At 34.2% G+C, this 72,089-nt stretch overlaps 2 protein-coding genes across 4 annotated transcripts; both read right to left on the bottom strand.

Annotated features, from left to right (window-relative positions):
• Positions 1-46,363: 46,363 nt before the first annotated feature.
• Positions 46,364-47,392, bottom strand: LOC148546298 (uncharacterized). The gene has a single exon (XM_088499178.1). The coding sequence runs from the start codon at positions 47,390-47,392 to the stop codon at positions 46,364-46,366; it is 1,029 nt and encodes a 342-aa protein (XP_088355304.1).
• Positions 47,393-50,567: 3,175 nt separating this feature from the next.
• LOC107618380 (transcription termination factor MTEF18, mitochondrial) lies at positions 50,568-55,028 on the bottom strand. Of its 3 annotated transcripts, none has more exons than XM_088500212.1 (3): positions 54,440-55,028; positions 51,071-53,399; positions 50,568-50,975 (listed from the first exon to the last, which is right to left on the bottom strand). In XM_088500212.1, exon 2 carries the CDS (start codon positions 53,274-53,276, stop codon positions 51,561-51,563), a length of 1,716 nt encoding a protein of 571 aa, XP_088356338.1. In that variant the 5' UTR covers positions 53,277-53,399; positions 54,440-55,028; the 3' UTR covers positions 50,568-50,975; positions 51,071-51,560. The 3 variants fall into 3 exon arrangements, with proteins under 3 accessions (XP_088356338.1, XP_088356340.1, XP_088356339.1); XM_088500214.1 differs by having other exon boundaries at positions 51,071-53,417; positions 54,440-55,000; XM_088500213.1 differs by having other exon boundaries at positions 51,071-53,402; positions 54,440-54,974.
• Between the last annotated feature and the right edge of the window lie 17,061 nt (positions 55,029-72,089).

Genomic DNA, 72,089 nt, shown 5'->3' with positions numbered 1-72,089 from the left:
TATCACTTCGCAGTCTGAAAGAGAAGTTAAACAACAAACATCCTTCAAGGGAGTAACAAAAGCATAAACGTGGCTTTACTTCAATATAATTTCATGTTGAAGTAGATTTTTTTTTTTTTAGAGTTCCAAAAATAAATGCACACAACTTTGGCTAAGAGCTAAAATATTTCCTCAAATATTTTAGAAAAATAATTAGATGCACAACTTAACCAAAAGCAGTTCATAAAAACTCGAAAGTAATCAAATGCTTGTTCAAAATTCTCAAAATTTCATATTCAAACAAGCATGTATAATATTTATAGCAAGTACGAAAGAGGAAGTTAAACTCTTTTTAGAAAAGAAACTCCGAAGTAAAAATTTGCTTACAATTTGGTAAAGGAAATAAGTGGTGCGTTACAAACGAATCGGTTTCCACTAAACAAGGAAGTTCTCCAAAACCTCATTTAAAATAGCGCATGCCGATTTTTAAATTCACTTCATCAAAATTGAATAATGGTTTCGATCTCAATCAAGCAACAGAAGGTAAATTCCGTTTAATGTTTCTTCAAAGAGAATTCAAAACTTCTTTAAAAGTTCAAAACAAGACTCCAAAAGTGTTCTTGAAATCGCCATCTCAGAAGAACATTCAAGAAGTTTAAGACGTACTAAAAAGGAGTCAAGCCATGCAAGAAAGGATCTTAAATCAAAGTAGTTCAAACAAGAGCCACTAGACATAAAACATCAAACAAGTTTTAAATTGATCCAAAAGAATACAAATGTCATAGAAAAAGACAACTCAATCATTTGTAATTTCTCAATGATAAATTTTTGACTAAACTCTTGTAGAGATAATGAGGGAATAAACAATGCACAAATTTTTGAAACGAATCAAACTGACTCACATAAGGATGAGATTCACAAGAGAGGACGAACCAAGATCAGTGGTAATGTTCACAAGACGTAAAAGATTAGTTAATAATAGAATCACGTATGACATTCATAGAGGTGAAAAGCTTATGAAGGAAAGAGTCCGTTCATAAGAAGAAAGTTATGAGTCCAACATTTCCAAAAGAACCACAATGGCATAAACCATGTAGTATGCTAGATCAGGCTCAAATCAAAATAAATTAAGTAAAGTTTATCAAATGAAACTCAACCGAGACAAAAGTGATAAATCCTTTCTTTTCAAAATTTTGAAAAATATCCAAATACATAATCAAATAAAGATGTGCATTGGAACCGTAGTAAAATTACTAGAAAGTCAATTTATATTTAAAGTAAATGCCGTTCCGCAAACCAGTAAAAATACAGGCGAGATATTAAAAATAGATAGTTGCTAAGCGGTATGAGAAATCTTCAAAATTTCATGTATAGATAAGTATATATCTATTCAACAGCAATCTTCATAAAATCTCAAAATTAGCTATGCTCACTGTTAAATAAGAGAAAAACTGAATCAACAATTTCTCAAAGAATGGACTCAAAATCAGGAGATAAAATGCACAGTGCATTAGGACCAGTTCAAAGCCATATCAAAGAATACAGGAATCAGGAAGAACTCGAACAGAGGAAGATAGATGCAACAAGGATTTTCAAACAAGCATATGCACTTAATATCAATCAAGAAGGCATATGAATAGAGGAATACAGTTGAAAATATCAAACTAGTTTTCAAGAGGATTAGCAAACAAGAACTTCAAGTTAGGACATGAAAGAACAGGTCGACTCGAATAGAATTTCAAGACACACAACTGAATAGCCTCGAGAAATAGTTTTTAACGTCCCCCAAAACCCGCGATTCGCTTTACTCAAAACTCGCATATCATCTATGATAACCCATTAGTACTTTCATTTACATAATTCACTAGTATTAAGCCGGCCAAACTTAATATCAGGAATTATGCAACGCAAGACTAACAGCGTTAATCAATAGATCGTCATGTGCATAAAGCTCTAATTCTCATCATTCGACAAGACCTAATACATGACAAACACTCAGAGTATGCAACTGAAGCATAGTCAGTCCATTCCTCAGGCTCTACAGGAAGAACTGCTCTGATACCATAATGTAACACCCTAACTACCAAAGCTCACACTTCCGGCTGCGCGACTCTGATAGTTCGGACATTACGACGACTTTTATATTATTTAATACTAAAATATGAGCCTGTTTAAAACTTTAAGTCGCAATACCGATCCAAAAATACTTTCGTTCGATAACGTACATCCACAAATACCATACAACTTACAAAAGCTCATAAAGAGTACATCCATATATATATACATACATATATATAAATAATATTACAAGCATAATCCAATACAATTCCTATCCCTCTTACAGATTATATCAGGATAAAGGCGAGGGTACAATAAACCATAGCTAAAACAATACAGAGCATCACAACAACAATTAAATAAGCTCTTCGTAACTTCTGCGCCCATATCCTGAAAGGGGAAAAATGTAGGGGGGGTGAGAACATCATCCTCGAAAGGGTTCTCAGTAGAGGGTTTTTAGGAATTACTGTAATAGGATACGTGAGTATAAACCGTACCAGTGATTAATAACCGTCTTATGCCTCCTTTTCAAAAAAAAACGGTTTACAATAAAAGTAAAGTCGGAAATCTTTTCTGAAAGAGGAACCATTCAATTCTCAAAAACTCAAAAGCCTTTCAAAACGGTTTATCTATGCGGAACCAAAATAGCCTTTCATAATTTTATTCCAAACCAGAAACACAAAACCGAAATCAACCATCAGTTCATCTCTTTCCAACCACGGCCCTAGGCCCAAACAATCCAACCAACAACCAATCACCACCATCCAACAGAGTCCCAGATGCAAACACAGATAGGAAGTTCAAGCACAAACAAACAGTTATTACAAGTAGAACAGTTAGCAATTAATCACATAGGCAAACCAAGTATAATATGCACACCCAACCAATGTCACACAAATGCATATGATGCATGCCTGTCCCTAGTGGCTGATGATATCATCTGTCGTTATAGAGCCAAGCCGACAAGTCTTGGTAGCTAACCATTGGACTGTCCCTCTGTCGTGCATCCCCAACTTGAGTTATACTCATCATAAGCTTGATCATAATCATGATCCATATCCATCACCCTCACTGGTGAATATTTATCCATCACCATCACTGGTGAATATTTATGAGGGCGAGCTCATCCGGGCCTTTCACAGTGCCCGGCCACACTTACGACATTGGGTTAACAGAGCTTCGAGTCTCAACCTGGAGCACATGGTGGCTAGCCATTGCTACTACCCAGGGAAACCCTCATCTCCAATAGTAGAAGTGCAACATCACAACTTATCAATATCTCAGCATAAATGCTTTCATTCTCAATCATGGATCAACATCCATATCATCCATTCGGCTCACGGTTCAATCCAGAACCAGCCAATATTCATATCATTCAAGGCCATTCCGGCTCACGGTTCAATCCAGAACCAATCAATATGTATAATCATACACAGCCATTCCGGCTCACAACAAAACAACACTTCCACATTCAAAATCATCAAATTCATGAAACCGGCATTTAAGCCATAAATCATTTTCTCAATTCATTTCACTTCGAAATCAAGTTTCAACTCTTTTCAGCCTTTGCTTTAAAGATCTCATTTCTCAAATCATTTCGGCTCATAAGCCACTTTTTCTCAAGGTAAATTCCCCTTTTAAAAACAATGCCACTCTCGGCATCCTCTTTCCAAAACGTCCATAATCATGGCAAGTTAAATCCTCTTTGAGATATTCAAAATCACCCATCCAACAATGGGATTTTATAACAAAAGTTTCTCGACAGAGTCCAAAGTCTTTAGGGGAGAATAACATAACTCATTTCACCAAATTCATTTAAAATCATTAAAACATTGGCTTTCTGATTTGAGTAAGCAAATAGGATCTAAGCCAAACCGAGTCATGTAATCATTTACTTCTTTCAAAGCCGTTTCCTTTACTTAGGCAAAACCAACTTCAACCCCCATGATAATATTCTAGAGCGTTTCAACTGTTCAAAATTGTTTTAGTCTTGCAAGAATTCAGAATTCAAAGAGTACTTAAAACCTTTCTCAAAACATTTCAAAATGAAACTTGTCAATAGACCTTCAGGTTCTTTCAAAGTCATTGAAACTTCTTTAATTGAAACCCCCAAGTCAAATTCAAAGGCATAAACCCTTTTCACATCCAAACAGCTTTAAAGCACAAGTTTCATCTAAATAACCTTCTCCTGAAAGAGATACAATGCCTTTCTTAAGAAGCAAGACTAAATCACAATTTCCCCTTTATTAATTCATTTCGAAAGCATGAATCATCCTTTTCTCGATAATTCAAATAAAATAGTAGAAGTCCTTAACTCATCATTTTCCAGACAACATTTCAATAAAGACCCAGATTTTATAGAAATTTCGGCAGCACCTCCCCTAAAACTTGGACTTTTGCCACCCGGTTCGGGTCCCAACTAATCCGTTTCTCATTCCTTTTCAACAGTTCAAAACCATAAATCAATTCAAAAGCAAGCTAAATCCAACAGTCGCCTCAGTGGCATATCTCAAGGAAACCATTTCAGAAATCAACTCAATATCAACCGATTTAACTCATTTCTAAAGCTTTAAAGAATCGGTTCAGCAATAAATCATTCATCAAAACCAAATCAGTTAAAGCAACACAGGCTGAATCTCAAGAGTATTCTATTCTTTCACATCATCAAAATAATTGACTCAATTCAAACTAAACCTCGACGGATTAAACTCATTTCAAATCTTTAAAGAATCAACTTCAAACATTACATTTCATAAGCCACACAACAATTCAGCCAAACCAACATCCATAGTCATTCGAGTCAATCAAATAATACATAAGGCAGATACAATCACCAAATACACAATATCTCACATCAGTACCCATATGTAATAATTCCAATAATAAACTATAGTTTTCGGAAAGCGCCCCTACCTCAAAACGCAATTCCATAATCCAAACGCCTCATCAAGCCCATTTCTGCCTCAACTCGAAATCACCGGCAACCAAAACCTCGGCTCTACTTGTTACAAAATCAGAAACAGCTACAAGCGGCATAAGCAAACCGGATTCTAACTCCTAACACAATAATACCGCAAGACCTTAATATACATAACAAGACATTAACGCGGAGGTTTCGAAACGTAAAATACTCACTGAATTAACAAAACAGCCGCAGCTCCATATCAACCTGGTAGCGGCTGCGTCAGCCGCCTCAAGCGGCAGCGGCAATATAAGACTCCGACAACCGCGACTGCACAACAACGTCATGACGATAAAGACCCATGAATAGAAAGGAATGAAGACCAAATGCAAGGACCCTTACCGGCAGTGGTTTTCCGGTGGCTAAGCTGCATTCTCCGGCAGCAGAAATGGCAAAAGCCTCGGCGGTGGTTTTAGCAGCAGTGGTAAGAACAGCAACCCAGGGGTGACGGCGACGCGGCTCCACCACCAGTGACCGAGGAGCGTGACAGAGGCGTTTCCCCCACTCAATGGCGCTCTCTCCTTCGAACTGGATCGGAGCAGACCTCCAGCAGTGGCGAGGTGGCACCTTCGAACAGTAAGCCATGGCGGTGGGGGACTTCAGTGATGGTGGAAGGACAGCGGAGGACCCGCGACGGCGGAGGCACGGCCGCAGAACAGGGACCCCCTTTTCTGCCGTTCTCTCTCTCTCTTCTGCTCGGGCTTCTCTCTTCGGCCCTCCATGGATGGCGAGGACTCAGACTTCGCGGTGAGGAGGACGACGACCGAGCATCACGGTGGCGGCGGCGAGCTAGTCGGCGACGAGGAGAACAGCGAAAGCCCCCCACTTGGTCTCTCCCTCATTCCGGCGCTACTCGCTACGAACCTCCTCTCGTCGTGGAGTGGCGGCAGCGGCACGGATGACAACTCGCAGGCCTGGCGACGACAACGCGACGGCGGTGGTGAAGTCCGACGCACCGGCACAGCCTCCTCTCTCCTCTCCTCTTCTCCTCAGCCACAACCCAGCCTCTCACTCTCTGTTCAGTTTCCGATGAAAGGGTTTGAGTGTGTTTGCTGCTGCTTTGGGGGGAAAGAAAGGGATTTCGGCTGCAGCTGGGTGTAGGGGAAAAGAGAACCGGGTCAGGTAACGGGTCGCTGGGTTAGGGTTTCATTTTCAAAAATTAGGGTTAGGGACCTTATGGTAATTTCACATAATTTTGAGAATAATATAATAATTGAAACCCACATTAAATCCAATACTAATTGTATATAGAAAATACCATTTGCTCATCCATTTTACAAATTATTTTCAATAAAATGCCCAAATCTAAAAATTAGGAATAATATAATTAATTTCTTCATTTTCCAAAATAGCAGTGATAATATTTAAAATATTACTTATCTAATCTAAATCATGTAAAACCCCTCTTATTTCATAACTGCCAAATTCATAATCTGAATATAGAAAATAACCCAATAATTATAAAATTGGATAAAAATCATAACTCGTCTCAAATTCAATAAATCAAAACTTGCCTTAATTATCTTTAATAAAATAATCTCTGAAATTAAGGCTATAAATAACTATATGATTCGAGACTTGATCATAATAAGACTTTTCAAAAGTTCTGGGTCTTACATTGTTCTATGAGGTTTGGGCATTGAGATGTTGTGTATGGGTATGATGATTGTGGCTTAGGTTGTGTATATGTAAATATTGGAGCTTGATTGGTGATTTTGGAAAGCTTGGGAGAGGGTTTTGTGTGACAAAATCTGTTCTTGGAGGTGTTGAGACCTTGAGAGCTTGAGGACAAGTGGTTTGGAAGTGCTCCGGTTGAGCTTGGGAAATCGGCTAAAGTATGATTTCGATTTCCCGTATCTAATATGTAATGTAGTAGGAAATACTTAGGCTAGAGGCCCTAAGATAGGCATTGAATTGTTGACGTTGTTGAATGGTTGAGATATATGATGTGTTCATATATGTGATTATGAATATTGATGCCTTGATTGTGTGATATATGAGAAATGCATGTTGTGATATATGCTTGATGGATGATTGAGGTTGAATTGATGGGTGGTACCATGTTGATGGTGAGTATGATGTTGATCATGTATAATGATGGTTGATTTGGAAATTGATATTATTGGAAATTGGGATGAGAAGGATGTATGACATGAGATTGTGTTTGTCCTTTAGCCATTAATTGAGAAGTGTTAAAATGGTTGGAGGTAGTTTTGGGAATTTTGGTAAAATGTCAATGTGGGAGTTGAGGATGGCTTGGTATTAATTTTGGTACATTTTGTTTGATTTCAAAGAAAAGGGATGAAATTGGCATGTTTTGATTGATTTTTAAAAGAGTTGAAAGTGGCTTGTTTTGAAAATGGCACTTTGTGGTTTTGTATGAAAATATGGTTTTTGGGCTTACTTTGACGAGACATAACTTGGACTACGGATCTCTGATTTGTGCCAAATCTGTTTAGAAATGAAATTGGATTCGGGATGTCCATGCCGTTTGAAGAACGAGTGAAAAACGATTTAAAATGAGGAAGTTATGTCCGTCGGAAGATTGGGGGTTGAATTTGTGAATTCTGCAGCTTTTAACTTAGAAAAATTTTAGCAGAATCACCCCCCGCGCGTAGGCGCACTTGGCGCGTAAGCGCCGTTCTTCCAGGAAGCGCCATCCACGCGTGCGCGTGATGTGCCCGGGCGCGCCGAATGTGCTGCACCCAATGCCCAGCCATTTTCCCGAGAGTTGTGCCAAAGTTGTGCCAGTTTTGTGCCTGGGGCGCAAGAGTACCCACGCGTACGCGTGGCTGACACGTGCGCGCCGTTTGGCTAATTTTCAACCCACGCGTTCGCGCGTATGACACTTGCGCGTCGATGAGTTTTAAGGCCATCCACGCGAGCGCGTGGAGTGCACGTACGCGTGGCCCTGTTTTCATCCCAAAGTTGATTTTTGAGTTTTAAAAGCCAAATTTCATACTTCTAAGCCTTCGATCTCACCACTTATGTCTTAAATCATTATGATATGCCTAGCATGAGAAAAAGGGCTAGTGAATGTGGTAACTTGCGAGTGAAGCAAGGGAAAATGGATGATCATTGAGGATCAAAGATGATTATGTGAGATGCGGAGAATGGCGGCGGAAGTGCTTGTTGTGCCATGGGCCGAAGGGCCGTAAATGTTAATGAATTGGCTGGTTATGGATTTAACCGTGAGCCAGATGGCTAGATTATTGCCGTGTGACGGCGGAGCCATGTTTATGGCTAAGTATAAATGCATATATGCTGTTGAATGAATTGTGAATGTTTGCACTTCCACCATTGGAGATGAGGGTTTCCCTGGGTAGTAGCAATGGCTAGCCACCATGTGCTCCAGGTTGAGACTCGAAGCTCTGTTAACCCAATGTCGTAAGTGTGGCCGGGCACTGTGAAAGGCCCGGATGAGCTCGCCCCCGTAAATATTCACCAGTGATGGTGATGGATAAATATTCACCAGTGAGGGTGATGGATATGGATCATGATTATGATCAAGTTTATGATGAGTATAACTCGAGTTGGGGATGCACGACAGAGGGACAGTCCAATGGTTAGCTACCAGGACTTGTCGGGTTGGCTCTATAACCGACAGATGATATCATCAGCCACTAGGGACAGGCATGCATCATAAGCATACTACATGAATTGTTTGAGATTGCCTATTTGACTGCATATTACTTGCTAATTGCCTAAATGCCTTATCTGTTCCTATTTGTAAATCTCTTGTCTGATATAACTGTGTTTGTTATATTATACTCCTGCTGGTGGTTGGGAGGTCTGAAGGAATTGGAAAGGGAAGTATTAGTTAGACTGAAGGATCTTTAGTCAGTTGCCACTTACGGTTTAGCTTGTTTATAAGCTTTGATATTATCTGGAGGAAGTTATAGGATTGCCTTCGGCTTTCCTCTATTATTATGTATTATATATGTGGAAGCTGTTACCATGTTGGGGACCTCTGGTTCTCACCCATGCGGATTTTGTGGTTTTCAGATGCAGGACGCGAGGCTTCTCGTTGAGGCATGCTGGAGACTTCTGGATTTAGCGAAGATCCTTTGTTCTCGGGACTCTGTTTTTGGTTATATATCTTGTTTAGATACTTTTATCTCCATTAAATAATACAAACTGTGATGACTCCTCTTATAGGAGGTTTTGGAGAATAGGTTTCTGTATTTGTGTCCCTTTGGGTTTTCCTTGGGGTTTTTCTTATTTTATTATATGTATATATTGCTATGCTCAGACCGGTTATCTTCGCAGCCGGATTTTGAGTCTTGATATTCCTGTTTTTGACACTCTTTATATATATGATCTTGCGCTAGCTTATCCCTTGCTCATTACGTTATCGATCGGAGTGTTGCGCTTTCGAGTTACGATTTTTTTGTTTACCCCTTTTTCTTCAAAGGCTCCTAGTTATAATCAATCATTCATACTACTATATGTACTAAATTTTTGTTTTAGAGGTCGTAATACCTTGCCATCTCTGAATTATGACTTAAGCATAAGACTCTGTATGGTAGGGTGTTACATGTTACATAGAAATTTACAAATGATAGTTAATTTATTTCAGATTTTGGAAGATTTGAAGCATTTTGGTTATTGATATATTTCCTATGAAAAATGTGAATCAAATATGTGAATATCTTTTAGATATTTAGTTTGTTTTTGTCATTAATTTTTAAATATTGAATGGTATCTAAAAACTTGATGTCTGGCACCTATATTATTTTTGTCACCACCTTAACATTTAATATAATCAAAAAAATTGTGGGATGAAAATCGATCTTCTTGAATTATGTTTGTATCAATACATACATATATATATATATATATATATATATATATAATAATAATAATAATAATAATAAATTATATAAGGTATAAATGAATTTTATGATAGCCAAAAAGTTAGTTAACATTTTTTGCATTTTGCTTAACTTAAATAAGCATGTTAAACCATAGACTTTGAAACTTCTTGAGTTTGAAGTTTGATATTAGCAAGCTTAAACTCTAAAATATTATGACTGCAGTTGCTCTACTAGCACCAGAAATTTTTCATGCCTTCAAACAAAAGTTTTTCTGGTGGTGTTGTTGAATAGGTAAATACATTATCTTTTTCTACAATATTGCTATTTTATTATGGTGGTTATTATTTTGACAATCTAAAAGTTCTCCAATTTTTATTAGAACTAATAAAAGTATTTCTTTTAATATTCTTTCTTACAAGAAATCAGACTTCTTTTGTGCTCTCTTACTAATGTGAAAATTCTTATTATTTTACATGATGAATAGTTGTATTAAACAATATTTACACAATTAATTTCATTAGTAGGGTTTTGATTAAGAAGAAAATCTGCGAGCTATTTGTGGTGGTGACTATTATGATAATTTAATTTGTTCTCAACTTTTGGTGCTAATGACTAGCTTGTGGTTTTGGATTTTGTTATGCAATTGTAGGGGAAGTAAGTCTATCACTTTTAAGTAATAGGAGAAATGGAAAAATCATAATATTTTACTTTTTTGAATTACTTGCAGCTTCTGTAGTTGTCATTTTATTTTAAGTTCCGGACTAGGTGTATAAAACAAATCATGAGAAACTATGCAATTTATTATCTACGGTTCTTTAGAAAGCTATAGCATTTGACATCATGTAATAACTTTAAAAGCTTTGATTCCAATAATATTATGTTTCTGATTCCAAGTTGTTTAACTTGCAGTTAAGTTAGTTTGTAATGAAATTTTTTGACAATTTTAGAGCAAGGAGGATTACACAAAAAAAATAATAATAATAAAGCAAAGAGGATAATGTATTTAAGAAAGGTTACTCATGTATAATTTTATATCTAAATTTCATGTCAGATAAAATTTATCAGATTCTTACTTTTCTTCTTATTTTGACTAGAAATTATTTTCTTAAATTTTGAATGATTTGTTTTTTCATTACTAACTTAGGTGATTGAATATTTGCCTAATTTGCTTTTAATTAATCTATATTATGAATAAAGACTTTGTGCAAAGAGATCTAGATGCCTGAATTTAATTTCTATTCCTTTTAATAAGGTTCTTGCTAATGTCCAACTTTTGTTGTCTTTGTTTTTTTTTTTTTTTTCAGGATCCCTTATATACATAAAAGATATTTTTTAACTTTAAAATTAATATGTTATAACTTTGAGAATAAATATTATTTAACTTTGGTTGCTTTACGTTATAGAGAGTGAAGTTACCATGATCACATCTTATAAAATGACTTTAGAATGATCACAGTTAAAAAATAGGCGTGTATGAGATGATCATTTTTTTCTAAAATAAATTCTCTACTGTTAAAACATATTTTTTTAAATTGTAATAATAAAGATTACAGAATTCTTGTGGTTATTGAAATATCTAGGAAGTGAAGATTTCTGCAATGAAATATCTCCAAAGCATGTGGTTATTGGGAGCTCTACTACTTTTAAAAGCGAGAAATTTGAAAAAAGTATACCGTTTTTTATGTTCATATCTATGTTAGGTTGAAAAGAAAATTATCAATAAAAAAAAAGTGGTTAGTTGATTTTGAATTAGTGTGGGTAAGGAAATCCCTATCAATTTTTGTTTATTATTTGTTTCCTTTGTATGGTTGCCGAGTATTTGGACAATTAAGGGGTTTAGTTAATTGGTTCATGCTTTGGAGAAGAGCATAGTGTGTTAAATCTATGAATTATAAACTTTGTTATTTGAAAACTAAATGTTTAAAACTTTTTGTTCCTCTACCTAATGATTTGGTTATGTTTAAGGAAATAGTTAAGTAAAAAACTTAAGTGGCTTAATCAGGTTTTGTTTAAGTTCACCTTGAATCTCTTTTCTGTATCTCCTTTGGATTCAAAGGTGTGTTATGAATTCACTGTTTTGAAATGTAAGGTTTTTAGATATTACGTCGACCATTGGTAAGCACAATCATCGGGTACAGCAGGTTCACTCCATATCCTCTAATGACACCATATCTTTTCCTATTTCATACGTACGTTATTTAGACTTGTAGCTGCCTCTGAAAATCCTAATTTTAGCTACTTCTATACCATATCTTTATCTACTGATTGAGATTTCTTTTTTGATGTGGAGGCAAATAATTGTTTGAAGGCTATGGCTTTAGTGCTTGAGTCAGAGGCAAAGTGTCATTCTAGTGTTTCTAGGTGGTTTTCGACATCTCAGAATCATTCTGGTTGTTATCTGCTATTTTGTTTTGAATTTATTGTGTGAAAGTACACCGACCTGATTGTTGGACTAAATTTTTACTTTATTACTTTCACTTTATCTTCTTTTTCCAGACAAGTGAAGGAAAGTGAAATATTTTAATAATCCAATGTGACTAGGTATGTGATACATACACTTGCATGACTATGATGTTTGATCACGAAAATTACAAACTTTTGGATTTGTAATGGCAATAATAATTCTTCTTTTGATGCCGGTCATGGTCGAAAAGGGGTTTGAATTTTGGTTGCAATTAGGACTCATTTAGTGGAATATGGTTTAAGGAGTTTCAAGTAGTTGCATATTTAGAAAATAAATGGTTCTACCTCATTTTTCGACTTTCTCTTTAAAACCAGCTCAATTTCATAGACTTTTTGTATCTGACAATCTAACCCGAAGCTTTATTCAGTTTAATCTACTTCTATTTTGGTTGAAGATTAAGATTGGGCTGGATTGTTAACGGAGCAAACGGTGGTATGGCTGATTTGCCTTGATTATGACAGCACTCCTTCTGGCAGTTTCAAATCATCTTTAACTGGTGCATATAAGGTATCCTTTTTTTTATCTATTTGGATTTTACTGCTAGCTGTTTGTGTCATGCTTATTAGGCTATTTTTTCTTTTTGTTGATTTTATACTATTATGTTAAAATTTTATTTATGTAGTTAGTGCAATATTAATCACCTAGATGTTACTTATTACAAAACATATTCTTTTTGTGCATCTTGCAGATGAAATGTAGATAAACCTAATTACGTATCATAGTGATTTCATATTAATATATAATAACATTTTCTATTTTATTAAGATTTTTGTGTATTTGATAGTTGTTTATTTAGTCTTTTATCATGAAAGCTCAAAGATGAATTTTTTGAGGAATTTTTTTTCTTCTTCTTTAATATTCATTTTTTCTTTCTCCTCAAAAGATAGACTAGAGCAAGGGAAAAGTCTCAAGGCATTGAGCCAGTAAGACAGGGATATTTGCTGGTTGGAGCTGAATTTGAAAGGAAAAGGCTCTTATGCATATTTAGTAGATGTTCCATGTTATGATTTGGTTTAAGTGAATTTTCTACGGAAAAAATTCTGCTTCATTTGTAAATTGGCTTGAAATTTAGCTTATTACTATAAAAATTTTATGTCTACTACAGAATATTAATATTTGGTTTTTAGTATCTATTAATTGAAAAAAGGAGTTTATATTTCTATGAATTTTCTTAGACTTTATATTTGATGGGCTGGTGTAGTTTGAGTAAGATGTATGTAATTCACTTGAGTTTTGGTGGACTTTAACTCATTTCAAGTATTGATTTATAATATTGAATAAGATGTATAGCTTATAATCAATTTTATATTTTTTTGTTTAATAGATAGTCACATGGGCGGGTAACATGAGGGTGAACGCTACAAATTTGATCAAAGAAAGTATTCCGAGCTACCCTCAAAAGAGTACTAAGATTCGGAAGGCACAAAGCAGGCGGTCTTAAGAGCAATTGCTTAAGAACTATGTTCCACCAAACACCGAATCCAAGTATAGCACACAGGCGTATTATAAAACGTGAGTCCCTCAGGTATGAATACCTTATAGCTTCTCTCATTGTAAAGGATTTGATCCTCCCACCCTCTGAATCATTAATTATTTCTAACAATCCAGACTTTTTAACTAGGAATCGTATGAGTGGAGTGCAGTAATGGGTCACTTCAAAGGGGAGTGCCTCCCACGCGTTAATTAGAACCCAGTTAGCAAATGTATATATGAGCTAAAAATTTCTACTCTTCCATACTCTTAATTATTTCTTTAAACTGGCTAATTTTATTATCCATTTGTGTAGATTACTGATGAAACTGAGTTATTTTTATTTGGATCTAATGACCTTACCCAAATGACATTTGAGTATAGTAGAGATGATGTTGAAAAATTTCTTTTCATTTACTTATCAAGCGGCATTCTATAGAGTGATCCGTTTGAGGTTAGTTGTGTAACATTTATTTACTCATTGAGGATATGTGAAAGATGGTTCCTAAAATTTTTGAACTGTTTGACAATAATATTAAATATTCAACTATTAAACTGAATTTTGAAGACTCTTCCAGGGTTTTAATCGAAAGGCTCGCAACACCTCGAGTTGTAGTTTAAGAAATTTCTTAATCTAGTGTAAGAGGGTTGAATGACTAGCTTCCAGTTCTTTAGTTGTTCTGTTGTTAGGGCTCCTTTTAGTTCTTAACTACTTTGTTACATTTTAGCTTTCAGTCCTTTTTGTTTTATGTGAGCATTTATTGAAGAAAAGCTGAATACGTACATGTATCTGATGCATGACACTAGTAGTGTACGTGTTAATGTAGTCACATTTTTTAAGTTGTATATGAAATAGTTGTCATTTCATGTTCTTAATTTTGCTATTGTGATGCTAGCTTGGTGGAATCAATTTCTTTCTTTCAATGGAGTGTTCTCCTTTTATACTTTTATTTCATATTGAAGCTACCTTTGTTGTTATGAAAATGATCAATCCCTCTGAGTATAACAATTGATATATTTTAAGGTTTAATTACTCTATTGATCCTTATAGTTTCGTAAAATTTTTAATTAGGTCCCTATACTTTTTTTTCTTTTTAATTGAGTCCTTGCACAAAATTTTTTTTCAATTAAGTCCTTCTTAGTAGTAATTGGCTTAATTTTATAGGGACCCAACAAAAAAAAATTGGTATAGGGACCTAAATAAAAGGAAAAAAAAAGTGTAGGGACCCAATTAAAAAAAATTTTTGGTGCAAGGACTCAATTAAAAGGAAAAAAAAGTATAGGGACCTAATTAAAAATTTCGCGAAACTATAGGGACCAACAGAGTAATTAAACCATATTTTAATGCAACATCCAATATTTTTCAATGATTTCACTAATCAATCAATATATTTTGTTTATAGCTGTAGTCAATTATATCTAGCATATATTTTATTTAATGCAAATGTTCAAGAAGATGATGCTAAAGCTATAGATATTTGCTTTTTTAAACGGTCCATAACTATCCTAAGGTCAGTTGATGGGACAAGAGGTTACAACAACTAAAAGAGCGAAAGTTTAGTTCTTATGATTTCTTTGATAAAAGAAATTTGTATTTTCAAGTGAAAATAAAGTGAGAGTCCAAATATATTTTTTATTTGGAAAAAGAAATTTGGATTCTCAACTATAATGATTATTCTTATGAAAAAGTGTGTTAATTTAACTTATATTTTGCGTTTTGCAATTTTTTTTCTAAATGTATCAATTTGTAACAGATTCTTTTTCAAACTATATTTTTGGGCAGTTTAAAGAGTTGGTTCAAATATCAAAGGTCAAAATAGTAGTTTTTTTTAAATCCTTAAGTTCTTCATCTTTTTATGCATTCGGGCCTTTCTTTTTGATAAACCTCTATTGACATTGAAAAATAACAACTTACATTTTTGTTAAAGAAAAATTTTATCTGACAAATAAACTATTTTAACACAATAAATCAAGAAATTTTTTTTATATAGATAAATTATATTGGTTATGATTCTTATTCATGTTTATCTTTTGAACGGTGTTGTTATATTATATTTTTAAATTGTATTTGTTGTCGCATAATTTATGAAGTTGAACAAGATACAATATACTGTGAGGCAGGATCTCTATAGTCAATTTTAAGAAGTGATCATCAAGTTAAATGTTTCAAAAAGTAAGAATAGAAAGAATGAGTATAAACTTCGTCCTAATTGAAAAAGTTTCTGCAAATTATGAGAAGTTAAGAAATGATACTTATGTATTTTGAGTAGTGATAGAGTAAATAAATCTTTTACCTTTGATTAAAAATTGAACAAAAAAAATACTTTTACTATTGTAGATAGTGACAATCTAAGAGAATTGGAAAAAAAAAGTCGAAACAGAAAATAGAAATTAAGTATTAGCGGCTGATATTACTTACTCTCTAAAATATATGAATCTTCTATTATTATTGTTAGTTTCAATATTTTGTATGCATATATTATCAAAAAGAAATTTCCGATCATAGTTGAAATTGAAAATTTAAATACATGCAATCCTTAGAACTTGCAATCAGTAATGCCGATTTTATCTAATCCTTTTCAATATGTTTATCCTCCCCTCTCTCAATTATGAATGCTACATCTTTTCTACATGTATTTGTTAATTTTTAATTAATAACCTCTTACGTTGATCATTCATTGGCAACAATATTTCTTTTCCTAATTTTTTTTGTTCAATAGAAAATTTAGAATCAATTCAGATACACTCTATATGCTTATTATAAGAAGGCTATGATACGTTTGGACTTGAGTGCATCTAGATTGGCAAGTTGATTTTAAAAAAGTTTTTTTTTTTAACAAACTTGTGAAATATTGGTTGTGTATCTCTTATTTATTATATAGCAAAACTCTCTCTATAAATTAACTATGAATCATTTATTGCAATATCTATCCTATTATTTTGCTGCATATCTTAAACCGTTTGGACATGGTTTGGTTTGAAAAATCACTGGTCCACCTTTTAGCATAGACAAGAATATATTCTTTTTTCACCTACTAAAAACTGGAGGAAGAAATAGAGAATAGAAGTTCAAGGTTAAATGGAAAGAATGCTATAAACTTTACAAGTTAAATAGAAGGGATAACATTATCCTGAAGAGTTGGCCTTCCTACAGACTCAGCACATAGAGTTATTGATTGAAAGATATTAGACCCTATAAAAAAGGACTTCTTATCTATTACTCTATGTGAAAAGATTAATTGGAACCTTTTGTTTCGATTCTTTTTTGTGGTCTTTGGTTTCTGAAGAATGAACACTGTGTTATGAGAATCAAATCAAATACTACGATGATAAGTTAAATTTTTTCTGGTGAGATGATTGTTTTATATAAATTATGTTGAATTTGTTCTCTTTTATGTGGTTTATAATATTTATTTTTTTATGATAAGTGAAAGTACATGTTTACTTCTAATCCTCTCTTACATGCTGCTTAAAAAAGTTTGGTTTCATTGAGACATTTGTTTTGCTAGGTTTTTTTTTATTTAATGTTATTTTGTTTTATTTTTTGTCTTGGTTATTTCTTTATTTATTTTTTTCTTATTTTATGTGAATGATTTATTTTATCTAAAATGTTATCTATCGCAAGAGAGCTTTTCATTTCATTTTCTCCTTATACTACGCATTTTTACTATTATTTTTCATTGGTCTGCAGCTATTGTTTTATGGACTTGTGTTACTATTTCATCACTTGAAATTGTTTGATTATATTTTCGGGAGGCAGCCATAATTTGGTTAGACATGAGTGAATAAATGGAGCGGCATACAATGAGCAAGTTGATAGGATCGCTAGCTTACTGATTCTCAGGTTTATGAATGTTGCTATGAACCTTAATTTACTAAACATTTTTACATGAATCTCTCATTTCTTCGTTTCCTGCATCTTCTCCAAGTAAACAAGCTACTGGTGTCCTCATTTTTATATTTATTGTTTGTGAAATTGGATCCGACAGGATCGGCGAATTTCATTTAAAAATGCATTAGTGTTGATGACTTCAAATATAGGGTTTAGTGCCATTTCTAAGGGGTTTCATAGCTCCATACGTTTCTTGATTGAAGATGACAAGAAAGTATCATATACTGGCTTAAAATCGATGGTAATGGAAGAATTGAGAAATTATTTTTGTTTGGAATTGCTCAACATGATAGATGAAGTGGTTGTGTTTCAGCTCCTTGAAAAGTCACATGTTAGTTCAGTGTTGGTTGAGTCTAAGTCCATCAATTAGTCTTACTTCAAAGTCTAATTATGTAGGAAGGTGTTTCCCCTCTGTGATATTAAATATCACATGTCGATTGGTTTACTGATCCACCAAGAATCATGATTTTGAGCTGATTCTTTGATTAATGGGGTCTTCTCTTCTGATGGAGGCAGCAGTCTTGCTAGCAGCTCCCATGATAATAGTCTCTCTCTCTCTCTCTCTCTCTCTCTCTCTCTCTCTCTCTCTCTCTCTCTCTCTCTCTCATATTTTTATTAGAAGATACGTAAGTTAGATAGTTATGTTATCTTTGGTATGGTAGGATAAAAATTGAGTTATCTTCATATGTTTTTAGGAAGTTGATAAAGTGATAAAGTAAGACTTTAATCAACCTCCTTAATGATTTTCTAATCTAGGTTCAGGTTGAAAGAAAATTATCAATGAGAAAAAAAATGATTAGTTGATTTTGAATTGGTGTGGGTTCGTCTCAAATTTGTCCTTTTTTGGGTGTAGGTTTTATTTTGTTTTTCAAATCTCTTGAAGTTTTTTGCATGAGTGATAAAAGTTTGTATTTTTTATTTTATTTTCATTTGGGTCAATCTTCATAATTGATGTGTTGAAATGAATTTTCTAGAGAAAACATTCTTATTTATTTGCAAATTAGGTTCTCGAATATTATGCTCTTGCTGGATCCATTTCCTATTAGTGTGATTTTGCAATTTGTGAGGCTTCATTAGGTTTGCAGCACGATATATTTTGAAGTGTGGTCCTTATTGTTTTCATTTCCCATTATTTTGCACATTGCATTGTATAAAATTCACTTTTCATAGGTATTCAAGTTTCATTCTGGTTTTACTTATGTGGTGGAGAAAGATTCCTAGGATTTTACCTTTGTTTTGATACTCTGATTACAAGTTGATAACATCGTACTGACATAGACATCTCTCGAGAAAGATTCCTAGGATGTTACCTTTGCTTTGATAAGGTCTGTTCAAAAGTAAAGAAAGATCTGATTGTTGGTGATTTGGGTAATAATTTTTAACTAAAATACTTTTCATTATGGTCTATAGATTTCATTTGAATCATTAAGGAATAAGTATTAATTTTTTCAAACTATAATTATGGTGAATATTAGTTGGTTCTAATTATCTTTGAATTGATTAAAATTTTATAAAAATCTGTTAATATTATTCCACTCAAGATTATATCAAAACAATATCTAATTAAAAAGAGAGGAGAAGTTGAGAATAGAAAAGGTCAGTTTTTTATTACTTGAACTCAAAATTAGTAACAATAATCAATTTTTTTTCTAACATGTATCATAAATTCTTACAGAGCTATTTTGTATTGGTTCAAGGTTAAGGCACGTTTGACTTTTTTAGGAAAGTTTTACATGAACACAAGAATATCTATTCAAAAGTGAAAAAAGATCTTATTGTTGGTGATTTGAGTCATAATTTTTAAGTAAAATATTTTTCATTTTGGTCTATAAATTTCATTTGAATCATTAACAAGTAAATATTAATTTTTCAAATTATAATTATTGTGAATATTAGTTGGTTCTAATTTTCTTTGAGTTGATTAAAATTTTATAAAAATGTCTTATTGTTATTCTACTACAAGATTATATAAAAAAAAATATCTAATTAAAAAGAGAGTAGAAGTTGAGAATAGAAAATGTCAGTTTTTTATTACTTGAACTCAAGATCATTAATTAAGTCCTATTAAAAAGACTTTTAGTACCAAATTTGTTAAGAATAATCAACTTTTTGTTTTAACATGTATCATATTTAAGAAGGAGTAAATATTTTATAAAAAAAATAAATATATCCGTAATTATTTTTTTATGTAATTTTCATAATTTGTATCTTAATGATTTTTGTGTCACGTAAAATTTTTATCAATAATTTAGTTATTTTTTTTTTTTAGCTTTTTGTGATTTTTCGTCATTTTTATGTGCATTAACAATAGAAAAAACAATATAAAAAAATGTGAACATTACTTAAACTTTAGGATACATAAAATTTATTAATATAACAAACTCAAAAATAAATAAAGAGAATAATTCATGATATATTTTTTTCAACATTTAACCCTTCTTTTTAATTGTCATAAATACTAAAAAACATAAGTGCTTCTTAACAATTCGAATATTAAAAGTATTTATGATCATTAGTAATTAATTCTTCATAATGGTCCAGTATAATCTTTTTTTAAAAAAAAATTTAACTATCTTTTATTTTTGTGCTTCTTTAATTTTTCCCTAGGTTTAAGAAGATCAACAGTAATCACCAGCAAAGAGTAAAAACCCAAAGGTCACGACCCACTCTCTCCACCTTTCCCCCAGCAAAAAAAAAAAAAAGGAAAGAAACGCGACAACAACATACTTACTAAAGCTCCTTCGTCTTTCTCTGTATCGTGTCACCTCGCTCAACCCGCAAAGTCTACCACCGAACTTTTCCATATTCAAAACCCCATATCCTCCTACAGGATACCAAGCTGTCCTCATCTGCGGTGGCTCCAGTGCTTCGAATCCCTCCGACAGACCAGTCTACCTCAGTGACTCGGCGGATACTTCTTTATCTTCAGGTTTTGACAGATCGAGACACTAAACTTCAGCCAAGTAACAAGGGAGGTGCTGTTAAGGTAAATCCTTTAAAAACTAAAAATCAAGGATCAATTTCAGCTTTTGCCCTAATGGTTGCACTGGTAACTAAGTTTTCTGTTTTGTATTTTTTATTTCCGTTTTCTTTTTAGTTTTGCTAGCTTTCTTTGCCTTTAAACTTTTTTTTCTGGACATGCATGTATTATTCGGTGAAAGTTTAGCTGCAAATTTAAAGGGAAAGAAAGAAACAGTTGATTTTCAGCACATGACATATCTCATACTTCTTTGATCACAACATCTGATTCTTATCAAGTTATTTTTTCTTTATGCTTTCTGATAGCATGATTTTAATTTTACATTTAAATTTTTTTTTTTTGTTCTCTACAAGGATCAGTTATTTTGCAAAGTACTCCAACTATTAATCCCAATTTCATATTCTCAGGTATGGCTTTACTCTTTTAAGTTTTGTAAACTCTTCCTCAACTTAAAAGATATAATCATTGTTTACATTATTTTATCGATTATTTTAAAATATAAAAAAGATTTTCTTAAAATCAGTTTTATCATATTTATAATTTTTGAATATTTATTCTCGTCTTTTATATTTTAATATTGATATAATTTTTGAATATTTTCTTTTTTCCATATCGTTTGTAATGCGTATTGTAATTAACAAATTGATAATTCATGATTGTTTGTTTAAATTATTATTAGTAGTAGTGATTATCTTTCTGAAACTTCTCGGCTTTATAATTAGCATTAGCAGAAATTTAATTTACTAGAATAAATAACCATATTTTTGTTCATCTATTTCTTCTTTTGTTTATCAATGGTTGTTGTTCCTTCTTTATGTTTGTTCTTTATCTTTCTGGATTCAATTTTATCACTTATTTTTCTTGAATTTGTTGAAATCTCATATTAGGGTTACTTTATTATAGTACTCTCTTTTGCAGTAAGACACAGGATATTTTCTCTGTTCTTGAATCTTTATACCAAGTGTCTCTATCTGATAAGACTGAATGGCAATGAATGCTAATAGAGAAGATCCAAACAGGTATGGTGTTGAGCATTAGAAAAGATATTTTCTTTGCTGCATTTTCAATCTATTAAAGTCTCATTTATTTTTCCATTCAATATATTTCAGATTAGCTTTTGAAAATTTTAATGTCAATTAAATATCGTGTTATGCCATCTATAGTTTTTTTAAAATTCTTTCTCAGATATTTTTCATGTTGTAATTTAATTTTATTGTCTTCGTATTTATATGTAGGCCATATTTCATAAGTTGTCCTAATCTGTAAAATATGTTGTATAGTGGTTTTCCAAAGTGGTTTCTTGGGTACTTTTCATTAATATGCTTTTAATTTGTTACTTAACTTTTTTTTTGTATACTTAGTTAGTTCGTTTCTTGGTTAAAAGTCTCAGTCTTATATTCTAATCGTACCATTATGTGCTAATAGGAGGTTTTTAGCAACCCAGCAATATTGGCCCAACGGAAAAGAACTGGTTTTTAGATTTCGCCTTTTCAGTGACCAGGTAACGAAATATATTATGGAATATTATATCATGTATGTTAACCGATTAAAGAGGTGGGTTTAATTTTTAACTTCGAATGGTTTGTTTTTAATTTATATTCAGTTAGTGGTCTTTTCGACTTTCCTCCTCTTGATAGTTTCTTTTCCCTGTTAGGTGAGTTTGATTAGCTAATTCTGAGTTCCTGATATTTCTAATCTCAAATGGGTGTAGACTACAACAACTCTAAAAAGATTAGTTTTCATAAATTATCAATGTCCATTCAAAATAAATAATATAATCTTTACTAATCATACATATATTGATACTGACTTTAAAAAATCAGCATTTATTAATATGTGAAAAGATTATTCGAAGTTTATGTACATGATTTGGTTTCAGAATCCATCAAGATAACAGCAATTTTTTTTTCATTATTTCTTTCAAAACTTTAGTATTCTTTTCTTGGACATTCAAAAAGACCTCATATGTGTTAGTTACTTAGTTACCTATTTTTGTGATGCTGATTATAATGTCTGTTCATTTACGTGATTATTGTTCTCTTGTGTTGCTCAGTTGGTAATAATGGTAGATTTAAAGGTATATATACCTCTCTTTGCTAAATAATTAGGTAAAATTATCTGAAGCATTTTTAGCATCTTTTGTTAGACATGAATTAACTTAAGGAAGAAATTTGAATATAGGGTGAGAGACCTCTTCCCTCAACTTTAGTTTCAGCTCATGGCGAAGGATTTGGGCCAATGTTCTATGTCATTGACGAGCTAGATAATTGTTTAGTCCTGGAGGTGATAAGAAAGAATGATCAGTTGCTCATAACTGACTACTCATTTGAACAGATTAGAACTTTCTATTTTATCGATAGAGGGACATCTGTTCAATTTGCTATGTCGGTTTTGGAATTTTTTTTATTTCATTGTGGAATAAGGACAACCAACCCATCCAAGTTCACCTTGATCCTAATGCATATGTGCCTGAGCTAATGGACCCAGAGACACTTGATAATGTATCAAGAGTGTTCCACATTAAGTATACCAGGATTGATGAGGAGTCATCAGTTGATTTGATGGTTCTATCTGGGTATGAACCATCTGATGATCAGTTTTCATCAGATGGTGATGAAAACAATGATCAAGATGGGACACTGGTAGGAGATAATCCGCATAATCTGATAGATTTGTCTAGTGGAAGCAGTTTATCATTGGAGGTCAACAAACAAAGTAACGCGGCAAACGAATTGTCTGATCTTAGGTAATGTAAGACCCGGTTAATTAACGGCTAATTAACCCATAAATGAGAATTTATTCTAGAAAGCCAAAAATGTTATTTTTATGGCTAAATGTGATAGAGGATAGTGAGACGAGAATTTCGGTACCAATTTTATAGAAATCGGACCAAGATTAGACCGAACGGGTCAAACCGGTCCAACCGGACCCAAAATGGGCCCTTGGCCCAACTAAACTAAACCAAAACCCTAGTTTTCAGCACTCTCTCTCCTCACTTATCACTCAAACACGCTGAAATGGAGTAAGGGAGGGGAAGAACACTCTCTCAAACTTCTATCTCTCACTTGATCTTCAAACCACCATAACTTTTGATCTAGAGCTTCGATTGCCGCACCGTTTGTGGCCACGCGTTCACCGCGGAGAGCCCTAAAAAACCCATACAATTAATCTTGAGGTAAGCCACGTTTTTCTCTTCGAAATTCCAGCCCTTGTTTTCGAGTTTCATGGATAAAATGTTGAGATTTTGGGCTCTTTGATGTTATAGGACCCAACTCTCTTGAAAGAGAAGGTTAATCTTGTCTCCTTGGACCTTGGGTGTGGTAAGATTCTCAACCCTAGTGTAAATTATTGTTCTATGATGTTGGGTATTGAGATGTTGTGTATGGGTATGATGATTGTGGCTTAGGTTGTGTATATGTGAATATTGGAGCTTGATTAGTGATTTTGGAAAGCTTGGGAGAGGGTTTTGTGTGATAAAATCTGTTATTGGAGGTGTTGAGACCTTGAGAGCTTGTGGACAAGTGGTTTGGAAGTGTTCCGGTTGAGTTTGGGAAATCGGCTGAGGTATGGTCTCGGTTTCTCGTATCTAATATGTAATGTGGTAGGAAATAGTTAGGCTAGAGGCCCTAAGATAGGCATTGAATGGTTGATGTTGTTAAATGATTGAGATATATGATGTGATCATATATGTGATTATGAATATTGATGCCTTGATTTTGTGATATATGAGAAAATGCATGTTGTGATGTATGCTTGATGAATGATTAAGGTTGAGGATGGCTTGATGTTGATTTTGGTATATTTTGATTTATTTCAAAGAAAAGGGATGAAATTGGCATGTTTTGATTGATTTTGAAAAGAGTTGAAAGTGGCTTGTTTTGAAAATGGCACTTTATAGTTTTGTATGAAAACATGGTTTTTGGGCATACTTTGACGGGACATAACTTGGACTACGGATCTCTGATTTGTGCCAAATCTGTTTAGAAATGAAATTGGATCCGGGATGTCCATGCCGTTTGAAGAACGGGTGAAAAACGATTTAAAATGAGAAATTTATGTCCGTTAGAAGATTGAGGGTTAACTTAGAAAATTTTTTAGCAGAATGACCCTCCGCGCGTAGGCGCACTTGGCGCTTACGCGCCGTTCTTCAAGAAAGCACCATCCACGCGTGCGCGTGGTGTGCGCGGGCGCGTCGATGCGCTGCACCAAATGCCCAGCTATTTTCCCGAGAGTTGTGCCAGAGTTGTGCCAGTTTTGTGCCTGGGGCGCAAGAGCACCCACGCGTACGCGTGGTTGACGCTCGCATGTCGTTTGGTTATTTTTCAACCCGCGCGTCCGCGCGTATGACACTGGCGCATCGACGAGATTTTGTGGCCATCCACGCGTGCGCGTGGAGTGCGCGTACGCGTGGCCCTGTTTTCATCCCAAAGTTGATTTTTGAGTTTTAAAAGCCAAATTTCATACTTCTAAGCCCCCGATCTCACCACTTATGTCTTAAATCATTATAATATGCCTAGCAAAGAGGCAAGGGGCTAGTAAATATGGTAACTTGCGAGTGAAACAAGGGAAAAATGAATGATCAATGAGGATCAAAGATGATTATGTGAGATGCGGAGGATGGCGGTGGAAGTGCTTGTTGTGCCATGGGCCGAAGGGCCGTAATTGTTAATGAATTGGCTGGTTATGGATTTAACCGTGAGCTGGATGGCTAGATTATTGCCGTGTTACGGCGGAGCCATGATTATGGCTAAGTATAAATGCATATATGCTGTTGAATGAATTGTGAATGTTTGCACTTCCACCATCGGAGATGAGGGTTTCCCTGGGAGGAAGCAGTGGCTAGCCACCACGTGCTCCAGGTTGAGACTCGAAGCTCTTTTGACCCTATGTCGTAAGTGTGGCCGGGCACTGTGAAAGGCCCGGATGAGCTCGCCCCCGTAATTATTCACCAGTGAGGGTGATAGATATGGATCATGATTATGATCAAGTTTATGATGAGTATAACTCGAGTTGGGGATGCGCGACAGAGGGATAGTCCAATGGTTAGCTACCAGGACTTGTCGGGTTGGCTCTATAACTGACAGATGATATCATCAGCCACTAAGGACAGGCATTCATCATATGCATACTATATGAATTGTTTGAGATTGCCTATTTGACTGCATATTACTTGCGACTTGTCTAAATGCCTTATCTGTTCCTATTTGTAAATCTCTTGTCTGATATAACTGTGTTTGCTATATTATACTCCTACTGGTGGTTGGGAGGTCTGAAGGAATTGGAAAGGGAAGTATTAATTAGACTGAAGGATCTTTAGTCAGTTGCCACTTACGGTTTAGTTTGTTTATAAGCTTTGATATTATCTGGAGGAAGTTCTAGGATTGCCTTCGGCTTTCCTCTATTATTATGTATTATATATGTGGAAGCTGTTACCATGCTGGGGACCTCTGGTTCTCACCCATGCGGATTTTGTGATTTTCAGATGCAGGACGTGAGGTTTCTCGCTGAGGCATGCTGGAGACTTCTGGATTAGCGAAGATCCTTTGTTCTCGAGACTCTGTTTTGGTTTATATATCTTGTTTAGATACTATTATCTCCATTAAATAATACAAACTATGATGACTCCTTCTAGAGGGGATTTTGGAGAATAGGTTTCTGTATTTGTGTCCCTTTGGGTTTCCTTTGGGGTTCCCTTATTTTATTATATGTATATATTACTATGCTCGGACCGGTTATCTTCGCAACCGGATTTTGAGTCTTGATATTCCCGTTTTTGACACTCTTTGTATATATATGATCTCGCGTTAGCTTATCCCTGTTCGTTACGTTATCGATCGGAGTGTTGCGCTTTCGAGTTACGGTTTTTGTTTACCCCTTTTTCTACAAAGGCTCCTAGTTATAATCAATTATTCATACTACTATACGTACTAAATTTTTGTTTTAGAGGTCGTAATACCTTGCCATCTCTGAATTATGACTTAAGCATAAGACTCTGTATGGTAGGGTCGTACAGGTAATGCTAGATGTAACTTTTTTTCCTTCTGTTTTGGATTTTAATATCATGGCATAGCTTGCTATTTTTTAGTGTGGTGACTAACATATTTAGATTATCCTGAATTAGATACGCTCCAGAGGTTTATTATGAAAAGATCATCACGGCTTCGGATCTGGGTCAATCTAGATTGGTAATTTCATCTCAAAATAGTGATTTCTTTTATTCTTTTTTTTTTTTCTTGCAAGCTTATTGGATGTTCTTCCTAAATCTGTTATTCATTTTGTATGAAAATATTATGTTTATGTTAACTATGAATTATTCGTTGCAGTATTTGGCTTCAAAATTTGCTGCGTATCTTAAACTATCTGGAGATGGTTCGAACCAACGATCACCGGTCCAGATTCCAATGTAGAGAAGAATGTGTTCTTTTTCCACTTACTCAAAAGTGGAGGAAGAGGTGGAGAATGGAAATTTGGGGTCGGGTGGAATGAATGTTGTAGAGTATACAATTTAAAGGAGGGTGATATCATTACCTTGAAACTCGGCTCGATAGCTAACCGCCAGATAGAGTTATCGATTCAGCGACGTTAGGCCTCCTATGTATAACTCTATTTGATGGATATTTTGAATTATATGTTAAGTTATCTTGGACATATTTTGTTTTGCTATCAGTAGGTATCTTGACGTTATGTGTTTTTAAGATAATACGTATAGTAAACTACATCTCTGTTAGACTTCTTTTTTCTGTTTTTTTAGTGGCTAACAATTGTTTTAATATTTTATTATCTTTTATTATCTTAGAAAATATGTTATACCATTTATTGACATATTGAATAATTGTTGTATTTTATTTTTTTATTTTAATGTAGTGATAATTTTGTAATTATCCAAATTTAATACAACATATCTATTTTTATAAAATACATTTTAGTTATATTCTTAGTATTTTTCTTTTAAAAATGTTTAAATTTCGTGAAGCCCGTGCATTGCACGGGTTATCACGCTAGTGTATATATATATATATATATATATAACAATTAGTCAATTACTATCGCTCTCTACACTTTCTTGAATTGCATGTTTTCTTTCTTTCTCTTTGTTTTGCTCTGCATCTTTCTTGAATTGCAAGTTTTCTTTCTTTCTCTTTGTTTTGCTTTGCATCTCAGAGCTTATATGATAAATAATTAAAAAATAAACAATAAGATAAAGATTCAAATTGAAAGAAAAGATACATTAAAATTGAAATAGAAATAAAAAGGATAGATTGAAATTGAATATAAAGAGAATCACTTTACTTTCTACCCAATTTCTTGACGCAACAAGAAAGGGACTCCTCAACCTAATTTACCAACGCCATAGTTTGGGAATTGAATTGAAGAGACTCTTCAACCTTCTACTCAATTCCCCCATGTAATAAGAGAGGGACTCCTCAACCTCAATTGTCCACACCATGGTTTCATCACGAAACCAAAAAGGGATTTTCAAACCTCTAAAAATTCTATACTACGACTACAATAGCCAAGGAGGTATTTATAACTTCTTATTAGGTTAAAACAAAGAAAACCCTAAAGCCCATAAACATAAGGCCCAATCTAATAATTAAATACACAAAATCAAAATACATCAAATTAAATTAAAACATTCTAAAAAATGTAAACTAATAAAATCTTCTAAATAACACTCGAACTCTTCATATCACGAACATTTGAAGCACATATCATTCTCCTCCTCTTCAAAAAAGATTTGTCTTCGAACCTTGTAGGTAAAATAGTATATGAAAAGGACAATAATTATAAAGAAGATAATATTTTTTTTTCTTTTCTTTCTTGCATATATATATATATTTTTGCACTGTATGCTTTTTTTTGTTTTTTTTTTAACAATAAAATCAACAATAATGAAACGCAAACGAAAAATAAGAACACAGAACTTAAAGAAAGACACAACAGACACTGGACTCTTTTTTTTATAAAAGAAGAACAAATATAGATTAATAAGAATTAATCTAATACTTGAGCTCTGATACCAAACGATAAAGAAATAAGAAATAAACAAGAAGATAAAGATTTAAACTGAATGAAAAGATACATTAAAATTAAAATAGAAATAAAAAGGATAGATTGAAATTGAATACAAAGAGAATCACTCTACTTTTTACCCAATTTCTTGACGCAACAAGAAAGGGACTCCTCAACCTAACTTGCCAACGCCATAGTTTGGAAATTGAATCGAAGGGACTCCTCAACCTTCTACTCAATTTCCCGATGTAACAAGAGAGAGACTTCTCAACCTCAATTGTCCACACCATGGTTTCATGAATGATACGAAAATAAAAGGATAAACAAGACAAGAATTGAAATTGAATAGAAAAAATAAATTGTAATTGAAATAAAAATAAAAAAGATAAGTTGAAATTGAATACAAAGAGAATCACTCTACTTTCTACCCAATTTCTTGACGCAATAAGAAAGGGACTCCTCAACCTAACTTGTCAACGCCATAGTTTGAAAATTGAATCGAAGGGACTCCTCGACCTTCTATTCAATTCTTCGATGTAACAAGAGAGGGACTCCTCAACCTCAATTGTCCACACCATAGTTTCATCACGAAACCAAAAAGGGAATTATTAAACCTCTAAATCATTATATACTATGACTACAATAGTTAAGGAGGTATTTATAATCTATTATTAGGTTAAAACAAAGAAAATCCTAAAGCCTATAAACATAAGACCCAATCTAGTAATTAAATAAACAAAATAAAAATACATCAAATTAAATTAAAATATTCTAAAAATGTAAACTAATAAAATCTTCTAAATAATACTCGAACTCTTCATATCACGAACATTTGAAACACGTATCATATTTTATATATATATATATATATATATATATATATATATATATATATATAACGTTCTTTTTCGAAGATCTTTTTCATAATTCATCCAACTCTCAAAATTTGATCAAATTTTTTTTTTAAATTAAGAGTGAGATTCGAACTCGTAATTTTTAAATGAATATAGATAGACTATGCCGTTTGAGTTATACCTGGTTGACTCAAAACTTAATCAAATTATTTGGATAAGATTACAAATAAATATGAACTTTTTATTTTTTTTATAATATTTCCTATTTTCTACATATATACCAGTGAATCGTCAAGCCAAGGTCAACTCTGTGTATTAACTATTAAGTAAAGAGTAATGCTAGGGAACTAAAAGGGTATTAGCCAAAAACCAGCCAAAATACTCTTGGTGAATCCAAAATTTCTACGAGTTAATATATATGGATGTTTCTTCTGCTAAGTATTAGAATGTTTCTTTTTCATACTAAATGGATGTTCTTTTATATATTTTTCGAATTTTTTTGTATTGCAAATGTGAATTCCTCTATTTCTTTAAGAATTTCATATTTTTTTTAAATTTTATAGATATTTAATTATTTTTACTAAAATATAATTAGATGTTTCTTTTGTTAAGTATTAGGATTTTTTTTTCATATTAAATGAATGTTTTTTTTATATTTCTGTAATTGTGTAATTTGCAGTCTCTTTAATCATTAAAATGGCACTTAATATTAAAAAACGCAGAGAGCAACATCGTGATGATAAATAATTCTTTTAAAATAATAAAATTTTATTGAAGATAAAAATATTTTATTAAAAATAATAAATGGAAAACAATGAGAAGGGAAGGAAGAATGCAAGGTTCTGACTTATGTATTACTAATTATCACTGTTTTTTCATAATCTGAGTAGGTGTAGTCCCAAACCAGAGAGATTATTCTTTTCCAATACTTCAAGAACAATAGGATGGGAGAACATGCAGAAACTTCCATATAATAATGTGGCTGTCCAGAGTCCAAGATGGACCTTGCGCAGAATCATCTCGCCCTATCGAGCTTTTACTGCAGTGTGTCCAAGAAGGTCTTTTTTGGTCGCGGTGGGGAGGCGAAAGCGGGCCTGACGGTAAGAGAGAGGTCTGTGTGATTGTTAGAGGTCGTTAGGTTAATGTGAGAGAGAAGATGAAGGTTTTTATAGGTTTTAATTAGGTTTAGTTAATCAAATTTAAATTTTTTAAATTTTGAATTTAAAAAATTTAAAATTAATTATTAATATAAATTAATGTGATTTTGTTTAGTTTTTGGCTGATAACCTTTTGGTTTCGTATATTTTTCCTTAAGTAAATAGTTAAATTAAAAAATATAAATTAGAATTAAAAATGTAATATATACGAAGTAGAATGAATATGAAATATTATAGTGATGAGCATTCATTAAGGAGCGGAAGAAAACGATAACACAAGGTGATTGTTTTATTATTATGTGATATGTTGAATTTGACTAGTTTCATGTGTTTCGAAAGCTGATTTAATTAGGGTTCATTAGATATAGAGTCAGAGAGATCTAAATTGGGAAAAGAACGAACTGTTTCCATTGAATGGATTGGATTGGGGTTGCAGAACACGTGAAGGCACGTGCACATTCACCCAGTAACTAGCGAGTAATGTTCTTCATCATTTCAAAGTAAACGCGGCTCTGAATAATGTGAACACTCGAGACAAACATATGTATATATGAATAGGAAAATGGGTCTGCATTCTATATTCAACATCTTCAGCAATAAATTAAATTAAACTAACACTATTCATATTGCTAAGTGTTTGATCTTGATGCCAGGTTCCATGTTATCACGTGATATAATGTACCCCACCAAAATCTAAACCAAGCAATACATACATAACGATATGTTTGGTTTGATTTCCTTTCTATGTATTCACAACCTTAATTTTTGTGTTGTCTTTTTATTTTTAAATCAGAATTACATTGGTCAACATTAGTATACCGTGCTTGTTAGTTGTTACTTTGTTATTATAAAGTACTATTACTATAAATTAAGATTTTCCTTGGACTAAAAAAATAAAAATAAAATTGTGTGTTGGATTTGGATATCTATGTAATTGTGAAACCGTTAGTTCGATATACGATGGGGCTAGTGAATGGTGAATGACTACCGACTACATATGGTTAAAATTATCATCTTGCCCAAATTACGTGCTCAAACTCTTATTCTTTAGTCAACCTTAATATAGTTTCTTTTTAATCATTTTTCATATTTTATTACGCTGTATTGCCTAACTTATTTGTGAGCATATATTAATTATAATCACAAATTATACTATTTCAAATTAAATAATTTATATAATAGTGATCTCATTTATAATATATAAATGTTAAATTAAATAAGTCATTATTACTTTTGATTTGAAATTAAATGAGAATAAAATCGGATATTATCTTTTGTTCCTTAGATAATTATCTTTTTGGATTTTAGATATATTATCTTTTGGGTTTTAGATACTATTTTATTTGGACTTAAAGGTTTAATGGGTGTCATGCTCAAATATAAATAGGCCTTCAGGGTTTCGATCCCCAATATACTAAAGTCGCCTTTGTTACTCTTTTCTCATCAAAAGAGTTGCAGTTTAGCCTCCTAAAAATATAGAAGGTTTTGGTTGAGGAAGATCGAAAGAACCACAAGATCCAAATTCTTCCATTAATTTCTAACTCTTATAAGTAAAAGTACGATTCCGCATTATGATTATATTTTTTATGATTTAATATGGATAATCTGAAATATTGAAATTAATTTATTCCAACAAGTGGAATCAGAACCATCTATAATTTAGCCATCAAAAATATCAATTTTTTTTTCTTTCGATTGATATATGTGTATGTCGTGTCATATATATTACGAGCACATGGATTAATTTATTTTAATGCCAATGTACTGGATTGCAATTCTTTATACACGTATGTCTATTATGGGTGTGCTACTGTAGATATATATGTATGGCTTTATTATGGCTTTAGTATGCCTTTAAATATTATTGGGTGTATATACATATTATTGGCCGCGCATATATATATTTACTGTATCTAATTTTTTTTTTTGATATAATAATTGATTTGTTCTAAAACATTAGTATAAAATATTATTATGATTGTTTTAGATTTAATTGTGTGTGCCATTAATTTGGTATAAAGTTAATTGATTATCTTTTTAGGATAGAAGAAATAACCATTTCTGACCACAAAAGATTCGAACGTCGATAAAACTAACCATAAAAAAATAAAACTAAAGTTGTACCCATAAAAGATGAATTATGTTCGACAAAAATAACTAATTATTAATTTTTATTGTTTCCATTAAATAATTAATCAAAATACTCAAAATACTCTTATCTGAACCTCTCGAATTCTTCAACTTAACTCTATGTTAACAGCAAAATCACTACCTCTTGTTCTCAAATTTTGAATACCACCACCATCGCCACTGTCAACACCACCATCAACAAAATTCATCAATAAATAGAGATAGAGAGAGCGTGACAAAAGGAGATAAACTGCTAGCAACCATTGATTCTCTTCTTATCACCCTCTTCAATAGTTTGCCACTAAAAGACTTTGCTTTGCACACAAATAGGAGAATCACGGAAAATAAAGCAAGAAGAAACAATTAAAGAGCAAACAAAACAAAAGTTCAATAAAAATCTATAAGCTCCAATAACAACATTTATTTTTTTTTTTTTTTAGTTCAGAGAATTTATATAAAAAACAAAATGAGCTATAGCACTTATTCAATTTCTCATACCTTCAGATTTAACAACTCGATCCTCTCCTCGTCAAGCCCAACGGATCCATTGCTGCAAAATAAAGATGCTGAAAATTCATTAGAGTTAGGGCTATAGCATCTTTCCTCCGTCAACGCTTCCGGCAGAACCGCCTCAACGACGGAAGCAACGCTTTTCCTCCTTCTCTCGAGCTTAACGATTGTTGAAGACGACGGCGTTGATAATTTTTGCTCTTCATTACTGCTCTTGGATTTGTTTATGTTCCTTCAGTTTATCTTCTTTTGTCTCATTCTATCTTTGTTTATTGATGAATTATATATGTTGACGGTGGTGTTGACAGTGATGGTGGTATTCAAAATTTGAGAAAAAAGGTAGTGGTTTTGCTGTTAACAGAGGATTGAGTTAAAAAATTTAAAAGGTTGAAGATAATAGAAAAGATTGGGGTAATTTGGGTATTATAATTAATGTTTTAATAAAAATTAATAATTGATTATTTTTGTCGAACATAAATCATCTTTCATAGGTAGAATTTTAGTTTTATTCTTTTATGATTAGTTTTGTCAACGTTCGAATCTTTCGTGGTCAGAAATGGTTATTTACTCTTTTAGGATATAAGGATTATTATGTATATGTCACTTATGTGAATATTAATCTATCTAAAGAAAGATCTATATTTGGCCAAGTTATGAGTATACATCAATAATAATTGAGTAATAAAAAAATATATTAATTGTTACATAAGGAAACTAGTAACAATTTGGATTATTATACCCATCTATTATAAAGATTTGGTTTTGGAATAAATTGATTGAACATTATGCTGCCAAAGTAGCCTCTTTTGTGAAAATTAATTTATTTAAAACATTAGGAATATGGTGATATGTAATTCATGCGAATATTGGTCGGCCTAAAGGAAGGCCTATATTTGGCCGAATTACATATACATATTAATGGTAAATAAATATTTGGGTAACTGATTAAGAATAGAGTAATACTTATTATTTATGCGAACAATAATCGGCCCAAAGAAAGTTTATTGTTTGGCCAAATAATAAGCATTGCACACTTTTGTTTATTTTCTATTAATTATGCGGTCAATAATCGGCCCAAAAGAAGGTTATTGTTTGGCGAATTAATAGAAAATATATGCAGTAATAAATAGGTTGCGAAGTTTAAGTTTCCATGTGCGCATTAAGTCGGTCCAAAGAAAGGCTTAATGTGTGACAGGAATTTTGACAATATTTGATTACTGCAATGAGAGTATCACTTACAGTTAATTTTTCTATCCAAAGATTGAAAATTAATGTTGTTCTAGATATCTCAATATGAATTTTTTCCATTATTTAACTAATGTTTACTGCATGTTCTTTTTGTTCTAATCTAGAAACTATGGCTTTAGCTACCAATGTTTCTACACAAATTAGTAGTATTCCTATGCTGAATGATTCAAACTTTAAAGTTTGGAAGGATACCGTGGAAATTGTCCTCGATTGTATGGATCTAAATATAGCTCTTCGAGAGGAGAAACCCACTTCCACTCCGGAAAATCTTAATGAGGTTAAAATAGAGAAGTGGGAGAGATCCAATCGAATGAGCATTATGATCATGAAACGCTCAATTCCTGAGGTGTTTCGAGGCTCAATTACTGAGGATAAAGATGCTAAACAATTTCTAAAAGATGTTGAAAATTTCTTTACTAAGAATGAAAAGGCGGAGGCAAGTAGTCTTTTGAGCAAACTTGTCTCCATGGGGTATAAATGTAAAGGGAACATAAGGGAGTACATTATAGAAATGTCTCATCTTGCTTCAAAATTGAAAGCACTAAAGTTAGAGTTGTCTGAAGATTTACTCGTGCATTTCATTTTGATTTCCCTTCCTGTACACTTTGGGTAATTCAAAGTGAGTTATAACACTCTGAAGGACACTTGGTCCTTAAATGAGCTTATATCTCACTGTGTGCAAGAAGAAGAGAGGCTACAGCAAGATAAGACTGAAAGTGCTCACATGGCTTCATCTTCTCAGTATAAAAGAAAGCGTAATACCACTGCGGATGTGCCTTCTTAGCAGAAAAAGGCTAAGAAATAGGATCAAGTTTCAACCTGTTTCTTCCGTAAGAAGGTGGGACACATGAAGAAGGATTGTACCAAATATGCCACCTGGCGTGTAAAGAAGGGTATAATTCTTACTTTCGTTTATTCTGAGGCTAGTTTAAGTTATGCACCTGTTGATACTTGGCGGGTAGATTCTGCTGCTACTACTCATGTAAGTGTTACTATGCAGGGTTGCCTGTGGAGCCGACCGCCAAGTGATGCTAAAAGATACATCTATGTGACAGACGACAATATAGTTGCAGTCGAAGCTATAGGAACCTTTAGATTATGTTCCACGAGTGAATTTCACTTGGATTTATTAGAGACATTTTATGTACCGTCATTTAGACGGAATTTGGTTTCTGTTTCTCGTTTGGACAAATCAGGTTATTTTTGTTCGTTCGGAGACAATAAAGTCAGTCTCTTCTATAATTCAAATAATATTTGCTCTGGTCATTTGGTGGATAATCTATATAGGCTTGACTTAAATTCCTATAATAATGAAATACTGCAAATGGGTACAAAACGAAAACTAAATGAGAATTCGGCATCATTATGGCACAAACGCCTAGGTCACATCTCTAAACAGAGAATTCAGAGGCTCGTGTCGGATGGAATTCTTGGACCCCTAAATTTGGCGGAATTTGAAGTCTGCATTAAGTTCATAAAGGGGAAAAGGACAAACAAAAGGAAATTAGTTGCCGAGAGAGCTAAAGATGTCTTAGAACTGATACATACCGATATATGTGGCCCATTCCCTACTGTCTCTTAGAATGGACAACGGTACTTTATTACGTTCATAGATGATTACTCTTGATACGGGTATCTATATTTAATTCATGAAAAGTCCTAAGCCTTGGATGTTCTCAAATCTTTCAAAGCTGAAGTTGAACTTCAACTTGGAAAGAAAATTAAAGCTGTCAAATCTGATCGTGGTGGTGAATACTACGGAAGATATGACGGTTCAAGTGAGCAACGTCCCGGGCCTTTTGCTCTTTTTCTAGAGGAGTGTGGTATTGTTCCGCAATACACCATGCCAAACAAACCTAGCATGAATGGTGTTGCAGAGCGAAGGAACCGAACTCTTAAGGACATGGTGAGAAGTATGATTAGTCATTCTTCCTTGCCTGAATTACTCTGGGGAGAAGCCTTAAAGACTGCAGTGTACATCCTTAATAGGGTGCCAAGCAAAGCAGTTAACAAAACCCCATATAAAATTTGGACTAGGAAAAGGCCCAGTATAAAGTATTTGCATATTTGGGGATGTCCAGCTAAGGCGCGACTTTATAGGCCGCATGAAAGAAAATTGGACCCAAGGACAATTAGTTGCTACTTTGTTGGTTACGCTGAGCGTTCACGGGGTACAAGTTTTACAATCCTGCATCAAGGTCTATTTTTGAGACAGGAAATGCGAGATTTTTTGAGGATGTTGAGTTTCGAGGGGAAGGAAATATTAGGAATGTTGCTTTTGATGAGGATTCTATAACTGACAATGATCAGGACCTTGTGCCTATTATTGTTCAAGATACAGTTATAGTACAAGAGCACAATGAGAATCCTGCTGTAAATCCAGCTACAGTACAAGAGAACAATGAGAATATTGTTGTTGCTCAAGATACTGCTACAATATAGGAAAATAATGAGAATCCTCCTCAACCCCAACCCATACAGCAAGCTCAACAACCTCAAGAAGTGTCATTAAGGAGATCCAATAGAGAAAGGAAAAAATCCATTTATGGTCTCAAACAAGCTTTCCGTCAATGGTATCACAAGTTCATCAAGTCATTACCTCATGGTTTTGAGGTAAATATCATAGATGAGTGTGTATACCACAAGTTCAGTGGGAGTAAATACATCCTTTTGGTCTTACATGTTGATGACATTCTACTTGTCAGTAGCGATATAGGCTTGTTGCATGAAACTAAGAAATTTCTATCGAACAAATTCGAAATGAAAGATCTTGGTGATGCTTCTTTTGTATTAGGAATCGAGATACTAAGAGATCGCTCTCAAGGTATTCTTGGATTATCACAAAAGAACTATATCGAAAGGATTTTAAGTAGATATGGCATGGAAAGTTGTAGACCAATGCACACACCTGTAGCTAAAGGAGACAAGTTCAGTCTCAAGCAATGCCCTAAAATGATCTTGAGAGGGCAGCAATGCATAATAAACCTTATGCATCAGCACTAAAGAGCTTAATGAATACTCAAGTCTGCACACGTCCTGATATATCATTTATAGTGGGAGTGTTGGGTAGATACTTAAGCAATCCGGACAGGGATCATTGGATAGCTGTTAAACGCATAATGTGTTATTTAAAGCGAACAAAGGACTACATGCTTATTTATCGGAGATCAGAAAATTTGGAGATCATTAGGAACTCTGATTCCGATTTCGATTTCATGGCATATGGTTGCGAAACTTTGTCATTGAGCTTCATATAGTAGATGACATTGAAAGGCCATTAAGGATATTTTGTGACAATAAGTCAGCAGTACTTTACTCCAATAACAGTAAGAGCTTGACAAAATCGAAGCATACAGATATCAAGTTCTTAGTTGTTAAGAAGAAAGTTTAAGAAAAAAACAGATTTCATAGGACATATAGGAACAGAGTATATGCTAGCAGACTCATTAACCAAGGAATTGATCCCTAAAGTCTTTCAAGAGCACACTGCTCGGATGGATGTCAATATTTGTGATGCTTTGGTTTAGTGGGAGTTTATTTTATGATATATGTCCTATGACAGATATTGAATTATTTTTCTGCAGAATTACGTTGATGATTTATTTCATGTTATGTGAAATGTTCATTTTGCAATATTTGTATTGTGTTTGATCTCAATAAAGTTGGACCAGCTGGAAATAGACATGCATGAGATCACTTGGCATGTAATTTTCATATTACTCATCCAAATTTGATCTATGTCGTTAAGTATATTAGGATGGTGATTGTCGTGGTTTAGTCACGACATTAATGTGATAAAAGCTGTGGTAGTTCCATATCTAATGTATGAGACGGACCAGATTGTTAAAGTAATGAGAGAAATAGCATTCATATGCGCGCATAAAGTTTATAAGATGTGATTATGTCAAGAAAGAATATATGTATAGCCCAAGTGGGAGATTGTTAGGAAATTATTTAATTTCCTAACTTATTTGTGGGCAATACATATATTAATTATAATCACAAATTATACTATTTCAAATTAAATGACTTATATAATAGTGATCTCATTTATTGTTATAAATGCTAAATTGAATAAGTCATTATTACGTTTGATTTAGAATTAAATGAGAATAAAACCGGATATTATCTTTTATTCCTTAGATAATTATCTTTTTGGATTTTATATATATTATCTTTTGGGCTTTAGATACTATTTTATTTGGGTTTAAGGATTTAATGGGTGCCATGCTCAAATATAAATAGGCCTTCAGAGTTTCGGTCCCAATATACCAAAGCCGCCTTTGCTACTCTTTCTCCATTAAAAGAGTTGCAGTTCAGTCTCCTAAGAATACAGAAGGCTTTGGTTGAGGAAGATCAAAAGAACTACAAGATCTAAATTCTTCCATTAATTTTTAACTCTTATAAGTAAAAGTACGCTTTCACATTATGATGATATTTTTGATGATTCAATATGAATAATCTGGGATATTGAAATTAATTTATTCCAACATGTATATATAAAATCTACATGAATATAACTGAATTACGTCAAATTTTCTAAAATTGCATTTGATATATTTATATATCGGATATCGAAACCGTCGTATCATAAATATTATAAACTGTTTTAAAATTTTTATCGTCATGATTAGCATAATCATAACCGATAAATAGCAATGAACTATCATATTCCATAGCTTATAATATGAGGGAAATTCATGGATCATGTTGGTTTAAATTTGGAAGTTTTAGTAAGTGGATCCGAATTAATCCAAAGTAATTGAATTCGGATTGGATCAGTTAAGGTAATTAGGTATCCATTTAAAAATAAAATTTAGACAAATTTTAAAAAAATAAAAAAAATAAATAATAATAATAATAATAATAATAATAATAATAATAATAATAATAATAATAATAATATATCATCGATTCAAACTTAAATAATTATTATAATTTAAAAGACTTTAAGATTAGAAAATAAATTTGTATATATATTATTAGCTAGATTTTATTTATTTTTTAATTAAATTAAACTAATCGGATAATTGGATTGGTTCGAGTTTCACGATCTCATAACCAATACTCGAACCAATTAAATTCAGATATATCGGGTCGAATCGATTTTGGCTGGTTTATCGAGTTATCCGTACTCGTGAATACCCCTATATAAAATAATTCGAGAACAAGAGACAAGATACGTTCTTGATCCATCTCCTAATCATACATAAAATACGTTTAACACTGACTTGAGCGTTGGAGTATATTTTACAACTACCCACATTATTTTACATTGGCCAAGGTATAACTCTTCCAGTTTTAGGATTACAATGCTCACCAAGATGTGGCGGAACTATACCAAAATGATCATTCATCTACACAAGAACATTTAGCGCATACCATGCGCTTGAAGAATTAAACTTTCTTTATGCTCCAACTTTTAGGATCAAATATGATAGATAACCAACAACTTCCAACACCATCTTGGCTGTTGCATATGGTTAAAGAGTTGCAACAATCTAATCAATGCATGGCAGCTAAAAACCAACAGATGACAAACCAATTAGTCGAGCTTACTAATGCTCGAATAACAAACAATGAGCACAATGAAAATAATGAAGGTGATCAAAATGATGAAGATAAGGATTGCAAATCTAATCCTACTCATGTATTTGAAACACCAAAATCGAGAAACAACCAACCTACCACTCATGCTAAGGGTCAAAATATTGCTAGCCAATTTACTACTGATGTTATGAACTTTCAATAACCCAGAAATTTTGCTTTGCCCCTCACTTTGAAGCCTTATAAAGGGCACGACAATCCAAAGAAGCATGTACAGAAGTTTTATTCGATGATGCTAGTGAATCGTACTTCCGATCGATCCTATTTTATGTCATTGTTTTTCAACTTTTTTGGATGCTGCTACACATTATTAGTTTTCTTCTTTGCCTGGATTTATTTCTTATTATTAGGATTTAGCCAAATCTTTTGAAGATCAATTTGCGGCTTCTCCTATTTATATGCACGATTCAAATTATTTGAGTACAATTAGATAAGGACAACATGAAAGTCTTCAGAATTATGTTATTTGATTCACTAAGATAGCTATGAATATTCCATATTTACATCTAGAAGTACATCTCCATGCCATCAAAAGTGCACTGCGGCCGAGATAGTTTCAAGAAACCATTGTCGTATCCATTGTTGTCAAACTCACGAGTAACTTATAAACTCACTGCGTACGATACGAGTTTACGAGTTTAGATAGAGGAATCGAGTTTACTCGAGCATAAACTCGATCCAGAGTAAAATTGGATAAACTTGGCTAGACTTGGTCAAACTCACGAGTCTAGTATCGAGTTAGCATTTTGCTCTATTTTTTTGAAAAACGATGTCGTTTAGACCCGAAAAAAAATATAACCTCTAAGGTTACAATACTAAGCCCACCAAAGAAGTGAAGAACACTCAGACTCACCCCTCTCTCTATCGTCGTTTGTCTACATTTGCTATGATGCTCCTCGCTTGCCTCTGCTCTGCTTCACGCCATCATCTCCCTGGGTCTTTGCCTCTGTTTCTTGCTTTGCTTCGCGTCTTTGCCATCCAAAACTCAGTCGCGTTGTTGTTGTTCATGAATTTGCCTTTGTTTCGGTGTTTCGTACGGCTACTGTGCTTTACTTTATGTCCTTGCACTACGTTGTTGGCTCTCTGCTATGTATTATTGCCTCCATTTCAATGTTTCGTGCTGTTGCTGTTGTTAATTTTTGTAACCGATTGCTTGGTTGTGGTTCTCCATTTCTCACTCCATCGCTACATTCAAGTAATTTTATTACTTAAAATTTTATTGGTTTAAGCTTTTACATATTAGAATTTAGTCATTTAGTGATTTTTATTTTACATATTAATTTATTATCGGTAAACTATTATGATTTATAATTTTCATTTTACAATTCCCATAATTATGGTTAATGGTAGTACATTATTAGTAATTTGATTATGTTTTTGATGAAGATGGTGAAAATGATATCGATGTCATGGAAGATGAAGATATTGGAGGATTTTAGTTCTAATTTATTAGAACATTTAACTGTGTGAGTTGAACTAAAGCACTTGTTAATTGATATAATTATGTGTTTAATTAATTGCATAAACATGATTGTGAAGGATTTAAATGTGTGCTCTAAAGTATTTGTTATAATGTTAATGTGTGCTATTATTTTTAGGGCTATCAAAATGGGTTAAACTCATCGAGGCCAGCCCATTTACCTATTTAAATGGGAGAATTTTGTCTCTAAAATTAAGTCCGTTTAAAATTTGGATTAAACGAGCTGAGCCCGTTAACCCAAACGAACTTTATCTATTTTACATTTTTTTTCAAAAAAGTAGCACTTTTAGCCATTATTTTTTTCGTTCCGACCCAAAAATTCGACCCATCAACTAAAAAAAATTATTTTTTTAAGGTTTTCGACCTAAAAGTGATATTTTTAGTCAAAATACTTTTCAAAAAGTAAAGTAAAAAGGTAAACAGGTAAGCCATAAACGGTCCAAGTTGAAAAATTATGATTCGTGAATAAAACGGGCTTAAATGGGCCAGTCCAATTAACTCGCGGGCTTAAATAGGTTGGACCTAAATAGGTTTGGCTAGCCTGTTTGACGGTCCTAATTATTTTTGTTAATTATGTGCTTTAAAGTTGATATTATTAATTTTGAATGGCTATATATATATATATATATATATATATATATATATATATATATATATATATATATATATATATATATATATATATTTAAAAAAATTATAAAACAGGTAAACTCGTACGAATTTACGAGTTAATTTGCAAGCTGAATCTAGGTCAACTCTGCGAATTTATTTAGATCGATGAGTTTGATAACTTTGGTCATACCCAAGCTCAGAAATTTAGCCACATTTAGAGAGAAAGCCAAAAGACAAATGGAGATTAAAGAACTTTAACAAGCTCAGCATTCAAAAAAGAATAATTCTACCAAAGATGATCAACGAGCTCGTGACAATAAGAAATCCTTCGAGCTTATTTTAAAATATGAATCTTACACGCAATTCAACATTAAAAAAGAGGTTATAAAAAAAATTTCTGAATGTCAAGCTCATTAAGCCTACTCAGAAGGCCGATGCATATTAAGATACGAAGAATGTTGATAAATTAAAATACTATACTTTTCATCAAAAGTATAGTCATACAACTGAAGAATGAGTAGTTTTCAAAGATTTGCTAGAGCAGTTAGCTCGACAAGATCATTTGGACAAGTATATAGATGGACATCTATTTAAAAACGAGAAACTCATTATGGAGATCTTTTTTCAGTGAACATCATTCCAAGTATAAAGGCAAGATTGTTGCTGAGCAGCCTGCTCAACCTCGAGAAATTATAAATTGCATTCCAAAAGATTTGCAGAGGGTGGAATCACTAGTTCCACGCGGAAACGAACATATCAAGCTATGCTTTCATAGAAGGTAGGTACATGTGCCTCACCTCAATTTTCACCCGTCGTTCTAAATATTACTTTTCAACCTTCTGATTTTTGGACGAGCACTCAAAATTTGGATGATGCTGCTGTTATCTCGGTGCAAGTGGGAGATCTTATAGTTTGAAAGGTGCTAGTAAAAGAAAAACACTATTTAGCGAATAATAGTGTTAGATAACTAAGACTTTATTTGGTTTATCATTTGGAAGGAGAAACGTACGTTTAAGTTTCTTCAACTCTTTCTTTTGTGTTTGGTTACTTTTTTTTTTTCCTTCTAAATGCAAATATGATTTTACATTCTGAACTCATATTCACGTGAGTTAAAAATTTTAGCTTCGGTGTTCACGTATTACCATTAAATAAAGAAATTTATTTTCTTCCTACCAACTCTACCTTTTATTTTCTTCTTTAAAAAGGAGCACAAAGAATAATTTACCTTTATATTTGGTTTTTTATGGGTCTTAGTTCTAATATTTTCTTCGTAAAAAACTCTCAAATTTATTTCAGTCACTATCAAAGTAAATATTTTAATTTTTTTTATCATTTTAAGTACTCTTTTTCATATTTTGATTTTTGTTATTATATTTTTTTATTTATATGATAAATGTTAGTTTTTTTAATTTAATCTATGTCTTTTTTAATAATTTTTCATCTAAAAATGATTTTAAGTAGTGTAATCTAAACAACATTTATTTTATTATAATCTATTTTGATATAAAAACCGTCAAACATAAATCACGTTAACACAAACTTATTTTTTGTTAAAATCAAATTTAAAAAATCAATTTAATGTAAATTTTTGTTTGTAAACTTTAACTCAACCATACACTAAGTAGATATAATGTATTATAATAACTTTTAAAATAATTTTTAAAATATTTTTATTAACATAAAAATAATTATTATAGAAAAGGAATAAAATTATAACTTTTTCTTTGAAGTTACAAACACTATTCACTGGGAACACAAATAAAGAAAAAAAAAAGCATCCAACAGCAAAAAGTCAAATCCCATGAGAGAGGAACTCAATTTAATATATTCGATTATTTATTAATATAGGTGGCTATATAACGTTGAGCAATTCTAATAAAATATTTTTGATATTATTTTTTACTTTTATAATAATTGAACTTATTTAAAATTAAAATTTGTATTAGATATAATCTTTAAAATAATACTCGTATCAATATGCAGCTATTTATATATCTATTAAATCTATTAAGTGAATATTATAATATTATTAATAAATTGAAATGAGACCAATTATTAAAATGACAAATTTTATATTAAATATCGAATCAATTTTTATAATATATGGTCCTACAAATACTAATATGACATTTTGTAGGACCTAAAATAATACTAAACTGAAACCAAACACGGGGGATGCTTTTAAGTTTTAAGTATCAAATCAACATATGCAATTCATCCAAAAACAATGGATGTAGCACACATCAGGACACTTTTTAACCAGCAATGCTAGCTATTTCAGATGCGACTGAACCCCACAGGCAAATAATAAGTACATAAAGCACTACACAACAATCCCAAGACAATCATAAATTAATTACTCTTGAAGTATGCCTTCAACGAAACGATCACAACCAAATATCAAATCTTCCACAATGTATCATAAAATCAATGAAAACTAATATAAATTATAGGAAGATGTTCACGTATACCATTGTACGAAGTTGGAAATTTTTTGTTCCAATTGTCCAGACCATGCAGATTTAATTTAAACAATGTTAAGGGTCATGATTCAGTGAGATTGACTATTGTGGACCGCAGCTGATAGAGCTTAAGCATGGGCATGCAACCGTGTTATCCGTTTGCATGAAATTGAAGGTAACCCTTTGATAGGGTGGAGCTCAGAAATAATAATAAGAAGAAGGAATGAGTTATGTATTTATATGTAATTGAAGGAATTTACAAGTGATTGGTATGTGAAGATCATATGTAAGTGTTGTAAGAAGAAATAGGAAAAATAAAGGGGATAGTGCAGCAGAATGATGCAGAAGGGTATAGTAATTCTTCAATTTCTCCAAGCATAATGGTACCTGAAGAATTAAAGAAAATAGTTGAGAAAGGGAATAGAAAAGAAAAGAATAAGGAGACAGGGAAGAAGAGAAGAGAGCAACACAAGGGAAGGCAAATGTACCAGCAATCACTACTCCACATAACCACCCAGCCTCTTGCTTTTAGTTCTCTCTCTAGTGCTCCTTCTTGGACCCTCATCATGCTGATTGAGTGCCAGCTGTCCTTCTGTTGTAACAATATTTTCTTCTGAAGTTGTAAGCTTTTTATTTATGTGCTCTTCCTCATTCCTACGCCTAACATTACTCTCCTCATCAAGAGCAACCTTGTCCTCAAGGTTGAATGCAGGAAAGAGCTTGAGGAATTGATCAACATCCTCCCAACTCGTTTCTGTGACAGCCCCTTGTCCCCACTGAATTTGCCACTGTAAAATTTCCTTGTCACCGCGCAAAATGGAGCGTTGGGATAAAATCCGATAAGGCTCCAGGATTGGTCCGAGTTCCGTTGTAGTTAACGGCAGTGGTAGATACTGTGATTCTTGGTCACCACGAAACTTCTTGAGTGTTGATATGTGAAAAACATTATGGATACGGGCTTCTGGCGGCAATTCCAACTGATAGGCTACCTCACTGATTTTTCTCCCAATTTTAAAAGGGCCAAAATAACGCAATCCCAGCTTCTGATGCTTCCGCAGTGCCACCGAGTGTTGGCGATATGGATGCAATTTGACTAGCACTAAATCACCTTCTTGAAATTCTAAGTGGCGTCGATGTCTATCCGCAAAATGCTTCATGAATTGTTGCGATCTGCCAAGATTGAGTTTAAGCTGATCAAGCAATTTATCTCTAGCTACTAGTAGTTCCTGCAAGGATGGCTCATCCTCATGAGAGAGTTCATATCTAACAAGGGAAGGGGGGTCTCGACCATAGAGTGCTTTGAATGGAGTCATTTTGATGCTGCTATGCCAAGAGGAATTATACCAGAATTCATCCCAGGGAAGTAACTCTAGCCACTTCTTAGGATTGTCAAAACAGAAACACCTCAAATACATCTCTAGGGTTCGATTACATACTTCACTCTGGCCATCCGTCTGCGGATGGTAAGCCGAACTCATGGCTAAGCGAGTGCCTTGTAACTTGAAGAGATGTTGCCAGAATTTGCTAACAAAGACTCTGTCCCTGTCGGATACAATTGATTTTGGAAATCCATGCAACTTCACCACATTAAGAATAAAGGATTCAGCCACTGATTTACTAGTAAAATCCGATTTTAGTGGGCTAAAATGAGCATATTTAGTTAAGCGATCAACGACAACCATGATCACAGAAAAACCACATGAATTGACGATTTGTGCAGCGGTGGTTGGCGGAAAATCGTTCGTCGCACCAATAACAAAGACCCTTCTCCCGTTTACTCTGAATCTCAGCAGGGGTCAACCTCCGAACCGGGTTTTTGAGAGGTGGAGTGTGAGAGCGTTGTGATGGTGTCGGAAGTAATGCAGGAAGAGTGTTGCGGTTGGGCGGTCGTGGAGATGGAGAAGAATTGGGAGTTGTGAATTGTGGTTTGTGAGCAGCAGGGCCATATGTGGTTTTTGGTGAAGAAGTCAATTTCTCTTCATAGAGTCTAGCTAAGGACACCGCCCTCATCAAAGATGGGGGACATTGAGCTTTAACCTCCCGCCGTACCTCAGGTTTCAGTCCACTAACAAAACAGTCTCGGAGCGCCTCAGGAGGATCAATGTGAGTACGATTTGCCAAAGCAACAAATTCTGAATAATACTCGCTTACCGTGCCACCTTGCTGCAGCTTGAATAACAATTCTCGTGGTGACTCGAACAGTGACGGGCCAAATTCGAGCTCAATCGCCCGCTTCACTTGGTTCCATGAGCGAAACTGAGCAAAACGTTGGGACATTTGAAACCAAGGGATGGCAGCACCAGTCATGTGAATCGCAGCAATTCCGATTTGTTCTTCTTCGGGAACTTGAAAAAAATCAAAATATTGGTCCATTGAAAAAATCCACCCCAAAGCGTCAGTGCCATCGAATTTCGGCAAATCGAAATTCACTCGACGAGAATGCAGAGATGAACGATGCTGTAGAAGAACGCCTGAGTTCGAACCATGGGAGAGCTCAGGTATCTCAGATCGATGCCTGTGCTGGGTCTGAAGAAGTTGCGTAAGAGAATCCTGGATGGCGTCGATTTTGAGATTAGTGGCTTCGGAAGCACGAGCGCGTTCAGATCTGTTCTCCTCCGTGATGGATTCGAACATCTGGAATAGCTTTTTAATGTCGGCCTCCATGCCTTTCATCCGCGTGTTATCAGCTACGGCCATGGTGATGAAAGCACCAATTGATAGGGTGGAGCTCAGAAATAATAATAAGAAGAAGGAATGAGTTATGTATTTATATGTAATTGAAGGAATTTACAAGTGATTGGTATGTGAAGATCATATGTAAGTGTTGTAAGAAGAAATAGGAAAAATAAAGGGGATAGTGCAGCAGAATAATGCAGAAGGGTATAGTAATTCTTCAATTTCTCCAAGCATAATGGTACCTGAAGAATTAAAGAAAATAGTTGAGAAAGGGAATAGAAAAGAAAAGAATAAGGAGACAGGGAAGAAGAGAAGAGAGCAACACAAGGGAAGGCAAATGTACCAGCAATCACTACTCCACATAACCACCCAGCCTCTTGCTTTTAGTTCTCTCTCTAGTGCTCCTTCTTGGACCCTCATCATGCTGATTGAGTGCCAGCTGTCCTTCTGTTGTAACAATATTTCCTTCTGAAGTTGTAAGCTTTTTATTTATGTGCTCTTCCTCATTCCTACGCCTAACACCCTTGTGTCCTGCTCGGCTAGAATGTAGCTTCGTGGTGCACTATGGAAAAGCCATGTTGAAAGCTTAACAGAGCCGACATCATGTTGGGCTATTTAAGCAAAATTTTGTCTAATTATCTAATATATGTAAATGGCTTGTTATAAAGTATTTGCGTTCTTATCGTAATACAATGTGTTTGGTTTTGTAAATTAAAATTAATAATTCATTTTAAATCATAGCAATTGTTGGTAGAATATCAATTTTTTCCAACTTTTTAATGACATTCTTTAAATCATAGCAATCGTTGGTAGAATATCTATAGAGTTTGTGATATTCACAATCTTTTGTCTAACTTCTTGCTTTTTTGTGCTTAATTGGATGAGAAGGTAAAAACTTCTCGGTATAACATATCTCTTTGCCTTTTTGTCCAAGTGTGTTTGTTGGGTTTAGGTATGTTTTTGGTAATTATGGAAGAAAGCTTTTTTAGGTAATGATAGAATGAATTGGAATGGGGTAACAGTGAAATGAAATGAGTGTAGTTGAATACTTGTGTTAACTTTTTTATTGTACATTATGAATGCAATATTTAAATGAGTAAAGTTAAAATATTTTAAGATATTTAAAACTTAAATTAAATGAATAAATGAATGAAATATTGAATTATTAAGTATTATGAAACACATTGAAAATTAATTTTCCCTTATCACATTAATAAATCATTAAAATGACTACGTAACATAGAAGTAGTTTATATTAATTTGGTTTCGAAAATGGTATAAATTAAATTTTAAAGAAATAAAAATTTGAATAAAACAAAAATAATTTGAGACCAAGCACATTCTTAAATGATATGGAAGTTATGTTTAAAGTAAAAATGAGATTCAAAATTTGAAACCCTTTTTATTAGAAAAAATCAGTTAATTTTGAATTAAAAATTTGAAATTTAGAAGAATAACTTTGATAAAAAAGTCAGCAAAATATTTAAAATTAAATATTTTACATGTTAATTTTATTTACAAAGAAAACATAATAAAAAATCGAAGATAATTTAGTGGCTGCTAATGTTTTCACATTGATTTTCTTTTGCGTTGCTAATTTAATAATTTTTTGGTAATATTTTACGTATTGAAATATTTTTAACGAATAATATACTTAAGAAGTATAATGTATTTAAGATTTATGTTTGGTAAATTAAAAAATATATATGCTTATATTTTTAAAATTTATAGGTGTTTTTGAAAGTACTTAAAAAAATTTTTAAAAATTAATTTATATTTATCAAAATTAAAAAATCTAATATAATTTTGTCTATTAAATAATATCAAAATTTAATTTTTATATTAATATTTATTATAATATTTTTAAAATTTAAAAATCATTTCACCAAATATATTTATTATTATTTGTATTTATTAAAAATTATTTTTAATTTAATTTATTAAATATAAATATTATAACTTTTAAATATGATTAAAATAAAGTTAATCTTTCACCACAAAAAAGCGAAATGAAGTTAATCTAGTTTGCATAGTAAGTAGTAGCATTAGCATTTTCAATAATCATGTAAGTAGTAGTAGCATTGGACTTAAAAAAAATTCTAATGGCCCAATATCTTTAAGGTTGCCATTTGCTTTACATCAATCAGCTACAAACTGATTACCTACTTTTAAAGCTATCCTTTCTTGACATTTTCCCTCTTTAAATATGGTTAATTTAGTCATTTCCCATTCAATAAAGAATAATTTTTTACTGAATAACTTTTCGTACACATGAACTTCATGTTCCATTTTCTGTCAGAGTACATGTGATAATTTTCCTAAATTATAAGGTCCCCAAACAAAGATAAAAAGAAACAAAATAATCAAAGCAAAATCTCAACACAAAAAAATTAGGAAAAAAAAATCTCAGTACATACCAAAAGAGGCAGAGTAGAGAGGCCAATAAGAGGGGGTAGCAGAGCAGAAAAGAGTTGCAGCGCAGAAAAAATGAGAGGAAGAGGCGGAGTAGATGGGTCGATTGGACAGGGGAGAGACGCCAATCATCCAGCAGCAACTCCAATTTCATTTAATTTAGTTTAATATATTATAAAAAGAAATATGATGAATGAAACTGGTAGAATATGTTGAATGTAACTTACTCAATTCATTCAATTCAAAGCAACAGTAATGCACATAACACATGTATTGACAATATGTAGAGATCACATTCAAGTAAAATCAAGAGTCAAATGTTCTGGTTTTAAGATTTTAGTAACGACAAGGATAATAGTTTGAGTTTCTTATAATTAAATTATCACAATATTCCAAGAATTTACAAGAGTATGTGTTTGAATATTTAGATCTATATTGACTGAAATCGTATGAGTCAAAAGTCAAAACTAAATGTCTTTGAAATGGTTGAACGGAAATCAATAAAAAAATTTTAACAAAAAACAACAAAACCAAAAGATACTATTTATAAAGGAGGGGGGACATGAAATAATTAGGAGAGCACACTAGCTAAACAAGTTGTATTTACCAAATTTAGTAATAAGTTTATTTTATTTTATTTGATAAAAACATGTAACTTTATTTCTCACGTAAAGTGAAAATTTCTCAAGTGGTAACTAAAGTAAAAGCTAGAATTCCCACTTATCTCAATTACTACAATGAAGTGTGTATGAAATTTATCAATTACTTTACCACTTACAAGGAATTTTTCATTTTAGAAAATCTCGAACCTTGATTGATGAATTACTAACTTTATTATCATTTTACAAGAGAAGAAAAAACATCTACTATCTACTTTGTGTTGGTAGGCATTTTAGCAATCAAGTGATTTAGGCGGATACATGGCTCAACGCCGGTGAACCCAAAAATCGTGAGTTTGTTGAACGGAAAGATTACTCAAATGCTTCATTCAAGTTCAAAAAAGTTGCCACCATCTGCTCCTACGCCACCACAGCCCTTCCAACTCTTCTAGGAGTTCCCGTAGACCATTGGAACTTATTACAAGAAATTGTTAGCAACTACCAACAATAAGTCAAATGACTTCGTTTCTTAAATTTTGAAACTATTTCACCCAATTTTTGGGGTAAACAATCAGCAATCCCTGGAACAATACCTGCCCAAAAATATATCAAGTAACAAATAAGATAAACAATAAATCTTTTTCAATTTGCTTGTGAGAAAGATAGTCATGCCAACATTATCAATTACCTTCAACCCAATACACTTGCTGGTCTTGCTTCAATTCTTCAGACAGTACGTTCTCTCACCCTCACCATTTCCATTCCCTTGCTGCTTCATTCTCAAGAAACATATTCAGTTAGAAAATTTAACCACTGAAGACTGGCCCACAGTGTAGCTGGGTTCAGAGGAAAGCTTATATACAAGCCACATGATGAAGATGGCTTCAACAACAAAACCAATCTAGCCAACATTCTTCCATCTACAAGTTGTGTCGGAAATATCTGCAATCAGTAATCATCTATGGTGGTGTCTATCAACACACCAAATATCCAATTAGCTATTCATGAGTATACTGATCATGTCAACTTAGAGTCAAGTATTTGGAATCAGATGACAACTTGCAGTTCAAGCATCCTTAACAGTTTTGTAAAAGCAGGAGAACACAATTATCAGAACCCGAAACATATTTCCAGATTAAACAATGATCATGATTTCAAAAAGGGATCATATCATGTTATTATCTCTCAGAATAAATTTCAGACTTCAAATCTTGCCAAACTTGAAAGCCAGATGGATGCTGATTTACATACAACCGTAAGAATAATTCCTCTGAGCATGCAACTATAGTGCTCAAAGCAAGCCTGGGGTGAACAACTCTATGGTCTCTAAGCCAATTATACATTGATAACCTAAGCTTAACTCTACAAAGTGTATAGGAGAGAAAAGATGGGAAATTGACTAAACTTGATATAGGATATCCTTCATTCACAAGATACTCAATTTTCGTGTTGATCATATCTGTGGTCTGATTAAGAATCTGAGGTGAAGCCTTAATCATTTCGCGAACATCCTTAACATCCAAGCCAGCATTAACAATAAAATCAAATCTCTCCTGAAGCTCATCTCCCTTACCTCTGAACAGCTTAAAAGCCTGTTTTATTCCCCCCGAGTTCTCTTCGTATCCAAGGCTCAACAAGAACTTTGTTTTCAAGAACTCTGTTTTCAGAGCCCTTGTTTCCTTATCCTCAGGATAAGGCTGAATTTTCTTCCCCACAGCCCAATTCTGCATCCCTTCTGGATTATCCTGCACTAACTTACAGAGCCTTTTCTTGCCAACATTCAAGCTACTGAGCAAACTACTACTTTTCTTAATAGTGAATGAACCCATCAGCAAGGAATGAGACTGGAAAATCTTCCCAATCTCTGCAGCATGCATATCGATATCAGACAGGAACGTAAAACACTTGTGCAAATTCGACAGAAACATCAACACCCCAATTTGCGGAAACTCGACAAAAATTATAGCTATCTGGTCCAAGGACAACCCTAATTTCACCAAGAACCCAATGAGGGACAATGCCCAAACTCCAGAATCCTCAAAAACAACAAAAGGGTGCTGGCCAATCATCTCACCCAACAATTTCTCGTCACTGTAAACCTTCTCAAGCAAGCACAAGAGCTCATGCATAACCCCAAAATTACAGCTACTCTCATCCAACAACTGCTCCTCAATCCAAGTACTACCCTTTTCTTCACCAACAAGATGGTTTAACTTCTTCAAAACCTTCACAAGATAAAGGTTAACATCCCCAACCAAAACCCTAGGGTTCAAAGAAATCACCTTTACCAAAGTTGAAGAAGCAACACCAAGCTCTTCATAATTCTGAAACTTGGACACCAGAACCCCACTTTCATATCGAAAAACTTGAGGTGAATCCTTGAAGATCTTCCCCATTTTGTTCCTGGGAACACCATAGTTACACAGAGTATGGTAATTCTCCATCAACACAGTGTCATCGTTGATGAACATCATGTCCCTTGGAAGAAGGTGCAAGTATTCAAAAGGCTTCAAACCTGTACTCTCAAAGAATGGTTCAAACTCGTTAATTGGATGGTAACGGAGGTAACGCGAGATCGATTTCTTGACGTCGCTGGCAGCAGTGTCGTTCTTCTGAAGAACCTTCCTCAGAATATCGTCGAGGAAAAAGGGCGAGTTTTTGCACATGTTGTCTGCGTCAAGGAACTGCAAGCTCCTTGTGGAATGAAGGTACTCGAGCAATGCGGCTTGTGCTTCCCTTCTGACCTTCGAGGGGAACTTGAAATCACAGTTTTTTTGTGCGGATTGGGGTGCAGATTTGGCGCTGTGGAATCTAGGGTTTTGTGAAGGTTTAAGGCAAGTATGGGAAATTTTGGAGATGAAGTGTGTTAATTGGAATTTCCGGAAATGGGACATAATGGGTATCGATGGTTTTTGAAATGGAGGGGTTTTGAGTGTTAATGGTTGTAGCTTGACGTGTTATGAGTTACGACAAGGTTCTGAAAACCGAACTGGTTTAGCTACTAGTTCCCTAGTACACTGCTACAACCAAAATAACTGTTTTATAATAAAATAATAAATAAAATATAAATAAAGACACTAAAACATAATTATAATATAATATAAACTTTAAAATGTCATCCAAATTAAAAGTACTACATCAATCACAATGTTATAATCTCATCCAAACACAAACTCAACAATTAAAAATCACAACAATTATACAAATTAACAATCACAAGATCAAAACAACACCACAACAACAATAATTTATCAAATTAACAAATTACCAAGTTCAAGAACATGAACTCAGATCAGAATAATTATTCAAATTAATAATTGGGCAAAAACACAACAATCTAGCAATCACATGGTCGAAGAACAGCACCCCAACAACAATTTATCAAATTACCAAATTAACAAGATCAAGAACATGAACTAAGATCCGAATAATTGTTCAAATCAACAAGGCAAAAATACAGCAACCTAACAAACACATGGTCAAAGAACAGCACCTCAACAACAATTTATCGTATTACCAAATTAACAATATCAATAACATTAACTCAGATCAGCATCACATCAACAATTAAAACCAAGGCTGCGAGAACCAAGCAGGTCATTGAACCGGTCAAGTGACTAGTTCAATAGTTTAATGGTCCAACCAGAGTGAAACCATAGTTGAACCCATTTAATTAAATATACAATACTCATCACATCCGCAACAAAAATTTAGAATAAAATAATTTCAGCAATAACTTTTAATAATCAAGTAATCAGCAACAATGAAAAAAAAACATACACAAAAACTCAAACTATTAGCAACAAAGAATTCACAATCACAAAAAATTCAACAAAGATTTCTAATCAAGTATTTAACAACAAAAAATCAGAATTAAAAAAACAAAAAACTCAGCATCCAAAGCTAGAAAATCCAAAAACAGTAAAACTAAGCAAAGAATTCAAACTCAGCGTCCAAACTAAACTCAGAATCACATCAGCAACCACACAACTCAGAATCTAGTACACAAACTCAACTCAGAATCTTAAAAATTGAAACTGAAGAAGCAGTGGCTTACCGGAGACACGGCCAGGGAGGAACGGCTGTGACAGAGTGAGCTTGGACAGAGAGTGAGCTCGGAAGAGGATCAGTTCGCGATGGCGAGGCTCCAGGCAGAGATTCATGGAGAGAGAGGACGCGCTTGAAGAAGATCGAGCAACCGTTTGCGACCGACGAAAACAGGGCCCACGAGCAACGGTTTGCGACGGCGAGGAGAAGATCCACGGCGGCAAAAGAGTCCACCGCGGCAGAGAGGGACTTTCACACTTCGCAGTGAGCGAGAGAGATGGCTCGAAGACAGAGACGACGAGTTCAGGGCGGCCGACGACGACGAGGACAGAGCGGCCACGCGAGGAGAAAGGATCCAGGAGAAGAGGGACGAGCAGACCTACGAAAGGCGAAGATAGCAACCGCTGGTCGTCACCTCCGACGCCGATAGTGGTGGGGGCTGATGAAACGTGTTTTGGGTGATGGTGGCTGGGTGGCTGCTGCTCAGGGTTTAGGGTTGGGTTTGGTTTGTGAACGAAAGAAGGGGAGGGGTGCTTCTGTTGGGCGTTTTTCTTTTTCTTCTTTTGTTTTTTAAAAAAATTAGAGGAGCCAAACAGGGTGCCTAAAATGGGGCCGGTTCCGACGATTTAACCGGTAGTTTTTTTAAGGCGATTCTCTGCCTCAACTAAAATTTTAAAGGGTAAAGTATTGTTTTTGTCCCAACGTTTGGGGTAAGTCTTAAAGTTGTTCTTAACGTTTCAATTGTCCTATTTAAGTCCTTAATGTTTCAAAATTGACTCAATGTTATCCTACCGTTAGCATCCATTAACAGAATTGACGACGGGACAAAATTGAGACGATTTTGAAATATTTGGGACTTAAATAGGACGAAAACATTAGGGACAAAAACGATACATAAAAATAAATTTTAATTTAATTTTATCTTTCAATAATATTAATTTTTTACTTTACATAGTATTCAATTCATCAATTGTTTTTTAATTACATCTAAATAAATTACACTTAATCACATTACTTTTTTTTAAATAAATTTATTTTTTTATAATTTTAAAGAATTTTGATATATTAGAGACAAAAGGTATAATTTATATTTTATTGTATATATATTATTTTTTCTTTTCTGTAAGTTTATATACTAGTCATTTTACAAATATTTCATGATAACTAAAAATCTTTAAGAGTAAAATTATAAAAAAATTAATTTATTTAAAATGAAAGTAATATGATTAAGTGTAATTTACTTATATGTGATTAAAAAATAATTGAATACTATGTATAGTAAAAAATTGATATTATTGAAGGGTAAAATTAAAATTTATTTCTATATATCATTTTTGTCTCCAATGTTTTCGTCCTATTTAAGTCCCTAATGTTTCAAAATTGTTTCAATTTTGTCCCGCCGTCAATTCTATTAACGGATCCCTAACGGCAGGACAATATTGAGTCACTTTTAAAACATTAGAAACTTAAATAGAACGATTGAAACGTTAGGAACAACTTTAAAACTTAAAAAATAATACTTTACTCAATTTTAAAAATTGAACCGATCATCAAGTTTTTTTAGTTACATCTTTATACGGTAGTTTAACTAAAATAATTGTTTTATAATAAAATATAAATAAATACATAAAAATATAATTATAATCTAATATAAATTTTAAAATATTATTTAAATTAAAATTATTATATTCATATCTAAAATATTACTAATCGGTAACAGATTTAAAAAATTTTAATAATAGAAAAAAATAATATATAAAATAATAAAAATTTAACATAAATATATTTAAATATTAAAAATTTAAAATATATTAGTCAATTTTTAAATAATTTAATTAACACATCAAAAAGTATATTAATTTAAAAATATTTTTTTTGTCAAATATCTTTTATGTCCATCAATTTACATTTTATTGATTATTTTTTATATAATACAAAAAATCATAGCTCAATAATTAAAGAATCTATAAAAAAATATATAAGATTCAAAAAAGAAACACAAAAATAATTACGAAAAAATAAAAATTTAATTCAAACAACCATATTTTTTATATATAAATATAAATAATATCTTTTTTCTATTAATTAATTATTTAAATATTTTTTGCCATTTAATTGCATAATTGACACTATAATATTCATGGTAAAAAAAAAATTGATGAAAATAATTATTATACATAATACCAAAACTAAATTAAATAAATAGTAAAAATAAATAAACGATATATAATATATATTATCTCAATTAAAATAAAAAATTATTAAATACTAACTGTCTCATTTTTATTGAGAAAATAAATTTAATTTTAGATAATTAACTAATTAAATTATTATTATTATTTAATCAAGCATATTTATTTTTCTAATATAAATAGATTAAATTTATATAATTCGATCATTTTTATCATTGTATTGTTATTTAATAACCTAGATTTTTTACATATTTATTTAAAAAAAAATAAATAGGGGAAAACCTATTATTTTAAGGGGATATTGTATACTTATGTATATGCTTATTATTTGTTTATAAAAATTTAATGGGGGCAATTGCCCCCACACACTTTTAAATAAATCTGTCCCGGTAATATCAGCAACTCAATAACAAGAAACAAGGACAATCTTAATCACAAGGATCACAACAATAATATTTTAATAATTAAACAAAAACAAAATCTGAATAGAAAATTCAACAATCCAACGACAAAAAACAAGGATAATCTCAATCTCAAAGATCACAACAACAACATTAACAATTTAACAAATTAATAATTTGAGAATACAACAATTCAATAATCTTCATGACAACAATGGGTACATAGCAATAACAATTTAGCAAATAAACAAAAATAAGATCTGAATAAAAAATTCATCAAATTAAATCGCAATAACCTAATAATTTAGCAAATTAAAACAATAACAAACTAACAATTTAGCAAATTATCAACTTAATAAGTTTAAGAACAGAAAATCACAATCAAAATAAAAACAAATTAAAGACAACAGAACAACAACACAAGAACAATTAGCAAATTAACGAGTTTACAATAACCGTTAAAACAATAAATAGAGAATAATTGAACAATTAAAATAAAGATCAACACACTAAAAAAAACACCAAATTAACAAATTATAGCAAATTATAAGACAACAACAACACTAATTAAAATTTAAAAGAAAGTATACCAATAGAAACAATTGAAATTTACACAGCAACAACACAAACAATTAAATCACAATAACACAATAAAAAATTACATAGTAGCAACAAACTATTTCAAAGATTAACAAGAATTATCAAGGTATCAATCTTTTAATATAATTCTTTTTAGCACAGTACAACAAAAAAAAAAACAGAGTACAATACAGCACAGTAGCAATGAGCAGAGTTAATCATTCAATAATTTTATCTGAGTAGCACTAGCAATAGCAGAATTCTAATCCAAAGAATAAAGAATAAAGAACGAAAAATTCAAAAACAAAAACGAAGAAACAAATTTAAGTAGCACTAGCAGAATCCTAAAACCTTCATTGTGACTTCTGAGCAGAAGGGCAGAAGTGCGACAGAGACGAAGTCCAGGCAACGAGCACGACTCAAAGATGGTGGTGCCTGAGCGTGATGGAGAGGAACAGGAGCACGACAGAGCAGACAAAGACCAAGGACTGACGCCAAGCTCAAGGAAGAAGGTGTGATTCTTGAATGAGAAAGAAGAGCAGACAACCAGATAACGACGGCAGTGCCTGAGCGCGACGGACGACAATAGCCCTTACGATGGTGGTGGTGGAGAAGCTAGGGTTTCAGAGTTTCAACTGAGAAGAGGGAAGGAAGGGATTATAATGCTCTTTCTTTGTTTAAGTTCAACACATGGTTGTTTCTTGCAAACTGGCTAGGTCCCAATTCAGTCCAATTGATCGTTTTCGGCTTGTTTAACGGTCCACAAATGATTTTTTGAATTGCAGTTTTCTCTTTACAATCGAATCGCAGAGGCGTCCGATTTTCAGTCGGACTAATTCGACCAGCCGGTCCTGTTTTCAAAATTATGAAATCAATTGAATCGGCCAGAGGACTGATTCCCGATTAATTCGATCGAATCGGATGGTCCGATTTAGTTTTCAGAACCTTGATTAAAATAATTAAAACCAAGAGAGAATAGCAAAACAGAACTAGAATAGTAACCAAAATACAAGAAAGAACAAGAGCAAGAAAAAAAAAATCACCTTTCACATTTTTTAAACTAAAAAAGATGATGCTGGTAGGGGTGTTCAAAACTAATCCGAAGCGAACAAAACCGATCAACTGAACCAAAAAAACTGAAAACCGAACAAACTGAAAATTGAAAAATCACGTTTTGCTGTTTTTCCTGCAATTCGGGTCAGTTTTTGGTTCTGACACTAAAAATCCTAACCGAAACGGTTCACAAAAAAACCCTGACAAAACCATTAAACCAATCCCCAAAATCAGATAACCAAAACCTAGCACATTCTCAAACCTCCCCCCCCCCAAAAAAATAGAAATGCCAACGGGTCTCCATAGGGGCGGGGACATGCCCCCCGCCCCAATATCTGTCCCTGTCCCCGCCCCGTCCCCATGACGAGTAACAGAGACCCCGTATCTGCCGGGGACCTGGGTCTCTGCGGACTTTTGTAAAAATTAATAAAAATTAAAAAATAAAAAAATTAGAGAAAATCAAAGATAATCCTCACTTGTCATTACAAACATAATATCCATAGTCTTTAAAGACTTAAATAGCAATAACAGCAAACATAAACATCCAAACATATCCATAAACAACTAAATATTACATAAACAACCAACCATATTCATAAACAACCAAATAAAGTTCATGACATCATAAAAACATAATTCCACCATCTCAATCTTCCTTTCATCTCGTAATGGTAGTGATGGTAGATTACGACTTACTTGAATCCTACATCGACAAGAAAACAATTTAAAGTTAAAATCATATAATAACTCAATAAGTCAATAATATAAAAACATAGTGTGTTATATGTAATTTAATAGTTTACTTACGTCAACATCTCCTTCAATGTTATGAATTGTGTAGCACTCAAATCCTATGTTAGTTGTGGTGCCAAGTTCATTCCAAAGCCAATCTTGATTATACATTAGAGCCTCTAATGTGTCCGGACGCAACCTACTACGATGTGGCGTAACAAATCGACCACCCGTACTAAATGAAGATTCAGAGGTAACAGTAGAGATATGAATCGCCAAAAAATCCCTAGCAATAACTTGCAAAGTAGGAAACTTCGCTCCATTTGACTTCCACCAATTTAAGATATCAAAATCGTGTTCAATTTGTGGTACCAGTCTCTTTTCAAAATGATAATCCAACTCAATCTTTGTATCAATAAATGCGGATTCCTCACTTACATGTGCAGCAAAATCAACTTGCTAATCTTCATGAGTGAACTTCCTCCCCTTTGAACTTGAAGGAATTGATGGTGGTGGCAGCATATCTAATTGAGCATCTTGGTCTCTCTCCCTTCCCTTTGTTGCATATTCTAAAACTAAATCTTGCACTACCCTTTTGACTTGACCAATTACAACACATGCCTCCGTCTCACCATATATTTTACGAAAAAAGAAATTCAATAAATACATCTTGTACCTAGGATCCAAAAGAGTGCCAATAGCCATAACTGTATTAATCACACCCCAATACTTTTCAAACTTAGTTATCATACTAGTAGCCATCATTTCAATTATCTTATTTCCACAATTTTTTCACTCCATCAAAGCCAACTTAATCACACAAACCTTAGAAAAATAAAGATTTGATGTAGGATAAGTTGTTCCAGAAAATAATTCAGTCACATCAAAAAATACCCTCAATCTTTGAAAAATCTCATCCGCCATATCCCAATCCTTCTCACTAGGCAAAGATTTATATTGACTCTAATTCAGTCACATCAAAAAATACCCTCAATCTTTGAAAAATCTCATCCGCCATATCCCAATCCTTCTCACTAGTCAAAGATTTATATTGACTCTCACGCAATGACAATCTTTCAAATACATCTCTATACATAATTGCAACTTCAAGCATAAAAAATGTTGAATTCCACCTAGTTTTACAATCAAGACAGATTTTTTGTGTAGGGTATTTTAAGTTGCGCACATGTTTCCTTAAATTTTTCTTCTCTTTTAGGTGTTGCAGTCCAATAATGAACACTATTCCTCACCCTTTCAATAGCATGTGAAATAAGTTGTAACTCATTCTTGACAATCAAATTTAATATATGCGCACAACATCGCATGTGAAATAATTTACCACCCAAGATAAAGTTTCTATGTGACATTTTAGTCAAAATATTCTCAATCATAACATCATTAATACTGCAATTATCAATAGTCAAAGTGGATACCTTCCTATCAAGATTCCAATCCATCAGACAATCCACAAGAACCTCTGAAAGTACCTCAGCCATGTGGGGAGGCGACACATATATAAACCTGTAATGATAATTTAGTACAATTATAAATAAGACAGCTTTGCAATTGTACACAAGAACATATCGCAATTACATAAACAAGTGATGTGGAATTTAAACCACAAACTTACCGGCAAGTGCACCGGGTAATACCAAGTAGTACCTCAAGTGAATGAGAGTTGATCCCACGAGGATTGATGGATTAAGCAACAATGGTTAAGTGATTTACTTAGTTAGGCAAACAGAAAATGGTGTTTTGAGTTCAATTGCATTAAACAGTAAATTTTGAATATCAGAAAACAAGCAGTAAACAAGTTATGAATAATATATGGAGAAACAGTTAAGGCTTCAGAGTTATCTATTTTTCGGATTGACTTTTCTTACTAACTATTTTAATCATGCAAGATTTAATTCATGGCAAACTATATGTGACTAAACCCTAATTCTTAGACCTTTTTAGTTTCCTCTAACCTTCATTAACCGCCAATTCCTTGGTCACTTAATTCCAATTAGAGGGTGAATTTCAATTCTAGTTTATATGCCACAGAAATCCTAATTACCCAAATATAAGAAGATTATATGTCACGTATCCCGTTAAGTCCAGATAATTAGTGATTTAGGAGAATATATTTTCAAGCTGTTGTTCAAGTAAAGAGTTTTTCCAAGTTATACAAGAACTCAATTAGAACCAAGGTCATACTTCCGTTCCACCCAAATTCATAAGATAAAGAATGAAAACAATTCTTGAAATAAAAATCAGTACATTAATTAAAATAGAAAAATAATAGTATCAATCCATACAACAGATAGAGCTCCTAACCTTAACAGTGGATGTTTAGTTACTCATGGTTCAGAGAGAAAAACTAGGATTCGTAAAAATTGTAAAGTGCAGAATGAGGTTTGAGAAGAGATTCTCCCGAAGGGCTGATTTTTTTTCCTTTTATATCTAATCCTAATTAATGTAAAATATATTTCCTAAACTAAATAATATTTCTTTTTCTAATTATAAATAAAATAAAAGTTTAACCAAAATAAATTAATTGATTTTCATAGCCTTTGGAACACATTAGGGACCACTCGTGGAGGAGGCAGTGGCTAAACTTGTGCTTTTTCTTGAGTCCACACTGAACTTGGGAATTTTCAAGTTCAGCGTGGAGTGGTGCGCGTAACTTCCTTTGGTGCGTTGAGTTGACACTGAACTTGAGAAAGCTCAAGTTCAGCGTGAAGGAGGCCGTGTGAAATTTATTGGAACTCTTCATGTTGACGCTGAACTTGAAGAACTTCAAGTTCGGCGTGGAGGAGGCAGCAAGAATTCTTCACTCTCTCCATTCTCTAGCCTTGACTTAAACTCCGTGAAATTCGTCCAAACTGCTACCTAAAATAAACAGAATTGCACACAACTCAAAGTAGCATTCATAGTGGCTAAAATGCATCAAATCTTGATTAAACTTAACAATTCAAGTGCAAATTCACTAGGAAAAGATAAAAAAGATGCCCACGCATCAACAAGACAGCTTTGCAATTATATAAACATTCGGAAGAACCTATAATGATAATATTATTACCTCACAAGACAGCTTTGCAATTTCCAAGAATCATCAATGTAATGAGCCGTGATAGCCATATAACCTTTGTTTTGGTTGCTTGTTGTCCACATATCAGTCGTAATTGCAACTCGACTTTTATTACGCTCAAGAACATTTATTGTCTTCGATCTTTCATCATTGTAGAGCTTCAAGATATCACTCTTTAAAGTGTTGCGAGTAATCACCTTGAAGAGAGGATGCAAAGCATTGCAAAATCGTCGAAGCCCAATGTGGTCCACAATAGATAGCGGATACTCGTGAAGACAAACCATATATAACTGATAACTCGACGGCCTCGACACCTTCATGGAGCGACCGAGCCACTCAGGGGGTCTGGGGTGGGAGGCGGCGCTGAAGGACCAGAGGGTGGAAGGCGGCGGGCGACGGTCGGCGGTCGGCGGTCAACGGGAAGGAGACAGGAAGGGATGAGGATTTGAGGAGGAGTAGAGACGAGACTTAGTTCAGTTCTCGCTCTCTGTCTCTCTAAAGCAGCTAAGCAGGGATAGGGGAATTTGACGGCTAGGGTTATGTTCAAATGGCTCATATATATATATATATATATATATATCTTAGGGCATTTTTGTCTTTTCACACAAATGGGGATTTAACGGGTCTCCACAGGACGGGGACCTCTACCCCCGCCCCGTTTATTAACGGGGCCCCGTCCCCCGTCCCTGCGGGTAGAAATTACCTCCCATACCTGCTCCCCGATGGGTAAATCCCCACGGTACCCGCTCCTCTGGAAATTTTTGCCATGCCTACCCCCAAAACTAGATAACCTAACGAAGAAACTTCAAGCCCCAGCGTTGAACCCCTTCCTCTCAGCACCGTCATCATCCACAATCGATAGCACCATCGTCCTCCACAGTCGACTGCACCGTCATTGACTCACTGAACATGACCCTTGCGGACAACACCCACAACACCGTTTTCGTCGTTGCAGACAGCACCCATAGCCCCATCTCCTCCACCCCATCTCTCTCGGCGTACTAGGGAGGTTTAGGAGCTGCCATCGTCTTCGCGTAGAGCAGTCACCGAGTCAGATATGAAGCCTTCGAGTCATGTATTCAATTTCTGTTTAATGTATTTTTAGTGTATTTGTTGCTGATTATTGTTCATTGTTCGATGTATTTATTGTTGATTTTTTAAAATTGCTAATAATTTTATTTTGTTATGTTTCTACTTCTATTTTTCTAATTATTTGTTTAGTGTATTTGTTCAATGTATTTGTTGTTGATTTTTGAAATTGTTAATAATTTTATTTTGTTGTATTTCTGCTTTTGATTTTTATTTTTTAATTATTTATTTAGTGTATTTATTCAATATATTTGTTGTTCAATGTATTTGTTTATGTAGTTAGATATCAGTTGAAATCAAAATATGAGCGACACCGAAGGAGCAATAGGAGCTGTTGCTCTTACGAGCTCCTCATAGAAATTGCTCTTACGAGCTCCTCATAGAAACACAAAAAAACTTGCTAACAGAGGTCGAGAAAAGAGACTGGTTGTTAAAGAAACTCTTGTTGAAATGCTGGAGTTCAAACATGCGACAGAGAAGTAGCTCAGATGAGGGCTGAATAATAACAGAAGCATGACAATACTGCGGCAAAAGCTCCACAAAAAAGGCAGAAGCTTGGTGATAACAAAGGGCTGGAGGCTTGGAGCTCGAACAAGGGACGGAGAGGGAGCACAGCGATGAAATCACAATGATACAAAGGCGGAGGAAGCTCAAAACATACGGGGACGTGTGACAAACAGGGGGTGGAATAGACGATGATGACAACGGAGCAGGTGACGACGCTGGACAATGTGGACGGCGGAGCTAAGGCAATGGCAACGATGGCTGGCAGCTTGAAGAAGGGCGAGCTAGTGAGTAGATGGAGGGTTAGGGGGCCTGCCTCTACATTCTCGAAGATGAAGGGAGGGGTATGGGACTATGGGTTGAGAAAAAAATTTTCGGTTTTCTTTCTTTTTTTTTTCGAAAAAATTAGTGAAACGACATCCTAGTTCCTCATTTCTCAAAATTTAGTGGGGTTCAGTTCAATTGAACCGACAGATTTTCAGCCATTTTACTCGTTTTATCGTATATTTATAATTTATACAATAATATTAAAGGAAATGAGGCATTAATGACTCATTATTCCTCCAACAGAATTGATTAAAATTCTAGCATTTTATTGCTTGGCACAAAAGTTCCAAGCCTGATTCAAATGCAATCTCTAAAGCAACCGAATTTTGCTTTTAGAGATCCAATCACTTGCACTAAAAGCAAATATACAAGTAATCTTTACAATTTTTTTATGGTCTTGGATTAAATAATTATTTTTAATGAAATATAGCTAGTTATTGATATGAATAAAATAACAAGATTATTTGGACCAATAGAAATAACAAAATGGGATATTTGTATATAAAATCCTAAACTGAATCATCTGAAATTCAGGCCCAAAGGTTGAACTATTCAAAACAACGCGTAATGGTGAAGGTGGTATGCATAGGTTTTGGATCAATGTGGTCCAATATGATGAGTTCACATTTCAATTTAATGATGAATCATATGAAATTAAAATTTAAGTGGTCCTCCAACTCTTCTAGGAGTTCCCATAGACCATTAGAACTTATTACAAAAAATTGTTAGCAGCTACCAATAATAGATTATATGACTTCTTTTCTTAAATTTTGAAACTACTACACCCAATTTTGGGGGTAAATAATCAGCAATCACAAGAACAATACCTGCTCAAAAAATATCAAGTAACAAATAACATAAAACAATAAATCTCTTTCAAATAACAAATAACATAAAACAATACCTGCTCAATAAATAAACAAGGAGATTAAGGAATGAGTCCACCTTAGTGAGGGTGGCGTCTTCCTCTTCTTGAAGAACCAATGGTGCTTTTGAGCTCCTCTATGTCTCTTCCTTGTCTTTCTTGCTCCTCCCTCATAGCTCTTTGATCTTCTCTAATTTTATGGAGGATGATGGAGTGCTCTTGATGTTCTACCCTTAATTGTCCCATGTTGGAACTTAATTCACCTAGGGAAGTGTTGATTTGTTCCCAATAGTTTTGTGGAGGAAAGTGCATCCCTTGAGGCATCTCAGGGATTTCATGGTGAGGAATTTCCTCATGCTCATGTTGAGGTCCATGCTCTCTTGTTTGCTCCATCTTTTTCTTAGTGATGGGCTTATCCTCTTCAATGAGGATGTCTCCCTCTATGTCAATTCCAGCCGAATTGAAGAGGTGGCAAATGAGGTGAGGAAAGGCTAACCTTGCCAAAGTGGAGGACTTGTCAGCCACCTTGTAGAGTTCTTGAGGTATAATCTCATGAACTTCCACTTCCTCCCCAATCATGATACTATGGATCATGATGGCCTGGTCTATAGTAACTTCAGACCGATTGCTAGTAGGAATTATTGAGCGTTGAATGAACTCCAACCATTCTCTAGCTACTGGTTTGAGGTCAAGCCTTCTTAGTTGAACCAGCTTGCCCTTTGAGTCAATTTTCCATTGAGCTCCTTCCACACATATGTCCATGAGGACTTGGTCCAACCTTTGATCAAAGTTGACTCTTCTAGTGTAGGGGCGTGCGTTTTCTTCCATCATTGGCAAGTTGAACGCCAGCCTTACATTTTTCGGACTGAAATCTAAGTAGTTCCCCCGAACCATGGTGAGCCAAGGCTTTGGATTCGGGTTCACACTTTGATCATGGTTCCTAGTGACCCATGCGTTTGCATAGAACTCTTGAACCATTAAGATCCCGATTTGTTGAATGGGGTTGGTTAGAACTTCCCAACCTCTTCTTTGGATCTCAAGTCGGATCTTCGGATACTCATTCTTTTTGAGTTTGAAAGGAACCTCTGGGATCACTTTCTTCTTGGCCACAACTTCATAGAAGTGGTCTTGATGGACCTTAGAGATGAATCTCTCCATCTCCCATGACTCAGAGGTGGAAGCAATTGCCTTCCCTTTACTCTTTCTAGAGGTTTCTCTGGCCTTAGGTGCCATAAATGGTTATGAAAAAACAAAAAGCAATGCTTTTACCACACCAAACTTAAAATGGTTGCTCGTCCTCGAGCAAAAGAAAAGAGAAAGAAGTAGAAGAAGAAGAAAAATGGAGGAGATAGAGGGAGAAGGTGGATTCGGCCAAGGGGAAGAAGAGAGGGTTGTATTGTGTGAAAATGAAGAAGGAATGAGGGGTTTATATAGGAGTGGGGAGGGGTTAGGGTTCGGCCATTTAGGGTTGGGTTTGGGAGGGAAATTATTTTGAATTTAAAGGTAGGTGGGGTTTTTGGGGAAGAGAGTTATGAAAAGGTGTGAAGAGGAGAGAAGAAGTAGGTGGGGATCCTGTGGGGTCCACAGATCCAGTGGGGCCAAGGACTTTAATCATCCCTGCTCCAATTAGGCGTGTAAACGCCCTCTGTAGGCAATCCTGGCGTTTAACGCCAGATTGCAGCATGTTTCTGGCGTTAAATGCCACTTCCATGCTTGTTTTGGGCGTTCAACGCCAGTCTGCAGCATGTTTCTGGCGTTGAACGCCAGTTTTTCTCTGGGGTGCATTCCTGGCGTTTAAACGCCAGAATGCTGCTTGTTTCTGGCGTTTAACACCAGTTTCATGCTCTATTCTGGCGTTAAACGCCAGCCAGATGCTCCTTACTGGCGTTTAAACGCCAGTAAACCCTTCCTCCAGGGTGTTCTGTTTTCAATGCTGTTTTCAGTAGTTTTTGTGACCTCACATGATCATCAACCTAATAAAACATGAAATAACAATAGAAAATAAATAAATATAATTAGATAACATTGGGTTGCCTCCCAACAAGCACTTCTTTAATGTCAATAGCTTGACAGTGAGCTCTCATGGAGCCTCACAGATGTTCAGAGCATTGTTAGAACCTCCCAACACCAAACTTAGAGTTTGACTTTGGGGGCTTTGGTTGACTCTGCAGTGAGAGAAGCTTTTCATGCTTCCTCTCCATGGTTACAGAAGGAGATCCTTGAGTTTTAAACACAAGGTTGTCCTTATTCAGTTGAAGGATCAATTCTCCTCTGTCCACATCAATCACAGCTCTTGCTGTGGCTAGGAAGGGTCTTCCAAGGATGATGGATTCATCCTCATCCTTCCCAGTGTCTAGGATTATGAAATCAGCAAGGATGTAAAGGCCTTTAACCTTTACTAGCACATCCTCTACTTGTCCATAAGCCTGTTTTCTTGAGTTGTCTGCCATCTCTAATGAGATTCTAGCAGCTTGCACCTCAAAGATTCCCAGTTTCTCTATTACAGAGAGTGGCATGAGGTTTATCCCTGACTCAAGGTCACATAGAGCCTTCTCAAAGGCCATGGTGCCTATGGTACAAGGTATTAAGAACTTTCCAGGATCCTGTTTCTTCTGAGGCAATGTCAGTTGATCCAGATCACTCAGTTCATTGATGAGCAAGGGAGGTTCATCTTCCCAAGTCTCATTACCAAATAATTTGGCATTCAGCTTCATGATTGCACCAAGGTACTTGGTAACTTGCTCTTCAGTGACATCTTCATTCTCTTCAGAAGAAGAATACTCATCAGAGCTCATGAATGGCATAAGGAGGTTCAATGGAATCTCTATGGTCTCTAGATGAGCCTCAGATTCCTTTGGTTCCTCAGAGGGAAACTCCTTGTTGATCACTGGACGTCCCAGGAGGTCTTCCTCACTGGGGTTCACGTCCTCTCCCTCCCTTGTAGGTTCGGCGATGATGGTTAAATCAATGGCCTTGCACTCTCTTTTTGGATTCTTTTCTGTATTGCTTGGGAGAGTACTAGGAGGAGTTTCAGTGACTCTTTTACTCAGCTGGCCCACTTGTGCCTCCAAATTTCTAATGGAGGACCTTGTTTCATTCATGAAACTTAAAGTGGCCTTAGATAGATCAGAGACTATAATTGCTAAACTAGATGGATTCTGCTCAGAATTCTCTGTCTGTTGCTGAGTGGATGATGGGAAAGGCTTGCTATTGCTAAACCTATTTCTTCCACCATTATTAAAGCATTGTTGAGGCTTTTGTTGATCCTTCCATGAGAGATTTGGGTGATTTCTTCATTAAGCAGCATTGCTCCTGATTCTTTCGCTAACTCCCATGTCTTTTGGTTTTCCAGCAGTTGTTTATCCAAATTTATATTCTCATTACTACTGTCCTCGTCATCGTTGGCATGTCCTTGTTCCCCTTCATGGTTGTCTCTGTCTCTGTACACCTCCTCCACATTCTGAACCGGCAAATTTCTGTTGCTAAACGAACCAGTTCCTAGGCCTGCTTTCGCTAGATCTGTATTAGCACCACCAACTGTTTGATTATGAGCATCATTACTGTGTCCTTCATCAGTTCCTATGTTCACGTTCCCGTTGGTGTCCTCGTCCCCTTGAATCTCCTCCAAAACCGTCACAAGCCCCTCCACCCTGTCAATCTATTTTTCTAACCTATTAGCCCCTGCCACTACCGATTTAGCTCCTCTGACAGCCTTCTTCTCCCCAGTAGCAGTGCCCATACCCGACGGCCAACCAGCGGACATTGGAGTTACGTCACTCGAGGTCAGCCTCCTCCTCAAGCTTCTTCCACCGTCGGACGCAGGGTAGCCTTCTTCTTCATCGCGTACGGGTTCATTGCACTGCTCCGATTCCTCCTCTTCCAACCTACAGAAGTGTCGCCGTGCTCCATCACCTGCAGCATACATGCCTCGGCTGCCTCTCTCCTCTACTTTTCCGAAACTGTTGCCATGGACCTCCAACACGCTAAGTCTCCCTAACGGCGCAGATGGAGCGCCAGCCTCGGAGCGGGTCCGTTTGAGCAGCCTAACCCGGCCCACATCAGCACGGTCCAATCCAGGATTACAAGTACTGGTGCCCATCTTCCCATATGTTAAAGAACTTGGGCCTCCTTGGCCCAACACACTATTTTTGAGTTCATTGGTGGCCCGTCTAGCAGCTCTCATGCAAGTATCAGTATTTTTACCACTTAGCAGCCCATTATTATCATAGGTATAGCTCCACGGGATGGTGATCTCCGAATCTGTTTCATTACTCTCTTCTAATCCCACAAAACTTACCAAGCCATCAATATTATCATAAATTTTCTGATCCGTTACCAAATTTCTTTGATTGAGCTTTAAATTGTCATTACTCCATGATAAACCCATATTTCATGAGTTCTTTTGTGCTTAATTAGAGTGATTTATTCAACTCTTCACCTACTTATTCACATTAATTGCATAGTTTTACTTTTCCTTCCTCATTATGTCATATAATGAAAAACATGTTTTCTAAGCTTTAAAAATTAATTATTTTAATTACCTTTATTTCCATTCGATGCCGTGATTAGTGTGTTGAGTAGGTTCAGATTTTCTAAAGGCAGAATGACTTAAAGGATGAAAAAGGAAACATACTAGAATGGAAGGAAGAAGCAAAACGGAGCTTTAAGGAAACTGGTATCCACGCGATCGCATGGATGACGCGATCGCGTGCCAAGCACAAATCAGCAGCGACGCGGCCGCATGACTGACGCGACCGCGTGCCTTAAGCAGAATACATATGACGCGGTCGCATGACTGACGCGACCGCGTGGCAAGGAAAAGCTCCAAATGACGCGACCGCGTGACCCACGCGGACGCGTGACAGAGGCCACGCACCAGAAATTACAGAATACGCCCCCAGCGAATTCTGAAGCCCTTTTTGGCCCAGATCCAAAGTACAAACAGCATAGACCAGAGGTTATAAAGTGTGGGAATGCTTCCATTCAAAGAGAGCTCGCATATTTTCACCTTTCAATGATTTAGATTTAGTTGAGAGGGAGATCTTCTCTCTCTCTCTTTTAGGATTTAGGATTTCTTCTTATTTTAAGAGTAACTCTGGATCCAGGTTTAATGTTCTTTTAGTATTACTTTTATTTATTTATTCCAACATTTGAATTGATTATTATAATTTATGAATTATTCCATGTTACAAATTTCTAATTGAATTAATGATAATTTGAGGTATTTTCTGTTTATGATTGTTCTCTTTGATTTAAGTTGCCATTACTTCCCATCTAAGGACACTTTTATTATTTCACCTATTTATTTACTTTTTCCCCTTTTTGGTTTTGGTTAAGAATTCAGTAACTCAACAGTTATTAAACTCAACATAATTGATAATCGTTACCTTGCTAATTGAGTTGAACTTAATTAATCCCAACCTTTTCTTAGGAAATAATTAGGATTCAAAGGTCAATTTAATTAGTCCCTTAACTTTCCTTTGCTCTGGTAAAGGTTGACCAAGTGGAATTAAGATACAACTTTCATTATAGTTGAGAAGGATAACTAAGTTGGACTTCTAATTTCCCTTATCTTACCAAAAGTTGTTTTACAGTTATTATTTATTTTTACTTGCCATTTAATTCACTCGTCATTTAAATTACTTGCTTCTCATCTTCTAAACCCCGATTACAACCTTTATAGCCAATAATAAGAACATACTTCCTCGCAATTCCTTGAGAAGATGACCCGAGGTTTGAATACTCGGTTAACAATTTTTAAAGGGTTTGTTACTTGTGACACCCAACACGTTTGCAAGAAAATTTGATTGCTTTGTTTAGTAACTATACTCACAACGAGAGTTTTTATAACCTCTAAACCATCAATCTTCTGCATCTTTCAAAATGGCGCCGTTGCCGGGGAACTGCTAACGTGTACCTTATTATTGGTTATTGTAAATATTTTTTCTTTTGCTTGTCTATTTATTGTTGATTTTCCTTTTTCTCTTTATTTGCTACTATGAACTCTCACCCCTCTCGCTTTGAGTTTGGTTCTAATATTGTTGAAGGAAATAGAAGTTATAGCAGGAATGTGCATCAAGGTCAGACCAATCAAGGATGGATAGGGCCAAGAGGATCTAATCAACCCTTTAGGCAGCAACACCCTCCGAGATATCCTGGACAAAGACCATTCTACCGTGCATACCCAGCTGTAAGACATGGTGGACAACCTTGTAACTACCAACAAGCCCCACCCCGTGCATATGAACCATCCTTTCAACATAACCTCGAACCACCACACTCACAAGCTTCTCTTCACCATTCGCCATCATATGATCCTTCCTTACCCCAATACCAATCCAATCGTTCCTAATCATCACCACTTTCCGTTGTATCATGTCCAAGTCTGGCAAACCGCGAAGTAAATGATCGCCTGAAAGAAACAATGATTAAATTTCAAACAACCATTCAACAACTGGAGCAAGCACTAATTCAATGGGCCACTAGGCGCTCAAATATACAAGGATCAACCACAGCTCTATGTGGACAGCCCAATGAAGAGCGTAGCATGAAAGAAATGCTAGAGACTCCAGTGGACAAGACAGAAAATGAATTCGTACTAGAACAAGTGGAAGAAGCTGTCATTGTTCAAAAAGAAGAGTTGGTTGAAGATTTAGGCGATGCTGAACTTCCTTGGGAATACAGAATTGAGGAAAACTCCGTCCAAGACACTACAGTTGATGCTAATGAGGATACCGTACAATCTCCAAGGCAAGTCGTTTATGAAGAATCAGACGGAATAATCCAAGAAGCAAATTTCCTTGATGATGATAGTCACAAGTCTAGTGCTCCTAGTGATGAACTTG

Source organism: Arachis ipaensis, chromosome B9 (genome assembly GCF_059453495.1).
Source record: "Arachis ipaensis isolate K30076 ecotype BB chromosome B9, ASM5945349v1, whole genome shotgun sequence".
Taxonomy (NCBI): domain Eukaryota; kingdom Viridiplantae; phylum Streptophyta; class Magnoliopsida; order Fabales; family Fabaceae; genus Arachis; species Arachis ipaensis.
Note: the sequence above shows the minus strand (reverse complement) of the source record. Positions and strands in the feature narration are given on the sequence as shown.

What these genes read in the sequence shown, in the direction of transcription:
- LOC148546298 (XM_088499178.1), bottom strand. Translation starts at nt 47,392, where the DNA reads ATGGCCGTAGCTGATAACACGCGGATGAAAGGCATGGAGGCCGACATT.
- LOC107618380 (XM_088500212.1), bottom strand. Translation starts at nt 53,276, where the DNA reads ATGTCCCATTTCCGGAAATTCCAATTAACACACTTCATCTCCAAAATT.